The sequence below is a fragment of the Pan troglodytes genome, chromosome 2 (assembly GCF_028858775.2).
Source record: "Pan troglodytes isolate AG18354 chromosome 2, NHGRI_mPanTro3-v2.0_pri, whole genome shotgun sequence".
Classification (NCBI taxonomy): Eukaryota; Metazoa; Chordata; class Mammalia; order Primates; family Hominidae; genus Pan; species Pan troglodytes.
In genome coordinates this window covers 39,251,300-39,323,388 of record NC_086015.1, presented here as the reverse complement: position 1 = coordinate 39,323,388, position 72,089 = coordinate 39,251,300, and the positions used below count along the sequence as shown (strand labels likewise).

The 72,089-nt window shown below is 35.9% G+C and overlaps 1 non-coding gene across 1 annotated transcript; it reads left to right on the top strand.

Moving 5' to 3' along the window:
• The first annotated feature begins 50,454 nt into the window (after positions 1-50,454).
• LOC112208766 (U6 spliceosomal RNA) lies at positions 50,455-50,561 on the top strand. The gene has a single exon (XR_002943340.1). It is a non-coding gene; the product is annotated as a U6 spliceosomal RNA (small nuclear RNA).
• Positions 50,562-72,089: the final 21,528 nt, after the last annotated feature.

The window sequence follows — 72,089 nt, the reverse complement described above, 5'->3', positions numbered from 1 at the left end:
GCAAGGGATGAATTTTAGGCAAAGTGGTTTTATATAGCAGCTAGTTTAAATTACCTTAGCAAGTACTTCTTGCCTTGGTAATCTGGATTCTGGGAATATGACTGAATTTATATTCCAGATAAATAATTCAGATGTCCACTCTAAAAATGTATTTATGCAACCCATGTGTTAATTATCTTAAATGATTTTGGCAACTATAATACTAGTTTTAAAAATGTTTTCCTTATTTTCTGTTTGCTATTTTACATTTCACTATTCCTACTTTTTATGTCTGCAATATCTCCTAGCATCTATCAAGTTAAGATTTTGTTCCTTGAATTATTTTATTGTTTTATTTAGCATTTATGATTCTGTTTATTCATCCTGGTCCCTCTCTCTTATTTATGTTCTTCTCTATGATTTCAATTTTTAAGTATAAAACTACCCCATTCCTGAGACATATTGAAATACAGATTAACTTAGATTAGATTAAAATGATTGAGGAAAAATACCAAATTGTTTGGCATGAACTCTTCTCTCTCAGATTTCCCTTACTCTTTACATTTGTTAACATCAACTTTTTTCTTTTTTTTTTACATTTGATCATTCGATATTTGTTGAATATTTTTTGTCTTTGTATTTGTTGATTCAGCTCTGAACATTTGTGGACTCAGCTCGTAAATATTACGTCTGGGCTGAAATTTAATGTGATTTTCCTTTAAAGTTAATCTTGTCGACTATTTACCTTTTAACTATTTGAAAACTTGAATTGCACTCCTTTCTGTTTATAATTGTTTTTGTTTCATACTTAAAATAACTTTTTGCCATTACAGTGCAATTTGAGGAAAACAAGAAGGCAGATGTTTTGCCATTGAGCCAGAATTAAGGTAAGAAATGTGAGGCAGCATTTTGCGTGATTAGAGTTGGACCCTATATTTATTTTAAAATATGATATTTTGTACAATATGAATTTTGCATTATTTTTGATAATTTAAAATATTGCAATAAGGAATTGTATTAAGATATTAATCAGCTTGATTAATAAGATTTTACTACTTTCTTAAATTCTATGCATGATATACATACCTCATTTGCTTGAGCCTGGTTCTGGTCCTGATGTGCTATCATGAATCATACAGTAGGAGAATATTCAATAAAAAACAAAATACTGCAGAATGTATATTTCAGTGAGTGGGAGGTAGATTGTAGAGATTCTGTTTTGCAATTGTTAATAAAAACCCTATATTTGCTACCAGAATGTGTGGCCTAGAGAACAGAGATTACCTTTGCATTTCTGCAAATAAAATTCCTATAAGTAAGAATAAGCAAGTTGGTCAGAATTTACTATTACAGCTACAATGTGAAAGATAGATTAAAATATTAAAGGGTTTAAACTCAATGACATTGCATGTGAAGATAAGCTTAATATTCTCCAGTCGATCTAATATTCCTCAATGTTTATTAAGAGCACACACATGTTTAATTAGTGCCTCAAAGATTCAGAGAACTAGAATGTCCAAGGGCCTCAGAAAATCCTCAAGTTTAAGTTAGAATTATGTAGAAGCGGAGACAAGTTATTCAGGGCACCTGGATACGAGTTTATGCACAATTTATCCAACTGTCTTTAAAACTTTTCACTTAATGAGGCATATTATAGGGAGAAAAATGACCAGGAAATGTATGATATATTTGGAGAAGGTAGCAATCCAATTTATAAATTCCCATCTTCCAACCATCTGGAGGTGCCAGATTGGCAGGGTTTCTCGTCAGCATTCTGTATATTATGCATGCTTCACAAAGCAAGAAAGGGAATCACTCAGCATTCTCAAATTCTCAAAGGATTCCTTTAAAAGGTTGATAACCAGTCTGCAGTATATTTTTTAAAATAGCTATTTGCTATTATGCTTTGTTTAAGAGAAGAACTGGGGATTCACATTATAAATTGCATTCCCTATAGATAATACCAAAGATTCAAGGATGAGGGATAACCCATTGGGTGTGAGGGTGAATTTTCTTTATCTCTACTAACTCTTTGTCACCTGGGGCTGAGGTTAATTATAGTGATAATATGACAGTATAGCAAAATCCACAGATTTGGGAAATGCACATAAATTGGTAAGTTTACTATTTCTGGGTTAAAGCATGAGCAACACAATGAAACCTGTACTTGAGGCAGAGTGGGGAAGAAATGAAATAATGATCAATTTTAAGCATCTATTTTACTTTTCTAGTAGTTTTCTTGAAATATACATGGGAAGATTTCTTTTCCATTAAGTATGTATGCCTTTGATGGATCTAGATTCTCCTTAACCCAATGGAAGCTACAATCTTCTGTGAAATTATTCTTCTATTTACATTATAGATCAAAATATGTCTGAAACAAAAACTTATAATAGAAGTCATAAAAAACATTGGATGATGGATTCTACTTATTCCCAATTAAATAAAAAATGGGAATGCAACATATGAATTAAAGAGTATTTTTTTAGAGTGAAATACCACCTTAGGACTTTCTAAGCCAAGAAGGAACAAGATACAGCTAAACATTTGCTGATAACAATATTCATTCAACTCTGAGATTTTCCATAGAAGCCCAATTTTGGATTTTTAACAATGGCAAAAAACAAACTGTTTATTAGTCTAATGGGAGTGAATCTGAAATGAAAAGTAAGAAGCTCAAAGCTGAAGATGTAATAATTCTTTTTTTTTTAGGTTTTTATTTTATTTTATTTTATTTCATTTTATTTTATTATTATTATACTTTAAGTTTTAGGGTACATGTGCACAATGTGCAGGTTAGTTACATATGTATACATGTGTCATGCTGGTGTGCTGCACCCATTAACTCGTCATTTAGCATTAGGTATATCTCCTAATGCTATCCCTCCCCCCTCTCCCCACCCCACAACAGTCCCCAGAGTGTGATGTTCCCCTTCCTGTGTCCATGTGTTCTCATTGTTCAATTCCCACCTATGAGTGAGAACATGCAGTGTTTGGTTTTCTGTCCTTGTGATAGTTTACTGAGAATGATGATTTTCACTTTCATCCATGTCCCTACAGAGGACATGAACTCATCATTTTTTATGGCTGCATAGTATTCCATGGTGTATATGTGCCACATTTTCTTAATCCAGTCTATCATTGTTGGACATTTGGGTTGGTTCCAAGTCTTTGCTATTGTGAATAGTGCCACAATAAACATATGTGTGCATGTGTCTTTATAGCAGCATGATTTATAGTCCTTTGGGTATATACCCAGTAATGGGATGGCTGGGTCAAATGGTATTTCTAGTTCTAGATCCCTGAGGAATCGCCACACTGACTTCCACAATGGTTGAACTAGTTTACAGTCCCACCAACAGTGTAAAAGTATTCCTATTTCTCCACATCCTCTCCAGCACCTGTTGTTTCCTGACTTTTTAATGATTGCCATTCTAACTGGTGTGAGATGGTGATGTAATAATTCTTAAGAAAGTCAGATCCATTAAGAATTCCCATGTCATGGAAAATAAACTCTCCTAATACTTTTAGGATTTATCAGGACAATTAAGCTGAATGAAAGGACTATGACTTTAAATGTCGAAAGAAGAAAATGAAACTTGAGATCTGCTTTAGAAAGGAAAAAATAACAAAAAATAATAAGGCTCTGATTCTGAGTAACAAGCTGTGTATAACTTCAAAATACTAAACTGATAACCAAGAAAACCAAGAGCAGTAGAAAGATGGTTTCTGCCTTTAACATTCAAAGTTAGTTCTGTTTTGTTTTAGTGTTGAAAGACTCAATTTATGTTGAATAGAAATTTCAGTTGAGAACTGTTTTTGAATATTCTGTGTATATTAAAGAAATGGCTCAGGCTGGTTTTAATATTTCCAAAGCTTGAAGCAGAAGACTTACTCTGAATCCTGCAAGTAAAGCTGGGAAACCTGTCTTTACAGGTGCTCTGCTGTATGATCCCAGAAGAGATGGAGGAGTGGATTATTAGGGAAATGAGCTAAATTAAAGCTTGGCATCATTGCTAAATTCACCCAAGTCCAAGTAATATTTAGGTTGAAAGCCAAATGAAAGCATGGGTTAATTGAAGCAACAGAGAAATTTAACATGAACTAAATAAGTCTAAAGCAGGATGTAAAGTATAGATTTATGTATATTTTGTCAGAAGCATACAGATATTATTATTCTTTTTTAAATGCTCTCATAATACCTGGTTGAGGAAATGCAGTTACCTATACAAAGGAAGGTATATGAAATTTTATGTCAAAACAGGAGAGTGCCTTCCCTTCTCCACTCTCCAAAGCATAGTATCTAGTCCGTCACTCTTCTTTTTTGTAAACATTTCATGCCTAATGACTTTCACTTCCCTTCATTGGAGTCATGATATTTTCAGGACACATCCACCTGGAGCTAAGAATCATATATTTCTCCTAACATGATTGTGCATGGAATCAGGAGTCAGAGATTGCATGATTGATGTTAGAGTACAGGACCTCTCCTTTTATGGAAGACCGTCTTTCAGAAAGTTTGTATCAGCTTGCTCTGTGTGTGTGTGTGTGTGTGTGTGTGTGTGTGTGTGTGTGTGTGTGTGTGTGTGATTTATGCTTCTCTGGTTCCCCTGTGATAATAAGACCCAGGAGAACAAATGTATATACTATTTATCTTTTTTATCACCAGCATCACCAACCAAAGTACTTTTCATATGATGGCCATTTATAAATGTTTACTGGACTAAAAAAATGATGAGTACTTACTAACTAATAAGATAAAAGAAGAAAAGAAAGGTTTTTAAGAATCTAATTAGTTAACAAATCAAATGGATATACAGTAAGTATAAGAGAGGAAAGAGTCCACATTTATCATTAAAAATTTAAGTTTATATTTTGGGTGATAAAGTCTGCTGAGCTAGACAGTCTAATCAAAGTCTGTAATATTTCCATTCTTCATTATATTTAAGTAGAAAGGGACACTTGACAAAATAAAGCCAAATAACTTCACTACTCAGATATAGAAGCATGGGAAGGGAAGAAGAAAACTTACAAGAAAAATCAGGCTAAAGGAGAATAAGTTGCAAGTGTTTCTATACCTCATGAAAGGAGAGATAGCAGTTGTCTTCAGCAGCTAATAACATGAGGAGATATTTTTATTCATGTGTTTATTGAAGAAGTTTTCTGTGTTGAATGCCTATAATGTGACATGCTAATTTTCAGGGATTTTCCTTGCAGAGCTCACAGTCAGGTCAAGGCATGAAAATAATAAACAGCTAATCTAGTGTCATGTGACAAGTACCATAAAGGTGGATACGGTGAAGTAAACCTGGAGCAGAACAGCTGACTTGTTGGAGAGAGAGTCTTAAGTGAGATGTGAAGAGAGTATATCTTACCAGATGAAGAGGGCAGGGGCCAAGGATAATAGCAAGAGTAGAGATGGTGTCTTGTGGTACACATTGTTTAATTAATTCATTGCTTGATTGTGGTCATATGATCACATTTTCCAAAATAATTTGTTTCCATAGAATGGCGGTAATATCTAGGGTCTCTGAGGAAGGAGTCTGATGTGAAGCAACCTTATAAACTGCTTGGTTTTGGTTTATCAGCAATTTGCTATAATGCAGATTGTTTCCTATCCCTCTGAGCCTTTGCACATGGGCTTTATTCTCTATTTTGTAAATGTACGATAATATTGAAGGCAAGTGCATTTTCATAACAACCACTTTAGAATACCGTTGTTAAGAGTAAAGGCTTTGAATACAGAGAGACTTCAGACAGATTTCTGCCACCAATATGCAGAATTTGGTAGTGATCTAGAGTTAAATTTCCTAATCAGAAAAGATGCACAATATATGATTTATAGAGCTGTTGTGAAGGTTAATTATTATGTGAACATTGTTATTAGGTTTATTCAAATCATAAGAATGTTTCTACTTGATAGAAAATATTAAACCATAGCATAACTGGCAAATATTTTCTAAAGATACTGGACATAAAATGTTATACAGGGAAAATTACTGAAAAAGTGTCTATTTTCAAAAAAAATTAACACCTTTAGCTTGGTGATAAATTATTACCAACTAGAAGGCCAAGTTAACTGTTATGCAGTTAGGGTGATGTTCCTCTTCACTCAAGGATTTAAAACCCTTCCAGATAAGAGAAAGATGCTCATCTTACAAAACTGATTTGGGACTTCTTTGACAGGGTACATGATGATATATTTAAGTTGTGAATAATGAAGGCAGATATCATTACATTACCCTTATGGGTAAATTAGGGAGTCAAAAATTAGTTTAAGAAGGATGTGGAGGAACTGGGAAAAACAAAATCCATATAGTAAGCGAAGTAGAAGTGGAGAAGTTGGGAGCAATATGGCCAAGATAGGAAGCCTCTAGGAATGAGCATCTACTGAATTCAAGACTATGCTATGTAGAGCCTCAATAAGGGAAGGAGAGGTGAAATAAATCAGGAGTGTGAAATTAAGAGATGATGACAAGCAGGACAATTTTACTTGGCTACATATTAGAAACAACCAACAGTGGGGTGGGGCTCCTAGAATGGAGGCATGAGGAACTCGGCAGGCCCTTGCCCTAGTATAACAGTGATTTAATTGGTGGAAATCATAAAAAAAATCATTTAAAATTTCTGAACATTGTCCTAGAAGTACACAGTAAACAGAGAAACAATTACCCAAGAAAATTGACTAAATGTCAGTAAGAACTCTAGAAATCTGTAGTATTTGGGCCACAACACACTCCGTTCCCCTGACTCCCATCTTTCTCCTGCTCTTCTGTGGGCTCCCTCAAAGTACATTGAAACCTTAAATATTTTTTCTCTCTCCATTTCTTGTTTTCCTTCAATGCCTAATGCAGTGTTAAGCCCTTGTTATACATAACTAAATTTGTTGAACAAAAAATAAGTATAAGAATGACTACTTGGTTGGGAAGCCGCCTGACATTTCCATGGGTTACTTTAACACAGGCCTTAAGTTTTTTGATAAGCACATGGAACAGTAACCTCAAATAATATTGCTCAAAAGTGAAGAAAATAGAATTCCCAATGCCATTTTTTACTTAACTTCTGCTTCACTGACAGTTATTTAATAGAAAAATATGTAAATTGGGCTTTACAGATATTGAAAACTTTTGTGTATCAAAGTACACTATTAAGAAAGTATGAAGTCACATAAGTTTATAGCACACAATTGACAATTGCAAAGATGTGGAACCAACCTAAGTGCCCATTGACTAATGAGTGGACGAAGAAAATGTGATATATATACACCACGGAATACTACTCAGCCATTAAAATGAACAAAATAATGTATTTTTCATCAACTTGGATGGAGCTGGAGGCCATTATTCTAGGCAAAGTAACACAGGAATGGAAAACCAAAAACTGTATGTCCTCACTTACAAGTCAGAGCTAAGCTATGAGTAAGCAAAGGCATACAGAGTGATATAATGGACTTTAGAAACTCAGAAACGGGAGGGTGGTGGGGGGCTAGGGATAAAAAACTACACATTACGTACAATGTACACTACTCGGTACACTAAAGCCTCAGAATGCATCACTGTATAATTCATCCATGTAAGAAAAAACAATTTGTATCCCAAAAGCTGTTGAAATAATTTTTTAAAAAAAGAATATGTGAAAAGACTACCTACAGAAGGGGAGAAAATATTTGAAAATCGTATATGTGACAAGGGGTTAGTATCAAAAACACAGAAGGAACTCCTGCAAGTCAACAATAAATCTACAGCCTGATTTTAAAATGGTGAAATAACTTAAATAGACATTTTTCCAGAGTATATGCAAATGAACGATAAGCACAGAAGAAAATGCTTAGCATTACCAATTGTCAGAGAAATGCAAATCAAAACCATGATATACTTTTTCAAATCTATAAGGATAATCTAAAAAAATAATAATAGCAAGAAATGTTGGCAAGGATATGGAGAAATTGGAACCTTCACAAATTGCTGGTGGAAAAGTCAAACGATGCAACCACCATGGAAGTTAGTGTGGCAGTTCCTCAAAAAACTAAACATGCAATTGCCATATGAACCAGCAATTCCATTCCTGGGTATATAACCAAAGACATAGAAAGCAGGGATTTCAACAGATATTTAGACATCAACATTCATTGCAGCATTATTACAGTAGCTAAAGGTGGGAACAACTCAAATGACCATTAACAGATGAATGGATAAACAAAATGTACAATATGAATATAACGGAATATGACTCTGCCTTAAAAAGATAAGAAACTCTGATATATGCTGTAACATGGAAGGACCTTGAAAACATTCTGCTACAAAAAATAAGCCAGACACAAAAGAAAAACATTATATGATTCCACTTATATGAAATAGTTAATAGGTAAATTGATACAGACAGAAAGTAGATTAGAGGCTACCAGGGTAACCTGGGGGGAGAGAGAATGCAGAATTTTTTCATAATGGTTACAGAGTTTCTACATGATGTGGTGAAAAGTTTTAGAAATAGAAATGGCCAGGAGTGGTGGTTGACACCTGTAATCCCAGCACTTTGACAGGCCAAGGTGGGCAGATCACTTGAGATCAGGAGTTCAAGATCAGCCTGACCAACATGGCGAAACCCCATCTCTACTAAAAATACAAAAATTAGCCAACTGCAGTGGTGCATGCCTGTAGTCTCAACTACTGGGAGGTTGAGGCATGAGAATCGCTTGAACCTGGGAGGCAGAGGTTGCAGTGAGCCAAGATTGCGCCACTGTACTCCAGACTGAGCACAGGGTGAGCCTCTGTCTCAAAAAAAAAAAAAAAAAGTTAGAAGTGATGATTGCACAACATTGTGAATATAATTAATACCTTTGAATTGCACACTTAAAAATGGTTAGAATTGCAAGTTTTGTTACATATATTTTAGCACCATGTAAAATTATAATGATGTAATATGCCAAAAAGCATTTCATTCTACACTCTAAATGTATGAATTATATGATAGGTGTATTATATTTCAATAATTTTTTTTTCAAAAAGTGATTTAAAAGCAGCCATGGGACAATACACAAAGAATTTCTCATTGTGAAAGCCCTTTCACAAGGATGAAAAAACATTAGTTCATGGGATTTTAAGAATAGAGTCATTCTATGATCTTTGAAAAAAATGAATCCCATTTAAGGCTGTCTTCTTCATGATAACCATTTCTAGTTACTGGGATCATTTAATTTAGATGAATGTGGCCTGGTTGCAGACATACATTGCTCAATTTTTCACTATATTTCCTCCTGTGTTTTTTCCCTTTTTGTCCTTGGATTATGCATTACTTGGTAGTTCTTTGCACACAGGATTGAGGAATCAAGAAAAGACATAAATGGCCAGATTCAGACTTCTGCTTCATATAGTTCAGACTGAGAATCCTGTCTTGTGCTCAATAATGACAAGATGTCCTCCTTGGACTGGGCTGTGTCCCAGTGAAAATGATGTAAAAGTCTAGTCCCAGTTAGTCTTGTTTTGAGCAGGTTCCATAAAACAAACAGGCTATTAATCATTTCTGAAGTTATTAAAACCAGTAATTGTGCTAAGAGGCACAAGTGTGCTTACTGGTCACGACACTTTTTCTCATTAATATTTACCACTGGAAGCAGAAGTGTTAGAGGAATGAAGGCATTAGGAGTGAAACTATTACTTCACGTCAGAGATTGCACAAATTACCAAATTTCTAAGTGGCAGAAATCTCTTTTGCCTGTAATACCTCATGGCCTGATTGTCATTTTGAATAAATATACGCAGATCAACTTTCCAGAGACTATTTTTATAACACAAATTATAAATTTGTATCCCCCCCCAGCAATACAAATTAAACAGTCCCTCTAACAATGTCCTACAAAGGAAATTATTTTTAAAGTCCAAAAGGTTAGCATTATTGACAAAATAGAACCAAAAACTTCTGTTGTATTTTTAACATGCATCAACACCCTTCTAATCAATATGTGGTTATTACTTAAAAATATAAAATAAATGGTTGTAAATAATTTTGGGGGGCATGGTGGCTCACGCCTATAATCCAAGCAATTTTGGAGGCTGAGGCAGGCAGATCACTTGAGGTCAGGAGTTCAAGACCAGCCTGGCCAACATGGTGAAACCCATCTCTACTGAAAATACAAAAATTAGCTTGGCGTGGTGGCACATGCCTGTAATCCCAGCTACTCAGCAGGCTGAGGCAGGAGAATCGCTCGAACCCAGGAAGTGGAGGTTGCAGTGAGCTGAGACTGTGCCACTGCACTCTAGCCTTGGCAACAGAGTGAGTGAGACTCCAACTCAAAAAATAATTATCATTATTTTTTACAATTTTGACATCAAGTAACTTGCCTTGAATTATACTATCAAAAATTGTATAAATACAAAACATAAATTTTCAAATACTAATTTCATTGCATCAGAATGCATATAAATTGATTATTATTTCTACAACTTCTTTAACTAGCCCAGTGCAGAGACGTGCACATTGAGAGAAGACAACGCTGTAGTTGCTTTCAGACAAGCCCACATGAAGAAACAGTTCTTTGTTGATATGGCTCCCCGCAACAGTCACCAGTTCTCACAATAGGGTCAACCACAAAAAACAAAGTGTGAACCTCTTTCTCTTGTGGGAACAGGGTGGGATGAAAGTGGCTGTGCAAACAGGATTTTAGAAAGGAGAGAACAACCAGATGTCACAAAGACTGAGACTGAAACAGGCCCGCTTGCAACAACAGAAGAAGTGATGTAACTGAACGTAGCAGCACCAGCTGTGGTAGATTGCATGGGTCAGAGGCACACTGTCAGGAGAGCCTTGATCAGACCACATCTGGTGGTGCAGAATCAGCATTTAAACAAGGCAGAAAGAGAAGAAAAAGAACATGCAATTTTGTGGGAATGGTAAGGGAGACAGTGGAATTCTACTGAATATGAGATTTATATTTTAGGATAGTCTATGCTTAAAATTTTTTTTTTAGACAACTGCATGGCACCTATCTTAGTATTTTGTAAAAATAAACAATCTTCTTGATATGGGTCTAGAATGATGGTTCACCACTGTGGGTGATTTTGCCCCTACCCAGGGAATATTCAGCAATGTCTAGAGATATCTTTGATGGTCATAACTAGGAAGGGGTCTTGTTTACTACTGGTATCTTGTATAGAGGTCAGAGGTGCTGCTAAATATTCTATTGCACACAGGACAGCTCCTCACAACAATGAGTTATTTTGCTCAAAATGTCAGTAGTGCTGGGGTTGAGAAAGACTGATTTAGGGTCACGTGATCAAAGGTTCGCGATCATCTTGTCTGATTAAACAGATGAGGAAATAGAATCAAAGAGGGTGGGTGACTGATGCAAGGACTCACAGCTTGGCAAAGTGGTAATTAAATATGATATTCCTAGACAGTTCCAAGATGACAAGAGTAACAGAATAACTAATTTTGATGGCAATGAAGATGCCAGGATCAAAAGAACCTGAGCATAAGAACTTTTTGGTAATGGGGAAAGTGGGAAAATAAGGAAACTCTGCCTTAGTTATCTAAATTCCTAGGATAGTGGAGAAATCGAATACAAATGGGACTACTCTAAGCTGCAAAGCATGGCCCTATCATCATTTATTATTATCAGCAATACCTGCCCAGTGAGATCAGGCCTCAGGGGAATGCCAGTAAGCAACTCCCAGAAATGTGAGAAAAGAAGTATAGGGCTCAAGACCAACTAATGTATGTTCAAAGCCATTCTAAAGACAAACTTCCTCAAATACCACATTTTTGCTTATGGGTTATTCTTTGAAAAAGAACAATTAAGCTATAGTCTCATTTTAGTAAAATGCCAATTTCTTATTGAGTCTGAAGTAAACAGAATCTTGCTGTTTTCAGAAAGGAAATAATATACTCTTTTCTTCCTCCTTTGAATCAAATATCTTTGCCAGAAAAATTACTAATAACTGCTTCTCTGGATTAAAAAAATTCTCATATTATGTTGACTCACTTCTATCTTCTTTCAAGTTAAATATGAACAGACACCTGCCTTTGCAGAATTTACAGTGCATTCGTAGTAGTTTAGTTTTCAGAATCTCCGTTGGTCTTGTCTCATTTCCCCTGATACTACTGTGACTGAAGTTATCTCTCCCTTCAGTTAGTTTAAATTCTATTAAATCTGATCTTTTTCAATTAGTTCCACTTGTACACTCACAGAAGCATTCCTCAAGGAAACTGTGAAATAGGAAGTTTATGGTGGGTAAGAAGAAAAAAAAAGCAAGTGGTAAAAAAATTGGCATTTTGGAAAAAACAATATATTTTGTGATTATTTTTCTCCCATGATAGTTTGAATTAAAAAGATAATAATTCAGGATGAGTTTCTATCTAATGTGGGAGGAAAAGTATGTCATCAAAAAGTATATGTTTGTCTTTGGAGACCACCTCAATGATAAAATAAAGATAAAAAATCTAGGTTGTTTTATGGTCGCTTGAAAGATTCCAAATAAGATAATTTTGATCATTTTTGGTGCCCAGATCTTTTATAATTTCATTGTCAATGTTCTCACTTATTTATTTTTGTATCATCTGAAATTATTCTCCATCTTTGCATTTACCTCTTTGAAATATATGTTTACAGTCCTGACCCTCCATTAGGCATTGCCTAACAGAATGATGAAGTACATGTTCTCATTTAATCTTGCCCTGTAGATCAAGCCCTTCAGCCTTTGAATTATTTTCTTAATCTTCTGAGCACTCAGTTGAAAAAGCTTCATTTCTGTAGTAGTTCACTCCAGGTGCTTTGGAAAATACAAACATCAGGCATAGTGCCTAATCTAGAGGGACTTACATTATCCATAATACTTTAAATATATATGATACCATGCAATTAAGATTTCCTTATTTACTTATCTGATACTATCATCAACCCAGTAAGACAAGTAGACCGAGAATTTTATCAATACCAAAGCACACAGCTACTAAGCTACTAAAACCATGTATTTTGACTCAAAGTTTAGCCAATCCTTTCTTCTTAAGTATAGGATCTTAAATCTATCTCCTCCCCATACACACTTTTTTTTTTTTTGTAATTGCCTTCCAGTTGGTAGATGTGTTCAGCATGATAGTAAAGGAATATTTCCTCTTTGGCACATTTCCAAGTGCAAGGCTTAGATATTTTTTCATAATACTGCTCCATGTCTCAATAGGGTTAGCACATGCATGAACATATGTGCCTCCAAGACTAGAAATTGTCTTCCTCAGGTAGAAACAAATTGCCATATATGTTAATATATGAATTCTACCTTACCTCATAGTCTTCTAATATTTCTATTTTCACTTTTCTGTTTCTTATATCAGCTTGTGTAACCTGAGACAACTCCTCTAAAGATTTTATTACGACAGTCTTTGAGTCTCTTTCTGTCTCTCTTTTTTTCTCTCTCTTACTACACACACACACACACACACACACACATATATATATATATATATATATATTTTTTTTTTTTTTTTTTTTGAGATGGAGACTTGCTCTGTCGCCCAGGCTGGAGTGCAATGGCGCGATCTTGGCTCACTGCAACCTCTGCCTCCCGGGTTCAAGTGATTCTCCTGCCTCAGCCTCCTGAGTAGCTGGGACTACAGGCTCCTGACACCATGCCCTGCTAATTTTTGTATTTTTAGTAGAGACGGGGTTTCATCATGTTGTCTAGGAGGTCTTGAACTCTTGACCTAGTGATCTGCCTGCCTCAGCCTCCCAAAGTGCTGGGATTACAGGCGTGAGCCACCATGCCTGGCTTTGAGTCTATATTTTTAAAATATGGCTCTGAAATGTAAACATAGAATAGTTAAAAATTAGTATTCTTATGATCAACAATATAGATTCAATGACTTTATGCTAGGATTAGGTTACTGGAGTCCTAAACTATCATGATAAGAAATGGATAAATCCTAAGCCTCTTGATGTTTCCTACTTTGTCTGTAACTAGTTTTACCTTTAACTAGTCGGGCAAAACTTTTCTTCAACCTTAGAGAGCACTTTAATTCTAAATACATTTACCTTGACCACACTTATTTCAACTGTTTATTCATCTATATACCCATTGATTAGATATTGTGATTCCTTTTTATGGGATTGAAGTCTGTGTTAGGTGCTAGGTGTATGGAAATTAATAAAACACAAGAAGATGAGGACAAAAAAACCTTGAGGCCACATTGAATATTAGGTCAGGATTGGAAAGGATCTCTCCTTATAGCAGCCCAAAGTGACCAATCCTCAGAAAGTAGAGCCAAAGAAGGTGTGTCTAGGTAGTTCGCTTTAAGAAGAAACTCAGGGGAACAGGAGTGGCAAAAGGACAACAATGGAAAAGGAAAAAAGAAAACAAATACAAGGGTACATTGTCAAGCTCGCCACTGCTCTGGCAACAGGGGCAAAATTCTACTTGATTCTTTGATGCAGTCAAGTCTAACTTAATTCAGAATTTTCTGCTCAAGGAATGATTCTAGCTCCCATGCCACGATAATCAGAGTTGCCACATGAAGTATTAAATCCCTCATCCTCCCATATTTGTGTATGAGTGATTGCCAGGGTGTTCTTTCAGATCTCTGGTTGTGGTCTTCAAGAACTCCTATAGAAGAAATGTATACACTGAACAGCTGAGCAATGTGGTTAGGTTACTCCTGAACCCAGCTGCCTGCTGGGCAATGAATAGGGTACAGGAGGATTGAGAGAATGTGAGGCGTAACACAGGAGGTAAAGGATATGGTGTCAAATAATAGGGAAGCTCAAAGTAGAGAAACTTAGCTGAATCAGCTTAGTGGGGACCTTATGGAGGAAACTCAAGTATTAAATGGGCAGTTGAACTATATGGCTTACATGATCCCTTAAACACTTGAGTTTATAAATATCAATACATATCACTATCTAATCCTAAACTCCAAACTCATACTGTTTCATAATGCCAGGTTGTTTCTTTTTCACTGTTACAGATAGCTCCTGCCTCTTCAGTGTCCGCTTTCATCCTGTGACTTTTCCATGACCAGCATTCTCAATTAAGCCCTTTAGAAGCATTTTGCAGATCAGCATTATAGAAGGTGCCCAGATCTAAGACAAACAGTTTTTTACTGTTAATTGAAATTCGACCATGAATAAAATATGTAACCTCCCTGAGCCCTGGGTTTCATATATGAAAATGCACACTTATATTGCAATGTTTTAAATGGGTAAAACAGCCTAACATGCAGTAGACACTCTAAATAGCAGTTTTATTATCTCTTTACCTGAGGTTGTCAATTCCAAGGACAAGTTTTGGCAGCATTCCTGCAACACAAAAATGTTATCACTAGGAGTCACTGGCATGTCATAGATCTGGGTTTCCTCCAAGGTAAGCAGTGAGTTGTGGAACTGAAGGGGATGTGCAGATTCCATAGTTGTCTCTACCACCCTCTTACTACCTTATCTCTTCTCTGCCATCATTAAGATGAAAATATGATTGGGCCAAAGCCTAATCTTTATCATTTACTAATGATCTTCATTAATATGCTGTTATTTCTGCCTTTTCTGATCGTTTTCATTTAAAAAATATGTCAGTGGTAGCAAGGCAATCTGGACCAACCGTGTAATTGACATTTTGAGTCATTGGGTAAAATATTTTACCAGTGTGCTGTGCTAGGCTCTAAGTCCGTGTTGAGGCCATGCTAAAATATCTGGCCAAAACAGTAAACTAGGTGAACAATGTAGATAAATGACATCATGGGGATGACATTTCCAGATAATCTACTGAATCACTGAGTTACATGATTGACGTTTTGGTTTTCTATAGACACGGAGTCTTGTTTTGTATCTTCACTGTTGCAATAACAGAGGAGAAATCCATTTCTTTTTTGGAAGACTGTTATTACTTCAGTGGAAAAAAAATCAATCATTCACAGTCAGAAAACCTGGAGTCTTCACCTACAAAATTCTAACCACAGTCCAATCACTACAACTCTCTAAGACTCAGTTTTCTCGTTTGTTTTAACAAGATAGGAATAATACATTTTTTTACTAAATTGCTATCTCCTAGCATTGGTGTAAGGATCAAGTGGAGTAAAGTAATAAAAAGTATTGTGTAAACAGGCAAATTTCTTTAACAAGTCATTTTGTTTTCTCGTACATAATTGTTTTGTCTTTATTCTTTATTGGACTTTTGAGGATTTGGATGGTGTCCTATTTATCTTTGAAATCCAGTTGCCTAAGTATAATGGTTGTCGCATAGAATATACTTATTTTCAATTAAAAACATGCTTCTAAGTGAATGAGTTTGCTTTCTTAGTTTTATATACATTTTAAGTTTTCAATGACCCACAGGAGCATGGCAAGTGCCCTGAGTTGTACTTCTTTCACACCCATGGAAAAAAGAGCCCATTAAGGATAAATGCATCATCTATGATCATAATTGAAAGTGGTACAGCAACTACTGCAGCCTGGATTCTCCACCTGTGCCTACTTTTTATGCGTAACATTTAACTTTTCTTATTCACAAAAATGGCATAGTTGGATATCTTTATTGCATACTTTTTGAAAGAATTTTTGATGTTAATTAAGAATTTCTCTCAGATCACAATACATACCATCAGAACTGCATATTTTTATTATGCCCTAAATATTTCCTCCTCACCCCTAGACACCGATAGGAATATGTGCTTTTTCCCGGTACTTCAAATGCAATATGCTGTGTTAAAATTAAACTAAAAATAAATTTTGGCTTTTTTGTGCTGATTTTGTCTCTTAGATCCAACCTGTTTATGTCTCTTCCTTTTATCATACACTTGGCAGTCATGACTGTTCTGGTACCTTAAGCTTGCCCACAAAAGCAAATCTCTTTTCTACTGCTACAGGGAGCCTGCTCCTTTGCCTGGTCAGTTCTCATCATGTGGCCTAGAAACCTCACTATTGTATTTTGTTTCTTTTTAATCATCACCAATTTTACCAAATGAATGTTGTTAGTAGGCCAAATGTGGCCACTCATGCCTGTAATGCCAGCACTTTGGGAGGCCAAGGTGGGTAGATCACCTGAGGAGTTCGACACTAGTCTGGCCAACATGATGAAACCCCATCTCTACTAAAAATACAAAAAATTAGCTGAGCAGGTGGTGGGCACCTGTAATCCTAGCTACTCGGGAGGCTGCAATTGAAACTGGGAGGTGGAGGTTGCAGTGAGCTGAGACCATGATATTGCACTCCAGCCTGGGCGATGAGTGAAACTACATCTCATTAAAAAAAAGAAAGAAAGAAAGAAAGAAAGTTGTTAGTATAGTTTTACTATTTGCTGATATCTTTACTCCAATCTGTGATTTCTTGAAACATAGGTACCATTTTGTTTGTTTTGTTTTTGTTTATATTTCATTTTCCTCTCTTTGTCATACCATCTTCCTGAGAACAGTTTTGCAATAGGAGATATTTGATTCATCAAACTGCTAATGTCTCTTAAACAGGTCATTTTTTCTTCCTTCTTGCTCTCATTTTGGCATTCATTTTGCAACTGTCAGTCTTCTCAGTGGTCTCTTTATCTAGGATACTCTCTTCTTCAACCTTGTTGGCAAGTGACTGTCAGTTTAACATTTTCTGAGCCATGCCTAAGACCTTGGAGGAGCAATTTCAAATTTCTCAGAATGATAGACTTCATCACTCTTGGAGAATAATACTTTAATGTAACTCCTTCCCTTTCCTCACTCCAATAATTCAGTTAGTTTCATTAGAAAAGAGTTAACTATACTCCTGAGCCTGCCACAGATACCTAAGCAAAAAACCTCTCCTAGGTCCTTCTATAGAAATAGGCTTCCAGGTAGTACGTACTGCAGCTCTATCAATACCATCACTGAGAATAGGATTACATTTATTAAATGAGCTTGATACTCTGTAGGTCATCTCTACTCCCTAACATCAGAGCTGCCATTTATGTGGTTTTAGGAGTGGATGCTGCTCATTGAGATAAACAGCAGCAAAATGTGATGAGAATATATGTATATATATATATATATTTTGTTGTTGTTGTTGTTGTTGTTTTTACAGTTCAGTTTGTGGTCATTTGGGGATCAGCACAAATGCTCCACCAACATTAATTCCTGCCTAATGCGACAAACATTAGTTCACTGGAGTTATAAATATGAGATTTACTTTATATTTACTCCATGATTTCTTCTTAGGGTCTACCTTTAGATATACAGTTTCCAAGAAAAACAGACCATTGCTTATTTGTAGAATGTGGGGAATGCCATTTCAGCTCTCTACAGTTTACCAGCAGTGCACAACCACAAACATTTATTGAGTATCTACTATGTGTAAGTGACAGGGTTAGATACTTTAACACGCAGTATTTTATTATTCCAAACCATATATTCGTTTCCATATAAAACTGGATCAAAATTATGTTCTCTAATCTACTTTATATTTTTTTAAACAAAGCATTTCTTTGTCTCCTCTGTCTCTTTCTGTTTGTATAGTGTATATTAAATGTTGTAATGTTTATTAAGTCTGGCAAATAAGCCAGAGCTAATAATTACTGAAAATCTGCAAGCTGAATGCTTAAGAACACTTAGAGCTTGCAGGCCCTTGAGGATTACAAATTGGCTTTCAGGTACATGGGCACAGCACTATAGCAACAGATCAAAGCACCTGTTTTGGGCAAGAACTGGGTGATACATTGTCAAGAGTATGGTAGGCTTGTATTTGGAAGGTACGGATTTAAGATTCAGCATTAATATTTATCAGAACAGTGAACTCAAACAAGTTCTTAATCTTGATGAGTCTCAGTTTCCACTCTTTAAGATGGGTGCAGTATTGTGCCAAGGAAATATAATGTATTTGAAAGTATGTGGTGACATGGATTGCTTATCTCTTCTTGAGTTTCTACAGGGACCATAAATCCATGTCTCCCTGTGTCTCTGTCCCTTATCCCCAGAAGTAGGTAAATGGAGCAGGTTTATTCAATTAAGCTGTCCCCATTTTTTCCACCCTCAGTGATGTGTCTAGGGAGAGAAACTCACTGGGGCATTTATTCTAGAACTACCTGTCAAAATGTTCTATTTCTGCACTGTCTAATATAGCAGCTACTAGCCACATGTGTCCATTAGGCAATTATGTGACCAGTGCAACCAGATGTGGTGACTCATCTGTAAACCCAGCACTTTGGGAGGCCAAGGTGGGAGGATCACCTGAGGTCAGGAGTTCGAGACCAGCCTGGCCAACATGGTGAAACCCTGTCTCTACTAAAAATACAAAAATTAGCTGGGGGTGGTGGCAGGCGCCTGTAATCCCAGCTTCCCAGCTACTCGGGAGGCTGAGGCAGGAGAATCGCTTGAACCTGGGAGCTGGAGGTTGCAGTGAGCCAAGATCATGCCACTGAACTCCAGCCTCAGTGACAGAGCGAGATAAAAAAAAAAAAAAGGGAAAAAAAAGTGACCAGTGCAACTGTGAAATTGAATCTTAAATTTAAATTTAAATAGCCACTTTGTACTAGCAAGTACCGTATTAGACAATGCAAGTCTAAATTTTCCATTAACTATTTTGCATACTTTGTTACTTGTTCTTTGTTGGATTCTTAGAAATATTTTTTAAAGCTTGCTTTCTCTATCTCTTGTTTGGATAGCACTTAAAATAGCTGCTATTTGAGGATTTTAAAGAATTGAACTGTGAAAACATCTTTGGTACTATTTTTTAACCTTCTTGATATATTGTGTAATCATCGATAAAAATATTAATATTTTATTTTCACTTCAAATCCTTTATTATTTCTGAGTAAATATTTTGTCATTGATATTTCTTGAGAAATCATCTATTTTACATAGATTCTTAAATTTATATGTATAACTTTGAAGAGTACTTCCTGATACTTCTATATTATTGTGTTTGTGATAATTGCTGCATTCTCAATTATCATTTTATCAACTGTGTTTCATTGTTACTTTATCTAGAGACCTATTTTATTGCTTTGTTTTAAGAATCAATTGTGTTTTAAAATATTTTTCCTGTAATTATCTTTACAAAGAAATCTTTTGTTTTTACATTTATGAATTTCTTCCTCTTGATTTTTTAAAATTTATTTTGCATTTTAAACAGATTAATTTTAGCATTTTACAAACTTTATATCTTTTTCAGTAACATAAATGTTTGAGATAAATAATTGTCCTTTTAGATTGACTTTAGATATACTCCGTGAATTTGGATATATATCATATATTTTAAAAAGTAAATTGTAAAATTTCAACTTTTCTCTCACTGAAGTGTTTTTCAAAATAGTTTTTTAAATTATGTAATATTGGTTTAGTTAATTTGTTACTACGTTTTACTATTAATTTTCAAAAAGATTGTATCATGCAAAAATTTTGGAATATATTGTATTTTTGTGGCTTACTAGATATTTTTGAATCATTTTAGGTATGCTTTAAAAGACTGTATGTTTATCCATAGACTTATTACAAAGCCTCTGTTGTCTTGCCTATTTCAATATTTTTCTCAAAAAGCATTGGTTGAAGGAATTATTGCACTTTTAGTTCTCCTTTAATTTCATTCAGTTTTGGATCTCTCTCTCTTACATATTTCTGTTTTTTATTTTTATAGAAAAATTATATTGACTATATAGAAAAATTATATTGACTATATAGAAAATGTATATTGCTTTCCTAGTTCCTGAGGTGCATCCTAGAATTTTATTTGAAATCTTTCTCTTTCTTTTGATGTAGGCATTTATTATTAAAATTTCCTCATAGTACTGATTTATCTGTATCCCATAGGTTTGGGTATGTTTAGGCTTTTGTTTCAAGAAATTTAAAAAATTTCTTTCTTAATTTCTTTCTTGACCCACTGGCCATTCAGGAGCGTGTTGTTTAATATCAGTGTGTTTGTACAGTTTCTAAAGTTTCTCTTATTATTGATTTTATATTTTATCCATTGTAGTCTAAAAATGTACCTGACACTATTTTAAATTTTAAAAATTTGTTGAGATTTGGCTTGACATGGTGGCTCATGCCTGTAATCCCAGAACTTTGGGAGGCTGTGGTAGGTGGATCGCTTGAGGCCAGGAGATTGAGACCAGCTTGGCCAACATGGTGAAATCCCGACTCTACTAAAAATACAAAACTTAGCCAGGCACGGTGGTGCATGCCAGTAGTCTCAGTTACTCAGGAGACTGAAGCATAAAAATCACTTGAACCTGGGAGATGGAGGCTGCAGTGAGCTGAGATCACACCACTGCACTTTAGCCTGGGTGATAGAGTGAGACTCTGTCTCAAAAAAAAAAAAAAAAAAAAAAAAAAGCTGTTGAGATTTGTTTTGTCTCCTAACATATGGTCTCTTTAGAGAATGTTCCCTGCATTGAATATACAATAAGAATGTGTATTGTGTATCTGTTGAATAAAATGTTCTGTAAATATCCATTAGGTTCATGTGGTCTAATGTGCAATTTATTTGAATTTCTGTTTTTCTTTTTTTTTGAGGCAGAGTCTTACTCTGTGACCCAGTCTGGAGTGCAGTGGCACAATCTCAGTTCATTGCAACCTCCACCTCCTAGGCCCAAGTGATGCTCCCTTCTCAGCCTCTCAAGTAGCTGGAACTACAGGCACATGCCACCAGACGTGGCCAATTTTTGCTTTTTTTTTTTTTTTTTTTGGTAGAGAAGGGTTTTTGCCATCTTGCCCAGCATGGTCGTGAACTCCTGGGCTCAAGTGATCCACCTGCCTTGGTCTCCCAAAGTGCTGGGTTTACAGATGGGAACCACTGCGCCTGTCCCTAATGTGCAATTTAAACTCAACATTTCTTTGTTAATTTTCTGTCTAAATTATCTGTTTAATGCTAAGCACTGGATGCTGAAGTCCTCCACTATTATTGTGTTGGGGTCTATCTCTAATAATGTTTGTATTATATGTCTAGGTCCTCTGGTATTGGGTGCATATATGTTTATAATTGTTATATCTTCTTGCTGAATTAATTTCTTTTATCATTATATAATGAACTTTGTCTCTTTTTACTGTTATGTCTTAAAGCCTGTATTATCTGATATAACTATAGCTACTTCTGTTCTCTTTTGGTTTCCATTTGCATGAGTATGTTTTTCCATATTTCACTTTATATGTATTTATAGGCAGGATAAATTTCTTGTGGGCAGCATATAGTTGGCTCATTTTTTAAATCCATTTGGCCATTCTATATCAAGTGGAAAGTTTAATCCACTTACATTTAAGTTCATTATTAATAAGTGAGGGCTTATTTATGTTGTTTTATTAACTGATTTCTTGTTGTTTTGTATATTCTTTGTTCTTTCCTTTGTTTAATATTGTTTATCATTGTGATTTGGTGGTTTTCTGCAGTGGTAGTATTTAAGTCTTTTCTGTTTGTATGTTTGTTCTACAAGTAGGTTTTATATTTTCATGTGTTTTCATGACGGTAGATATCATTCTTTTGCTTCTGGGTATAGGACTCCCTTAAGCACTTCTTGTAGGACCATTCTACTTAGTGCTGATGACTTCCGTCAGCTTTTGCTTGTTTCAGGAAGACTTTATTTTCCTTTCATTTATGAAGATTGACTTTGTTGGGTATAGTATCTTGTGCTGCCAGGTTTTTGCTTTCAGCACTTTGAATATATCATCATATTCTCCCTTGGCCTGTAAGGTTGCTGCTGAGAAATCTACTGTTATTCTGATGGTGGTTCCTTTATAAGGGACTAGACTTTTTTATCCTGTTGTTTTTAGAATTATCTCTTTGTTTTCTGGCAGTTTGAATGTAATATGCATTAAAGATGACCTTTTTGAACTGTGTCTATTTTGGGATCTCTGAGCTTCCTCAATCTTGGTAGTCAAATCTCTTGCTACACTTGGGAAGTTTTCATTTATTATTTAATTAAATAGGTTTGCTTAGACTTTTGTTTTCTCCTTGTCCTCTGGAGCACTGAAACTCAAATATTTGATTGCTTTATGATGTCCTATATATCACATAAGCTTTGCTCATGCTTTCTTATTTCTTCAACTCTTATTTTAAGTTCAGCAGTACATATGCCAGATATCAAGGTTTGTTACATATGTAAACATGTGCCATAGTGGTTTGCTGCAAATATCATTCCATCACCTAGGTTTTAAGCCCAGCTTCCATTAGCTATTCTTCCTGATGCTCTCTCTCCCCTCACACCCCCCGATAGGCCTCACTGTGTGTTGTTCCCTGCCATGTGTCTATGTGTTTTCATCAATCAGCCCCCACTTTTAAGTGAGAACATGTGGTGTTTGATTTTTTGTTCCTGAATTAGTTTGCTGAAGATAATGACTTCCAACTCCATCCATGTCCCTGAAAATAACATAATCTCATTTCTTTTTGTGTCTGCATAGTATTCCATGGTATATATGTACCACATTTTCTTTATCCAATCTATCATTGATAGGCATTTAGGTGGTTTCCATGTGTTTGCCATTGTGAATAATGCTGCAATGAACATATGTGCGCATGTAACTTTATAATGGAGTAATTTATATTCCTTTAGGTATAAACCCATTAATGAGATTGCCGGGTCAAATGGTATTGTTGCCTATAGGTCTTTGAGGAATCACCACACTATCTCACAATGGCTGAACTAATTTACACTCCCACCAGCAGTGTAAAAGTGGTTATTTTTCTCCACAACCTCACCAGCACCTGTTGTTTTTTGACTTTTTACTAATAGCCATTCTGACTGGTGTGAGATGGTATACCATTGTGGTTTTGATTTGCATTTCTCTAATGATAAGTGATATTGAGCTTTTTTCATGTTTGTTGGCTGCATGTATGTCTTCTTTTGAGAATTGTTTATTCATGTCCTTTGCCCAATTTTTAGTGGGGTTGTTTGTATTTTTTTTTGTAAATTTGTTTAAGTTCCTTGTAGTCTCTGGATATTAGACCTTTGTCAGATGGATAGACTGCAAAAATTTTCTTCCATTCTGTAGGCTGTCTGTTCACTTTGATGATAGTTTCCTTTGCTGTGCAGAAGCTCTTTAGTTTAATTAGATCGTATTTGTCAATTTTTGCTTTTGTTGCAATTACTTTTGGCATTTTCATCATAAAATCTTTGCCTGTGCCTATGTCCGGAATGGTATTGCCTAGATTTTTTTTTCTAGGGTTTTTATTATTTTTGGTTTTACATTTAAGTCTCTAATTCATCTTGAGTTAACTTTTACATAAGGTGTAAGGAAGGGGTCCAGTTTCAATTTTCTGCATATGGCTAGCCAGTTCTCCCAGCACCATTTATTAAATAGAATCTTTTCCCCATTGCTTGTTTTTGTCAAGTTTGTCGAAGATAAGATAGTTTTAGGTGGGTGGTCTTATTTCTGAGTTCTCTATTTGTTTCCATCGGTCTCTGTGTCTCTTCTTGTACCAGTACCATGCTGTTTTGGTTACTTTAGCATTGTATTATAGTTTGAAGTTGGATAGCATGATGCTTCCAGCTTTGTTCTTTTTGTTTAGGATTGTCTTGGCTATTTGGGCTCTTTTATGTTTTCGTATTAATTTTAAAATAGTTGTTTTCTAATTCTGTGAAGAATGTAAGTGGTCGTTTAATGGGAATGGCATTAAATCTATACTTAACTTTAGGCAGTATGGCCATTTTCACCATATTGATTCTTCCTATACATGAGCATGGAATGTTTTTCCATTTGTTTGTGTCCTATCTGACTTCTTTGAGCAGTGGCTCATAGTCCTTTTTGAGGAGGTTATTCACTTCCCTTGTTAGCTGTATTTCTACATATTTTATTCTTTTTGTAGCAATTGTGAATGAGAATTCTATCATGATTTGGCTTTCTGCTTGTCTGTTTTGGTGAATAGAAATGCTAGCAATTTTTGCACATTGACTTTTTATCCTGATTTTCCTGAAGTTGCTTATTAGCTTAAGAAGCCTTCGGGCTGAGACGATGAGGTTTTTCAGATATAGGATCATGCCATCTGCAAACAAGATAATTTGACTTCTTCTTTTCCTATTTGAATACACTTTATTTATTTCTCTTGCCTGATTGCCCTGGCCAAAACTTCCAATGCTATGTTGAATAGGAATGGTGAGAGAGGACATCCTTGTCTTGTGCCAGTTTCCAAGGGGAATGCTTCCAGCTTTTACCTGTTCAGTATGATATTGGCTGTGTGTTTGCCATATATGGCTCTTATAATTATTATTTTATTATTATTTTTTTGAGATGGAATCTCACTCTGTTGCCCAAACTGGAGGGCGGTGGTGTGATCTCAGATCACTGCAACCTCTGCCTCCCAGGTTCAAGTGATTCTCCTGCCTCAGCCTCCTGAGTAATTGGGATCATAGGCATGCTCCACCACGCCTGACTAATTTTTGTATTTTTAGTAGAGATGGGGTTTTACCATGCTGGCCAGACTGGTCTCAAACTCCTGACCTCAGGTGATCCACCCTCCTTGGCCTCCCAAAGTGCTGGGATTACAGGCATGAGCTGCTGTACCTGGCCAATGGCTCTTATTATTTTTAGGTATGTTCCTTCAATAGCTACTTATTGAGAAGTTTTAAAATGGAGCGATGTTGAATTTCATCAAAGGCATTTTCTGCATCTATTGAGAAAATCATGTGGTTTTTGTCTTTAGTTCTGTTTATGTAGCGAATCACATTTACTGATTTGTGTTTGTTGAACCAACCTTACATCCCAAGGATAAAGCCAACTTGACTGAGGTGGATACACTTTTTGATGTGCTGCAGGATTCAGTTTGCGTGTATTTTGTTGAGGATTTTTGCTTCGATATTCTTCAAGGATATTGGCCTGAAGTTTTCTTTTTTTGTTGTATCTCTGCCAGGTTTTGTTATCAAGGTGATGCTGGCCTCATAGAATGAGTTAGGGAAGAGTCCCTTCTTTCAATTTTTTGGAATAGTTTCAGTAGAAATGGCACCAGCTCTTCTTTGTAGCTCTAGTAATATTCATCTGTGAATCTGTCTGGTCCAGGCTTTGTTGTTGTTGTTGTTGTTTGGTAGGCTATTTATTACTGCCTCAATTTCAGAACTCATTATTTGTCTATTCAGGAACTCAATTCCTTCCTGTTTCAGTCTTGTGAGGGTATATATATCCAGGAATTTATTGGTTTCTTCTAGATTTTCTCATTTATGTGCAGAAAGGTGTTTATAGTATTTTGCAGTGGTTGCTTGTGTTTCTGTGGGGTCAATGGTGATATCCTCCTTGTCGTTTCTGATTTTGTTATTTAGATTGTTACTTTGTTTTATTAGGGTAGCTAATGTTCAATTTATTTTATTAATTTTTTTTCAGAAAAACTAGCTCCTGGACTTGATCTTTTGAAGGGTTATTGTGTCTCTATCTTCTTCATATCAGCTCTGATTTTGGTTATTTCTTGTCTTCTGGAGCTTTAGGATTTTTTGCTCTTTGTTCTCTAGTTATTTTAGTTGAGATGCTAGGTTGCTAACTTGAGATTTTTCTAGTTTGTTCATGTGGGCATTTAATGGTCTAAATTTCCCGCTTAACACTGCTTTAGCTGCATCCCAGAGATTCTGGTATGTTGTCTCTCTGTTCTCATTAGTTTTAAATAACTTCTTGATTTCTGCCTTAACTTCATGATTTACCCAAGAGTCATTCAGGAGCAGGTTGTTTAATTTCCATGTAGTTGTGATTTTGAGTGAATTTATCTTGATTTCTAATTTGACTGCACTGTGGTCTGAGAGACTGTTTGTTGTGATTTCACTTCTTTTGCATTTGCTGAGGAATATTTTACTTCTGATTATGTGATCAATTTTAGAGTAAGTGTCATATGGTGATGAGAAGAACGTATATTCTATTGTTCTTTGGTGAAAAGTTCTGTAGATATCTATCAGGTCCACTTGATCCAGAGCTGAGTTCATGTCCTGAGTGTCTTTATTAATTTTCTGTCTTGATTATCTGTCTAATATTCATAGTGGGGTTTTGAAATCTTCCACTCTTATCATGTGGTAGTCTACGTCTCTTTGTATGTCTTTAAGAACTTGCTTTATAAATCTGAGTGCTGCTGTATTAGATGCATATATATTTAGAATAGTTAGCTCTTTTTGTTGAATTGAACCCTTTCCCATTATGTAATGTCCTTCTTTGTCTTTTTTGATCTTTGTTGGTTTGAAATCTGTTTGACAGAAACTAGGATTGCAACGCCTGCTTTTTTCTGTTTTCCATTTGCTTGGTAAATTTTCCTCTATCCCTTTATTTTGAGTCTATGTGCATCTTTGCACACGTCTCTTGAATACAGCATATGCATGGGGCTAGGCTCTTTATTCAGCTTGACTGTGTCTTTTAATTGGGGCATTTAGCCCATTTACATGTAATGTTATTGATATGTGTGAATTTGATCCTGTTATTATGATGGTAGCTGGTTATTTTGCAGAGTTGTTTATGTGGTTGCTTCATAGTGTCAATACTATGTGTAGTTTAGTGTGTTTCTATAGTGGCTGGTAACAGTTTTTTCTTTTTCATATTTAGTGCTTTCTTCAGGAACTCTTGCAAGCAGGCCTGGTGGTGATGAATTCCCTCAGCATCTGCTTGTCTGTAAAGGATTTCATTTCTCCTTTGTTTATAAAGCTTAATTTGGCCAGATATGAAATTCTGGGTTGGATATTCCTTTCTTTAAGAATGTTAAAAATTGGCCCCAAATCTCTTCTGGCTTTTAGGGCTTCCACTGAAAGATCCACTGTTAGTCTGTTGGGCTTCTTTTTGCAGTTGGCCTGGCCTTTCTCTGTGGCTGCCGTTAACATTTTTTTCTTTCATTTTGACCTTGGAGAATCTTATAATTATGTGTCTTGGGGTTGATCTTTTCGTGGTGTATCTTACTGGAGTTCTCTGCATTTCCTGAATTTGTATGTTGCCCTGTCTTGCTATATTGGGGAAGTCCTCCTGATAATATCCTGAAGTATGTTTTCCAACTTCGTTCTCTTATCCCTGTCTCTTTCAGGTACCCCAATCAGTCATAGGTTTGGTGTCTTTACATAATGCCATATTTTTCTGAGATTTTGTTCATTCCTTTCATTCTTTTTTCTCCATTATTATCTGCTTATCTTATTTCAGAAAAATTATCTTCAAGTTCTGAGATTCTTCCCTCCACTTGGTCTATTCTGCTATTGATACTTGAGATTTCATTGTGAAGATCTTGTGTTTTCTTGTTCAGCCCCATCAGGCTGGTTATGTTCCTCTCCAAACTGGCTATTCTGGCCATTAGCTCCTATATTGTTTTATCATAATTCTTAGCTTGTTTGCATTGGGTTACAACATGGTCCTTTAGCTCAGCAAAATTCGCTATTACCCACCTTCTGAAGCGTACTCTGTCAATTCAACTTTCTCACTTTCAGCTCAGTTTTGTGCCCTTGCCAGAGAGGTTTCGTGGTCATTTCAAGAAGAAGAGCCACTCTGGCTTTTTGAGTTTTCAGCATTTTTGTATTGATTATTTCTCATCTTTATGGGCCTATCTATCTTCAATCTTTGAGGTTGCTGACTTTCGAATGGGATTTTGTGGGGTTGTTTTGTTGTTGTTGTTTTCTGTTTGTTTGTTTTTCTTGTAACAGTCAGGCCACTCTTACATAGGGCTGCTGCAGTTTGCCTAGGGCCCCCTCCAGACCCTAGTTGCCTCGGTTTTTTTCCATACCTGGAGGTATCACTAGTGAAGCCTGTGAAACAGCAAAGATGGCAGCCTGCTCTTTCCTCTGGAAGCTCTGTTCCAGGGCGGGCACTGACCTGTTGCTGGTCTAAATGCATTTATAGGATGTGGCTGGAGACCCCTGCTGGGAGGTCTCACTTAGGAGAAATGGGATCAGGGACCCGCCCAAAGAAGCAGTCTGGCTTCCCTTTGGTAGAGCAGGTGCACTCCACTGAGGTGAAACTCTTAATCGTCTGTGCCATTTGTATTCTCCAAAGCCCGCAAGCTGAAATGAGTGAGTCTACCAAACCACACAGATGGCGGCCACCCCTCCCCCTGGGAACTTGGTCGTGACTCAGGCCAACTCCATCTGCTGCCACTGGCTGGCTGGAAATCCAAGCCAGTGAGTCTCAACCCATGAGGTGCTGTGGAAGTGGGGCCTGCAGAACAATGCCACTTGGCTCCCTGGACTCAGCCTCCTTCCTAGGGTCATGCACAGATGAATCTCTCATGTTGTAGTGGAGTCTGGGGCCAGAGTATGCAAAACTCCTGGGTTTTTGTGTGTGCCTAACTGTTCACTCTGCCAAGACTCCACACAGCTCCATGTATTGGACCCTAGGCCCTGGTGGTGTTGGCTCACAAGTGGATCTGCTGATATGCAGGTTGCAAAGATCTGTGAGAGAAGCATGGTTTCCAAGAGTGGGTTGCAAAATCACTCACTGCTTCCCTTGGCTCAGGGTAGGATTCTCATGGCTCCATGTTGCTTCTGGGTGGGCAATCACCCAAGCCTGCTTCTCTTTGCTTTCCCTGGGTTGAGCTGTTTTCCTAGTCAGTCCCAATGCAAGAACCTGGATATGGCAGTTGAAAGTGCCGAATTCACTCCCTCCTTTCATTCCGCTCCATGAACACTGCAGACTGCAGCTGCTTCCAATCATCCATCTTGGCCCCTCTCCTCTTTTTTCTTTATTTTTATACGAATGGATAATTTAAAAAGATCTGTCTTCACATTCTGAGATTCTTCTCTTCTTCTTTGATCTAGTCTATTACCGACACTTTTGAGTATATTTTCTACTACATTAAATGAATTCTTCAGTTCCAGGGCTTCTATTTTGTTCATTTTTATGATTTCTATCTCTTTGACAAATTTCTCATTTGTATCCTGAATTGTTTTCCTGAGTTATTTGTACTGTTTTCAGTATTCTCTCATGTCTCATTGGGCTTCTTTTATGAAAATATTTTGAATTTTTCTCTGGGATTTTGTAAATGTCTTTTTGATTGAAATCAGTCGCTGGAGAATTATTTTGTTTTTTTGGATGTGTCATATTTCCTTACTTTTTCATGTTTCTTGTGTCCTTACTTTGATATCTGCACACCGAGTGTAACAGCTGTTTCTTCCAATTTTTTGAATTTGCTTTTATAGGGGATGAATTCTCCTGAAGATATATCTATGGTATTGGTTGAATAGAGCACTGCACTTTAGCTTTGATTCTGGGTTTGCTGTAGTGTAGTCTCAATATGATTTCTTTGGCTGTAAACAGAGTCAGTGGTGTCTCTGACTTTCTTAGTGGCTTAGAGTGCATATTTACTGTTAGTGGCTGTGATGATGTTTTACTGGAGACTAGGATACCAGGTTGGTGGGCCATTTGGCCTCAGTGATGCAACACTGCACCAAGCATCCCTGTTGCTATTTCCCAGGATGGCATGTGCTGACACCAATATTAGTAGGCCCAGGTAGGCCGATTTTGGGCCTCTCGATACCTTGCTCAGGTGCCAAGAATGACAGCAGTGGACTGGGCAGATGGGTGGATTCTCAAGTCCTTAGGCAGTAGGCATTGTCTTGGTGGTGGCAGTAGCAGTGGTAGGACAACCTCTGTGTCCCAAGCAGTGTGTATTGGTGTTGGCAGTGGTTGTGATGGGCTAAGTGGCCCAGTTCCCAGGCCCATAGATGGCACATGTAGCAGGTGTCAGCTGTGGTGGTTGCAGCAGATTGAGGTTGTAGCCTATTCTCAGTATTCTGGGAGGAGTGTTTAGGTGCTAGTGGTTATGGATTTGACTGGGTGATCCCCAGGCCCCAGATGGCATGTTTGGGTACTAGGAGGCAGACTTGGCTTGGAAGACCTGTTGCCAGGCCCCTTGGAAGTGTGTGCAGGTGTTAGCTGTGGTAGACAGAGGTGGGATGATCTCCAGGCTACCAGCAGAAGGTTCAGGTGGGGACAGCAGCAGCTGTGCTGTTTCCCTCCTACTGCATTGTACAGGATTTATTTCTGTGGAAATAGCCATAGACAGGCAGCTGGAGGTATATGCTTCTTTTACACTTTGTGCCTGATAGTGGCAGCCCAGAGTAGCAGTTGCATTTGTCCTCAGAGCATTTACAAACATATGATTGTCCTGCTGGAGGGATGGGGTGGTTTATGCTTTGGCCTGGTGGCAGCAGCAGTCAGCAGCAGCAGTGGCTGTGGATAGGGTAGACTCTCATTAATGCTGCCCCTCTGTTGTGGGGGTTTCATTGCTGCCGGTGGCTCCCACTTTGGCCCTGGTGGCAGCTGCTGGCAGCAAAGGTGGGTGTGGGCAAGGAATGTCTATGGGGATCTGGAGCTGTGGATATGCAGGGGCTGTTTTACCCCAGACCAGGATGCAGTCTGGTAGGGGCTGGATGCTCAAAATGGTGCAATGCCATAGCTGCCTGAAACTTGGCAGTCTGTGGGACTCAATGGAAGCTGCTTCTCTGGAGCAATGCCATTCCATGATCTCCCAGAGGCTTCTTATGTTAGTCTCAGGGCTGTCCCATGACTAGGACTGTAGGAGTTTTCAGTGAGAATGTGAACCCCTGGTGGTCATTCACTTACCCTTTCCCCAGATTGGGGAGTTATTCCAGGTTTCCAGTCTATCCTAGCCAAGCAGGCTGCCTTGCTTGTCTCTCGTTCCTTACGTTACGTGTTTTCTGTCACTTCTCTGCTGAGTTCCACTATTCTCTCTTAAAAGATCTCTTTGAAGTGTGTTTATCTACTTGCTATTTTGATTCCTTTTTGTGAAAGTGGCAGGTACCAGATGTACCTAGTTAGCCGTCTTGCAGCCCCTCTGTTTTTAGATTAATTTGTTTAATTTCTTTGTATCAATATTTGCCATATTTGTTATATTTCTATATTATTTATGCTTGCTTTCTTTTATCCCTCTTCGAGTTATTTTAAATGTGTAGAGTCTGAATTTTAGTTTATGACTGGTTGCCTTTCTATTTTGTAATAATAGGCTGAAATTTATATTTTGTAGATTATCAACTTTTAATCTCCTGCTATGGAAGGTGAAGGAATTAGCACATTTATATTTCTTTAAATTCTTAATTTTTTTCTGTTCATGTGGTTGTAGTCTGTATTCTCTTACACACACATTTAAAATTTTTTTCATTATGCAGCTTTTCTTTAAATATTTATGTTATATTATGTCTCTTCATTAGAGTCTGACCAATTTTATTCTATTTTTTAATGAGCTTATCACTGTTGATTCAGGCATCTATTCATTCAAGACATATTTATTGTGTACATCCTCTTTTTGAAACACTGGTCGAAAAATTGGGGAACAACAGTTAGGAAGGCAGAAAATACTGCTCTCAGGAGCTTACATTTGAGCAGGGGAGTGACTAGCAATGATTAAATAAATAACAAAAATATCTAACTCTAATGCATTCTATGCAGAATGTAAACATGGGAAAATATTAGTCAATTATGGCTCCTATAAATGATTTCTTAAGGAAGTTTGTTTAGGATGAGACAATATGCTAAGAAAACATAATTGATTAAACAGTGCTTTAGTCAGCCATGCAAAATATGAGAAATGAGCTTCAGACAGGAAAAACTGGTGCAGTATTTTATTGGTTCTATCAATTATTGAATTAGGAATTTTACATTTTTCTCAAAATTGCACATAGGCCTATTTTTTTCTGTTTTTAATTATGTCACTTTTTCCTGTATCGGTGATAACATCAACAGTCAGGAGTCACTGATACTGTGGCTTTGAGATGTAAATATGGTTATTAAAAATAAGGTGACCTTATGTACCAGTTTGCTTGGTTTGCTGAGCTCTCACTTGTCCAAGCATAATTATTACTAGTCCCCTTTTCACTCTCAAACGTGTATTATGGACAATGGATTACTTGATCATTCTCATTATAGTGGACCTTAATATTCAATAAGAACTCAGCTGAAAACACTGACACACCTCCAAGTACTTTAATTCAAATTTGTCCCTCTGTGAAATTTACACCATATAATCAAGATAAGCAGAAAGAAACAAAGTTCCATAGAGATTTCCACTTACTAGAAAAGGGACTGTATTCCTGCTTACACTTTCAGTTGGTGTCTTTGTCCATCGTTTTGCTATAACAAAATGTCCCAGACTAGGTAATTTATAAATAATAGAATTTTGTTTTCTCACAGTTCTGAAGGCTAGAACTTCCATGATCAAGGAGCCAGTAGGTTCAGTGTCTGGTGAGGACCTAGTCTCTGCTTCCAAGATGGTACCTTGTTGTCTCATCGAGGGGAGGATATGAACACTATGTCTTTATGGGGTGAAGGAATGGAAGAGAAAAAAGGAATGAAAGGGTATAAAGGGCCTAGCTAGTTCCTTTCAGCCCTTTCATAAGGTGGCTAATTCCATTCATGAGTGCTCTGACCTCATGACTCAATTATCTCCCAAAGGTCCTATCTTTTAATGCTATCACATTGGGGTTTAAGTTCCAGCACATGAATTTTGGAGGTATACATATATTCAAAGGTAAGCAGTTAGATAGTCAGAAGTCATTACTGAGCACCTTTTATTCTAAGCCTTTCTTTTGACAAATAATGAAAAATTCAGGTGTTATACCAATCTCCCGCTCATCTATGCATGAATGGATCATCAATTTTTGGCCAATGAGATGTAAGATAAGTTCTTCTGGGATTTTTTTCTGGTAATAGAAGGGGAAATCATGTGATGATTTGCTTTCATTGTCCTTGTTTCTGTCCTGTTTCTAGCCTATGGAAGCCATCCTAAAACTATAAAGGACTATAGACAAAGGAAATAAAAACTGATATCCTGAGGATGGTAGAGAACTTAAGCGAAGTGTTCCTTAGAGTTATTCGTTAGCTACTTTTCCAAATGTGTAATTCTCTAATTCCAGACTACATTTTACATAAAATGTAAACTATTTTTTTTGTTAAGCCACTTGTAGTTGGGTGGCCTGTTACTTATCATAAAAATAAAATAATTTAAAATGCTTTGTGAGAATGAATAGGCTAGAATATATCAGAAGTCTACGGTACTGTTAAGGTTTAAATACATGTTAACAGGCCGGGCGTGGTGGCTCACGCCTGTAATCCCAGCACTTTAGGAGGCCGAGGCAGGTAGATCACGAGGTCAGGAGATTGAGACCATTCTGGCTAACACGGTGAAACCCCGTCTCTACTAAAAATACAAAAAATTAGCCGGGTGTGGTGGCGGGTGCCTGGAGTCCCAGCTACTCAGGTGGCTGAGGCAGGAGAATGGCGTGAGCCCGAGAGGCGGAGCTTGCAGTGAGCCGAGATCATGCCACTGCACTCCAGCCTGGGTGACAGAGCGAGACTCTGTCTCAAAAAAACAAAAAACAAAAAACAAAAAACAACAAAAAAAAAACGATGTTAACAACCTCACTTAAATAGGTAGAAACCCCAAAATAATTATGATTCTTTCTATATCTACTTTATGTCCTGCATTCTAGGATAAAGCTACCTCTGTCTCTCTACTTCTTGTCTTCTTAATTCAGCCCTTAACTATCCAGAGCACAGGCACACTGACAGCAAGCCACACCTAAGCTATACACTATCAATTTTAGAAATGGATAGAGTGGGAAGAGAAAGTTAATTGGCCAAACTGAGACCCATAAGTAATCAGTAGAGAGTGAAGCAAGGAATACCTGGCTAAAGAAACAAATGTATTATAATTAGACCAATTATCCTAGATGTAGTTCATCAGCTTGTAGTGATAAAGGCTGTTAATGAGCTTTGTCACTGACAGCATTATTTTCTAATCTTAATCCTTTTTAGGGTTATTAGCTTTAATGATAGTTGCACAGAGATAATTTATACAAAAATTAAATTAAAAAATAACAAGTAATGATTGCTGCATTTGAGCATTAACTTACAAACTTTCTCTCTTGCTGACAAAACTTACTGAGGGCAGTGAACTATTTCCAAGACTTTTTGAGCAGGTGGAGGAAATTCAGAACAAGACATAGTCACTCATTAAAGGAAACATTTGTAAATATCCTTGAGGATCTTTTAGTAAAGTGGTTGATGGCTGTTTTATTACCTTTTAGGTGTCAGCACATGGTGTTCTGTCTTGTCAATAAGAAAATTCTTCAAAAAAAGTCAACTTTTCAAGAAAATTCACAAAACATACGAATTACTCGTAGACATACAGTACTTAGAAATCTGCACAAATGTTCATTAGAATCTTGAGTCCTTGCTTCTATTAGCCTTACTCACCCAGAATTCTTAATCTAAGCCTTGGTACACAGAAAATGATGGCAGAACAATTAGGTTCTTCCAGGGATGGTACAGAATCCGTGCCAGTCAACATGCATGGGAGATAAGTTTATTCTTTACACACAGTTGATGACTTAGGGTATTCAGGCACACTTTTCTCAAGAACTGCAGTTGAGAAAGTCTGCTAGAGATTGGAAGTATTATTCTAAACACATTTGTCTTACCTTCTACCTATGAATTTATTTACTTATCCATCAATATTTATTAAGTTACTACTTTTTATATAGCTAACTGTATCTAGGTTTAATAATACTGTGTTTGATATATGTAGCAATATCAAGTGAACTTAACTCATTCCATTGGGAATGGTTTTGAATATTTTGCCACTAAATAGTGGTATGTGTGTGTGTGTGTGTCTGTGTGTACATCCTATTTTCTAAAATAGATTAAGAAATTTTATGTAAAGTTCTAGTATACATTATTATCTAATAACATTATTTTACAAATTAATGTTAAAATTAATCAAAATTTTTTTGTATCTATTAAGATGATCATCTGGATTTTCTCCTTTATTAGGTGGTAAAATATAGTGGCTCATTTTAACACCTTTATGGAGATGTAGTTTATATACAACACATTTAGCATATTTAAAGTATATTGTATGATAATATTTAATATATGTATACACCATATGACAATTACGATCACAATGATGAACATATCTATCACCACCAAAAGTTATATTGCAGCTCTTGGACATTCCTTCTTCCCACCATAGCAATTGAAGACATAGTGGATGATTTCGACACACAACTCTTAGTAACTCATTGAATAAATGCAAAAAAAAAAAATAAATAAAAAAAAGAGTCGTATACTAGATATGTGCAACATAATTAAATGTAATTGAAATATAAATGACCACTCCTTAAAACTGAAGAATACATATTTTGTAAGTGCACATAAGATATTTACAAAAATTAACAATATACTGGACCATAAAGCAAATTTCAATAAACTTCACTTGATTGAAATTATACTAAAATGTTCTCTCATGAAATCGAATTAAACAGAGATTGATAACCATTAGGGAAACATAAACACTAAAAAATAATAAGAAATTTAGCAATACTGGTTGTAAATAATGAATGGATAAAAGATTAACAATTGCTATTAAACAATATTCTAAACATTAAATTCAGTGACAGAAAAATACTGTATATGAGAAAAGCTGGAAAATAAAGATGTGGTTAGAAAGGCATATAGAGCCTTAAATGTATATATTATAAGAAGAGAAAGGTTAAAAATCATCTACAAAAGTTAGAATTAGCATAGGAAATTAAACTTAAATGGAGGGAAGAAAATATTATATAAGTGTTCATTAATATAATATAGAACAATACTAGAAAAGACCACTAAAATCAAATGGATATGCTTTAAAAGATTACTAAGTCATAAACATTTTCCAAGACATATTTTTTAAAAAAGTGACTGATATCAGGAAGAAAAATTGAGGCAAAATTATGGATTATTTTGACATTAAAAAGACATATTATGAAACTAACACAACTGAAAATTTACGAAAAGTAAATTTTAAAAACAGATACGAGAAGAAACAAAATATCAACTTATTCTGTAGTTACTTGATTCTACAATTAAGTCATTTTAACACAGACAATTCTGTGCTTAAATGTCTTTAATGGTAAATTCTTCCAGATACATAAAGTCTTCTCGGCTGATTCTATGAGGACAGCAGAACTCTGACACTCAAAACCTGACAATAATACAGAAAAGAGGAGACATATAGACATGGACATGGATGCAAAATAATATAATTATTTTGTATGTACAAAATGAGCATTTGATACAATTTATCAGCAATTTAGCTTACAAATTAAATTTTAGAAACCCGGAAATAAAAGAGAGTACTTCCTTAATCTGATATGGAGTGTCTATGAACAATTGACAAAAACATCATTTCAATGGTTGGTTCTTCATTGGGCTAGAAATCTATGCCAGGACCATAAAGCAAAAAGAATATTTAAAAGATAAATGGATTGAAAACAAATAAAGAAGATTGTCATTAACTGCAAAGATTATTTTTACATAGAGAGTAAAAAATTCTTAAATATATTGTTTTTATATATATAGTTATTATACTTTAAGTTCTAGGGTACATGTGCACAACGTGCAGGTTTGTTACATATGTATACATGTGCCATGTTGGTGTGCTGCACTCCATTAACTCGTTATTTACATTAGGTGTATCTCCTAATGCTATCCCTCTCACCTCCCCCCACCCCACAACAGGCCCCAGTGTGTGATGTTCCCCTTCCTGTGTCCAAGTGTTCTCATTGTTCACTTCCCACCTATGAGTGAGAACATGTGGTGTTTGGTTTTTTGTCCTTGTGATAGTTTGCTGAGAATGATGGTTTCCAGCTTCATCCATGTCCCTACAAAGGACATGAACTCCTCATTTTTTATGGCTGCATAGTATTCCATGGTGTATATGTGCCACATTTTCTTAATCCAGTCTATCATTGTTGGACATTTGGGTTGGTTCCAAGTCTTTGCTATTGTGAATAGTGCCGCAATAAACATATATGTGAATGTGTCTTTATACCAGCATGATTTATATTCCTTTTGGTATATACCCAGTATACTGAATAACTGAATTTAACAATTTTATGGAGTGCAATGTCAATACACAATTACTATATATATTATATGAGTATAATACAAAAATATATTGAAATGATAATGGAATGTAAAAGACATAATTTGACATAGCATAAAAATTATTAAATATGTAGAAGTAAATCTAAAAGGATATATGTAAGATCCCTACACATATACACACACATACATAGGTACACAATCATTTTATTGAGAGAAGTTAAAGATTTGAATTAATAGTACACTAAGAGTAATTATGTTTATGATATAGAGGATTCAATATTATGAAGATGCCAGTTATTATATTGGTCACATATTGCCAAAATAATGCCCTGAAAAGAAGTGCTTCCAAAATATAGTGATATAAAATAACAATCACCTGTGAAGCTCATTTTACTATGGATTGGCCTGTGGGTCTAGCTGGATGCTGTTTATCTCAGCTAGGCTTCATCATGCTTCTACAGTTAGGCAGCTCTGCTTCTGGAGGTTGACTGACTACTGGCTAGAGCAATGTGGCTCTGCTCTTATATCCCTGCTATAGACTAGCCTGGAAATGCTTTTATGATAATAAATGGCTCATGAGACAGTGTGGAACCACACAATATCTCTTGAGGCCTAGGCTTGGACTGGCACAGCATCACTTGGGTGACTGACACAGTATTAACTCACTACATCTTGGGCCATGTAAGTAATGAAGACAACTCAGATTTTAGAGGAATGGAAACAAACTATATTTTTTTTGAAGAGATGAACTGTAGAGTAACATTGCATAGATTTAGAGATATGACCAAATAGGACCAAAATAGTCAATCTATCACGAAACACCTACAAAATCTCCACAGGTAATGTGTGTGTGTGTATGTGTGTGTGTGTGTGTGTGTGTGTGTGTGTGTGTGTAAGCTGACAAGCTTATTGTAGTAGTTATATCGTTGTATATGTAGGTAAATATTAATAGAGCTCTATGCTTACTGTCATGTGCATTTTACTGAATAAATATTACCTTAATACATACAGAAACAAAAATAGGCCAGACTAAGAAAGCTATTGAAGCATCTAAAGAGGCAATGTTGATGAATTAAGTTGGAAGACTTATTATACTTTATATGAATACATAATAAATTTAAAGTTAATTAAGACAGCATAATGTTTGCCGAAGAATAGACAAACTGCCAAATGAGACACAATAGAGTTTGGTAATAGACTCACACATGAATATGAACATTTGATTTATTATACAGTTGGCAAGTAGAAGAGTAGGAAAAGGCAGCCTTTTCACCAAATTGCATTGGATCCTTTGGATATGTACATAGAATAATAATGTAGCATACCTTGGTCATTATACCATATGAAATCATTTCTGGTGAGTTTTTTATCTAAATGAGGATAATAGATCAATAAACCTTCAAAGAGGTAGCAATGAAGAATATATTCATGATCATGAGATAGGAAAAGTTATATTAAACTAGACTCACATATCACTATGAAGAAAACTGTTTGCAAGTTGAACTAAATTATAATTATAATTTTCTGTTTACCAATTAAGGAAGTAAAAAGTCAAGCTTTAGATCAGGAGAAGATATTTGCAAGATATATAAACATCAACCGAATCATATTGAGTATACTTTTAAAAGCTTGTAAATCAATAAGAAAAAAAATATATATATATATATACATACATACATACATACATACATACATACATACATACATATATGAAAAGCTCAGCAATACAAATAAGATATCCAAACGGTCGGTAAATATATGAAAATGTGCTTCAATATTCTTAGTCTTAAGAGACTCGCAAGAATTCTGGGTTGGATTTAGAAGCTCATGGCAGAACAACACGTTTACAACTAGGAAGTTGAATTATAAATTTAATTATTTAAAGGCGTCATAAAACTATGTAAGCAATCAGAATTAGAAATTAAAATTTCAGAAAAGAGAGAATTTCTCTGAGGCAAAATGAACATCTCCAACTTAAAAATTTCCTGGGATAATCTCCTGTTTTTAGATTCGAATTACGGATCCACCTTATTCAGGCAGAAAACCTCTGCTAGGGGTAAAAGAAACAAGCAAATGATTGAACAGTTATTAGTGTTAGCATGACAAATTAGAAATTTGAGGCAACAGAAATCATGGTGAGTTTTTCCCATGGCATATTGGCTGGGGTTTGCTGCTGCTTGTGAAGCTAGGGATTTAAGCTGAAAGTTTCTAAAAGTCAGAGAATAATCTCGTCTGGTCTGTGAGGTTTGGGAAGCAAAGACCTGTGAGTCTTACAAGGCAGAAGTCATCAAACACAATTCTTGTTTTAACCCAAGACATTCCTATATCTTAAACTACGTGGATTAGGAGACAAGCAACCTGCACTGGAAACTCTGAATGGCAGAACATTGTCTCCTGTTGTTTGAATTTTGAATTCCCCACAAGGCTGAGGATCCACAAGACTCTGTATCAAAATCCCAGGTGGGCTAATCTGAAAATTGGGCAAAGAGAAAATTGAACATAACTGATGTTTGAAAGAAAGGGCTGACAATATACACAGGCCAGAGATAATCCAGATATTGGAAGTGGCAGATAATGAATTTTAAAAATACATGATTATTATGTTTAAGGAAATAGAGGAAAAGGTAGATAACATGGATGAATTTAAACAAAGAATTGGAGCTGTATTAAAGAATCAAACTGGTATTCCAAAAATGAAAAATACAATATCCAAATTAAGAAATGTATTTTAAAAATATTAGTCACAGCAGAAGGCATGATTAGGAAAATGGGACGGACTAGTTCAATAAGAAAATGTGCAAATTCAGGCAGGAAAAAGATAATAATGCCGATGAAAATTTAAGAGACACATGAGCAATTCTAAAGTTCCAATGAAGAGCTTAGAATATGTTAATTCACAATTGAACACCTTCCTTATTTACATGTTTTAGATTGTGCACATTTAAAATGTATCTTATAAATTTTAACACCAAAAGACACTATTTATAAACATTTTCTTATATTTTATCCACATATTTACTATTTCTCTTGCTTTACAGTGCTTCTTTAATCTCAAATGTACATTTTTAGATGCTCTATCAATGAGTCTTTAAAGAGCAATGTTCAGTTTTTAAAAATGTTATCATTATACCGCCAATGTAAAGTTAAATATATTTCCAGTATTTCAATTATTTTCTTTCAGTATTTTGACAATATTGTTAAACCTATTTGTGTTTTGTTTTGTTTTGTTTTTGTCTTTGCTTTTGTTTTTTTTTTTTTTGAGATGGAATCTCGCTCTGTTGCCAGGCTGGAGTTCAGTGGTGCGATGTCGGCTCACTGCAACCTCCACCTCCTGGGTTCAAGCGATTCTCAGTCTCTCCAGAAGCTGGGACTACAGGCGTGCACCACCGCGCCCGGCTAATTTTGTATTTTTAGTAGAGATAGGGTTTCTCCATGTTTGTCAGGCTGGTCTGGAACTCCCTATCTCAGATGGTCCACCCGTCTCAGCCTCCCAAGGTGCTGGGATTACAGGCATGAGCCACTACGCCCGGCCCGATTTCTGTCTTTTTATACTTTTGAGAAGTCAGCTCTGTTTATATGTTGTTTATTTTCTTATAATGTATTTTTCTTTCTGGCTACTTGTAAGATATTTTCTGTTACTTTGGGGTTTTATACTTAAATTATGAAATATTGCTGTAGATTAATTTTGTTGTCTTATTTTAGTTGATTTTCTTTTCAACTTTTGGATTTATAAGGTTCTTCAGTCATTGTGAATCCGATGATTTATTTGTTTTATAAATTTTGGAAAATTCTCAGTGATCATTTTTCTAAATATTAACTCTTCCTATTTGAGGATTTCTCCCCAGAACTTCATGTGTCTCTGTTTTTGACCCTCTCATCCATAAGTGTCACTTAATATGTTTTATATATTTTTTCATCTGTTTATATCTGCAGTTTTTCTGCATTATAAAATATATCACTTGTTATTTCTCTTTTTTGCTGTGTCTAACACCATACTGAAATGGTTCATTGATTGTTCAATTACATATATATTGTTCATATATGTATATTATGTATATAAAATTAAAATTACATATATACACGTAATTTTTACAAGATCTATTCAACTCTTTTACAAATATATCTGTTAATTTGATGGTTACTTATTCCTTCTTTATTTAAATATTACATAATCTTTAAATATGGGTAATACACTTAGTTTCTCTCTGATGAATTCAGAATACACCGCCTTTATGTATTTAATTTCATGGTTTTTTCTTCATTAGCTTTCGTCACAGTAATTTTTTTCTTGTATATTGGATATTTTTTATTTATTCTTTTGTCATTGCTACTATTGTGAAATCACCTTTACTTAAACCTCATCTGTGAAAGATCTTTCAATCCTGGTGTTAAATTATGTTTTCCTTCTGCCCTTACACTAAATTATCAGCTTTGAGAAGGTTTTAACACAGAGATATTTAAACATGTCCCTAACTTATATAAAATCATGATTTTGTTTAGAAATTCGCAAAGTACTTGTGTACGTGTTTGTGTGCATGTGTGCATGCATGTACACATGTATACACACACATACACACAGTTCTGTATAAACATTTTTATCTTACCTTACTCTCCACTCAAAGCTAAAGATGAGATACTCAGCTGTCTTGTCCGTCTCTCTCTGTGTTATTTATCCTTCAATTTAGTTATGGTGTTGGCTTTTGTAAATGCAGACCGAATATTAGGGTCTTATATTAAACCCACTTGCATTGCATGGATCTCAGGCTTCATGTCCCGTTTACCACAAAAACAACTATTTCAAAAATCAGCTTTAGAGCAGCAGAGAAAATCAGATGCTCCAGGAAATATAACATAATCAGTCCTCAGTACTGTTGTAAATTTGCTTTTTCTTTCCATCTTTATCCTCTAAAGATTATCTTATTTCATACTAGACCTACATTTTATGCAGGACTTTTTATGTATCCTGTATCAAGAGGGTTTCTCTGGTCCTTTATCCACCATATTACTAGAATTGAAAATCCAGTTTTGTTACTTTAAAAGTCATAGCTGTCATAACTAGAATCTAACATATAATTTAAAAATACAGAAGAAAAACACAACAAATTCTATTTTTGAGTTCCACACTCTCCCTTCACACAAACATATACTTTAAATGAGTACTTAATTATACACTGGTGAAGCTGCTAGAGAACTTGGCAGACATTCTACTTTTAGAAGCACTCCACTTAGATTTATATATCACATTTTACATAATGAAGACTTCTTTCCCACCTCTTACTGAAGCACAATAATAATAATGATAATAATAAGCTTCTTAAAAGAAGGATGGGGATATATCAGGAAGGTTTGGTGAATTGAGACAAATAGCAAGTTAAGGATGTTGCAAGCTAAAAGATGGGGATGACTACACTTCTGATACAAGTTAAAAGACTTAAAATTTTGCAGCCCAAATTAAATCCTGAGTATATTGTTTGAAAGTCCCATATTCTCTGCATTGTTGAGGGAAAGGCACTAAATCTCACCATATGGCTGAATTGAACAGTCTTTTCCCTGGATTGTACTCATGTGGAGTTTCATGTATGGCTATGATCAACTTCTCAATCTTGAAATTAAGATACAATTTTAGACTGCTATTTGAGAAATTGTCTAGCACATGGGCAATGTTTCTTATTTTTCCTATGGTTTGAAATTATTGGAAAAGCAAAACTTCATACTCGTAGACTGTTTTTTATTTTTTTTGTTTGTTTGTTTGTTCCTGAGAAGGCTGACATGTTCAAGAAAACCTCATTAGTCCTTTCATCAGCATGTGTGAATCTTATTAATTCTGCCTAAATGCTTAGGTATGAAGCAAGACGCCTCTTCTACAAAATTCTCTCTTATGTAAGGCATAGGCAACATGAAGAATATCTCCTTTCCACTGATTACTGCAAAGTGACTCTGTGCCAACTCTGGATCTAGCTTTTAAGAGGACTGACAGCTTTTGTCTTGGTTTCTGTTTCTTGGAGACTTGAGTTACCTGAGTCAGGTCTTGGAGATCTGACTCACCTGAGTCAACATGAAAAATGTCCCATTACCCTGCTGCAGAGATACCATGGAAAATCCCTAAAATTCCATTGAAAGGGAGGAAACCACCTGAAGTGAGCCTTGGAGATGACAGCCTTATGGTTGTAGCCATCGTGTACCCTCCAGGCAACCCCAATGGCTAAAGAGTACTGTGTGACCCCAGTGGGGTTTGCATGGAGCAGAAGAATTGCTCACAGAGGCCCTGCCCAAATCCTGACCCATAAAACCATGTGACCTAATAAAGTTGTTGTTAGGTGGAATGTTTGTTTAATAGCAATAAATAGATGAAACATCTGTTAAGCTGAACTTATTTCCTTTGCCAATGGTTTAAAAATATAATTATCTTGGATATGGAACTTCTTCGGCAACTCGTTTTCAGAAATCAACTAGGAATTGGAGCTAGATGATTACATTTGGACAAAATCAGCTCTTGAGATGAGCAGAATTGAAGACAAACAGCAGAAGATGCTCCCTTGAATGAAATGATGATGATCAGTCACAGGTATGTGGTTTTCAAGCCAATAATCATCACTGGGGAAATCAACCAGCAAAATCGGTGCCCCTAAAATGCAACCCATTTCTGGTGGTTGCAGATAGTGGCGGGTAAAATATATGCTGGCAAAATTAATAACGCAAGGGCTTCCTTTTAATGTAACTATGGTTCTAATAATGTTACCAAGTACAGATTTGCAGTCAAGGAGCATCATTTGAGAAACCATTAATTTGTAAATTGCAATGCACTGTGTAATAATGTTAGTGGGTATTATTAGTTCTTAGTTACCAGAACTGGGGCAAGATGTGGGGACACCTTTTCAAATGATAGGTCAGAAAAACTGTACCACTTATTAAGCTATTTTCACTCAACTCAAAATCCACCCATTTTCTATAGTTATCTCTGTGATGCTGGAACTGGGAATCTACAGACATTTGTCCTTTTAAACTGACTTGCTGCTATTTGTGCCCTTAGGGACACTAGGTAATGGAAAAAATGATTAGCTTCTTCTTTGTTGGCTTATGGCTCCTGTAAGCAACAAATGAGCAAATAGTTATTCAACCTGGCAACCGTAATTGGTTCAAATAGCAGTTGGATGCAGTTTCAGCTTCTTTCAGCCCTCCAAAATTTGTCTTGTCACAAATACCAGTACAAGTCAGAGCTATCTGCTATCTTTCTTTCTCTCCTATCACAGTGTATTCTTCATTTCCTGTGAGTCCTTTGTACATATTTAACTTTCTGTTTCCCAGACTGTTCTGTTGCATGAAATATCTCTGTAGCTAGTTGTATTCGTTCATTTTCACACTACTATAGAGAACTCCCTGAGACTGGGTAATTTATGAAGAAAAGAGGTTTAATTGGCTCACAGTTCTGCGGGCTTGACAGGAAGCATGACTGGATGGTCTCAGGAAACTTACAATCATGGCAGAAGGCGAAGGGAAGCAAGGCGCATCTTATAGGGTGTCAGGAGAGAAGAGTGAGTGAGGGGGAACTGCCACAAACTTTTAAACCATCAGATCTCATGAGAACTCACTCATGATCAGGAGAACCACATTGGGGAACTTCCCCCATGAACCAGTCACCTCCCAACAGATCCTTCTCCAGACAGGTGAGTATTACAGTTTGACATGAGATTTGGGTGAGGACACAAAGCCAAACCATAGCACTAGTTCCTACCAATGTAACAGCAGAAATGTGTAGTTAAGATTTTCTTTGCCTTCTTCCTATTTTTCTCCTATCTGATAAATTAGTTATTGAAGTCACATTTTGAATGTAATAAAACCACACCATGAAAAAGAGGCTGCTCCCAAAATTTCTCTGTAGAGCAGAGTTCCTCACCTTCCTCTGTTGCCCAGTGTTGAATCTTGGTATGTGAAAACATACACACACACACGCCCTAATCTTAATTGTTTCTAGCTACTGAGCTTCTGTATTGTTTGTTTTAGCAGCTAGTATGGCTCATTCTTATTAATACTTAAATTAATACATAAATAATGTTAATATATTAATTAATGTTTATTGATTCTAATTATATGTTCTTTATAACTATATTACAATCAATTATGAAAATATTAATTAGTGTTAATACATAAATTGATACTAAAATTGGAGAGCCATTACTAACATTTTTAAAAATATGAAACATTGGCCCAGTGGTTGAATGGAGGAAGGAAACACATATGAAGTGATAACTAGCTCTTGATCTTTGTAATTTGCATGCAAGATAATAATACATCTTTTGCTTGCAATAACTTGGAAGACAAATCAAATGGTTACTGAGCCGGGGAAAGGAAGTTGAGAAAGTTCACTTTCATATGTCTTCGTTGCCACTGGATCTGTTTGGCAATATAGGAGAAGGAAACAAGAATGCTTAGAAGCAGAAATGCAAGGATAAAGGGAAAGCATATATTTGGGACTTACAGGATTTTAAAAACAATGATAGCTTCTAGACCCTAAATAACAGAAGACAGCATTCTAAATATTGTTTTATTGGCAAAGACAAGATGTAATGTAGTTTGTACTTTTTTCCATCACTTATTTCAATAAAGTGATTAGATTTGAAACATACCCTATTCAGGCCTCATCTCCTCAAGGTAGCTTAAGGGAGCCAGGAAGAGAGGAAATAAAGACTAAGAATTATTTCAAAAATAACTTTCAGTGTTGTTACTCATACATGAAACTGACTAGAAGTAAATAAATGAGAAACCTAATGAGGTTTTGAGAATAAGTCACCAAAGAACACTAACCTCATCTGAAAATTCTGTCATTTTTAAAAAAATTTTATTATTATTATACTTTAAGTTTTGGGGTACATGTGCACAACGTGCAGGTTTGTTACATATGTATACATGTGCCATGTTGGTGTGCTGCACCCATTAACTCATCATTTAGCATTAGGTATATCTCCTAATGCTATCCCTCTCACCTCCCCCAACCCCACAACAGTCCCCGGTGTGTGATGTTCCCCTTCCTGTGTCCATGTGTTCTCATTGTTCAATTCCCACCTCTAAGTGAGAACATGCGGTGTTTGGTTTTTTGTCCTTGTGATAGTTTGCTGAGAATGATGGTTTCCAGCTTCATCCATGTCCCTACAAAGGACATGAACTCATCATTTTTTATGGCTACATAGTATTCCATTGACCCAGCCATCCCATTACTGGGTATATACCCAAAGGATTATAAATCATGCTGCTATAAAGACACATGCATACACATGTTTATTGCGGCACTATTCACAATAGCAAAGACTTGGAACCAATCCAAATGTCCAATAATGATAGACTGGATTAAGAAAATGTAGCGCAGATACACCATGGAATTCTATCATTTTTTGATAAGTTTTTTTTTTTTTTTTGGAGATGGAGTCTTACTCTGTTGCCCAGGCCGGAGTGCGATGGCATGATCTCAGCTCACTGCAACTTCCACCTCCCGGGTTCAAGCGATTCTCCTGCCTTAGCCTCCCTAGTAGCTGGGACTACAGGCACGCGGTGCCACGCCCAGCTAATATTTTGCAATTTTTAGTAGAGACTGGGTTTCACTGTGTTGCCCAGGCTGATCTCGAACTCTTGAGCTCAGGCAATCTGCTAACCTCAGCCTCCCAAAATACTGAATCACACCTGAATTCAGGTGTGAGCCACCTTGCCTGACCTTTTTGGAAAGCCTTAAAATAGACCTCAGTAGGAAGTGAGCTACAAAAAGCACATAGATCCAAAGAGGACACACACCCCAATGCCAAATTCTCATATATCTGGGAAAATAGTAAACGTGGAAGAACCTCTTGAAGCTTTGCTGCTTTTCATGTGAAAGCATGCAGCTTTTGCTTTTAAGGAAGAACTTATGTCAATGTCAATTAGTTCAAGTTAACTGTATTGTTCAGGTACATTATCTACTTGCTGAATTGTTTGCCCAACTATTCTACTAATTACTTAACAAAAATAATTCATAAGTTTAGTTGTGGATTTTTGTATTTCTCCCTTTGATTCTGATAGTTTTAGTTTTATTAAGGCTCTCTTAGATAATGTAATCATTTAAGATTATTATATTTTTCTAGTAAACTGCCATATTTATTACTATATAATTTCCCACTTAATTTTTGATAATTTTTGTGCTAAACTCTACTTTTTCTAAAACATTTTTGTATTATAGTGTGCATGTCATATCTTTTTCTATCCCTTTTTTCTTCTTATATATAGACAGTATAGAATTTAGTCTCAATTTCTATTTTCTAATGTACTATGAAGCTCTCTCTTTCAGTTGTAAGGATTGGACCATTTATACTTGATTAAATTACTGAAACTTTTAACTTTATGTCTTCCATCTTGATGTTTGATATCTGTTAGCTCCATGCATTCGTTTGTTTCTTTTTCCTTTCCTATTTTTTCTCTTTTCTTTTCCAAAGGAAGTGCTCGACTTAACTGTTTTTCAAAAATTATTCTGGTAAGGTTTAAGATTTAACCTTACACTTAATTTTGTTAAGGATATTTTCTCATCCAACATATTTCATCCAGCTTTATCTGAAAAGCATTAATGTACTTATCCTGCATATTTATTGATGGGATGCATCTGAAGGAAGAGACCACAGGTACACTATTAGGCATCCTCCTGTACATTCACAAAACCCTGTATTAACCCTGTGCACTGTCAAAGTGAGTGGCTTATTTTATCCACTATACTACCAGGAACTACAGTGTTAAACTCCACACCTAATCAAATGCTGTTATATAAACTACTAAATTTTCTTGATCGTCCAGTCTAGTACCTCAGTTAAGAAAATTCAGTTTTCTAAGAGTTCAATTTTTAGGCTGTCATAGTTTAGAATTCCTGAGAATTTATTCTCCTTTTGTTTTATACATTCCCCAAGGATTATCTTTTTTTCATTATTTCAGTGACCACATATATGCTGATTGCTATTGAAAGTACATATCTTGGTCCCAAATTTTGCTCCTGAGCTTCATTCACATTTTCAAAGGCCCTCTAGATAATCCCACTGGATAGACACAGGCACCACAAACACAGCATATTAAAATAAAATCTTATGATCTTTCCTTTGAACCTGCTGCTCAAATACCTTATTTCAATTAATGAATTTATTATTCACCTAGTTTCGTCAGATAACATCATATGGTTCCTACTTTTCCTTATCTGTATACCCAATTGATATTTAATTACTATTTATGCTACAATTCTGGATAGTTCCCTCTCCTTCATGTACTGCTTACCATTTCCACAAACCATGCCACAGGCAGGCCTTTATTTCTTACCTATGTCACCTCAATTACATCTTAATATGCATCTCAGCTGGTAGAGTCTCCTCTTTACTTTTTAACTTCTACCCACCAGAATTAGAATCATCTGGAACTGGATCCTCAGGTGTATCACAAACTTACTGGATCGGTATTCTGTGGATGTAATCAGGTAATCATTGGTGATTCCGATGCACAGTGTGGGAACTACTGCTCTACATTAAAGATTATGTCAAACATGGCCTTCCACCAATACACATTATCATTAAGGCTAATATTCCTCTCCTCAGTGAAGCTTCAAAGTGAATAAGAGTCATAACGCTATAAAGAAAATCTGGCATTTGCTCTGAATTTTTATCTTGTTTCTATATCTTAGAAGTAAATTAAACTTTATCTTTGGTTCTTTATTATTTTTAACAGACATTTTGGTAAACACTTGCAGCTGAATCAACATCCAAGAGTGCTCTGATACCAAAGTTGAGAACACATGACCTACACTAGCAGTCAGTAAAAACTATGGCCCAGGGCACTGTTTCATGCGCTGAGAATATAGAGGTCAACAAATGAAACAAACCTCTTCAGTCATGGGGCATGCATTTGAATGAGGGCAGGGGGTGGCTGACAATAAACAAGCATACAAGTAAATAATGAGATCATTTCAAAAAGTGATTCATACTGAGCAGATCAAGTGATACAAAGTGACCACGAGGAGCAACACCCTTGGGTTAGGTGTAGGAAAAGCCTTTCTGAGGTGATGGCACTGAGCTGAGACCTGAGTGATGAAAAAGAACAAGATGTGCGAAGTTCTTGGAGGAAGAAAGGACCTTGACTTGTCCTAAAACCATAAAGAAGACTTGTGTGGTTGGAGCAAAGTAAGTACTGTAAAGAGATGAGGCCCAGGCTAAATGTTTGTGAGACTTCTGATCAATGATAAACTGTATTCTTTCATTTCCACAGTGTCTCATAGAAGAAAATGATAATGATTCAATGTTGCTTACTATTTTTTGGAGTGTTAATGATTTATGTTGGTTGCAGTGCAAGCATGAATGATTTTTACATCAATGCTGAGAAAATTAAGAACTTATGATTAAAATGAAAAAAAAAAGAATCATTTAGATACCAGGTTGAAATATTTCTCCTAACTCATATTCACCCGTATCAAGCCATTTAAGGTGGCAGAATTAAGCCAGATCTTAAAATCCCCTAAACCTAGTGACATGAACAAGCATAAGGCAAAACAAAACCAAAAACTCAAAGACTAAATGATCAAGCAATGAACAGGGCTGATAAATTGAACATGGGCAAAAATAAATTTTATGATATAAACACATTTCCTTCTATATTTTTAGTAAGGAAAATTATTGAGTGTAGGTGGATAGTGGGGGGTTCTTAAGAAGAGAAAGATTCAGCACTGAAAAGTCTCATTAAGAATCAACAACTTGGGGGCTTACTTTGATAGCACATGTACTAAAATTGGATACACAGAGAGAAGATTAGCACAGTTCATGTGCAAAGGTGCCACACAAATTCATGAAGCATTCTATATTTTTTAAATGAGAAAAAAACTTGAATAGCCATTTCTCCAAAGAGGAAATACAAATGGCCTACAGGCATATGAAGAGATGTTCAACATTACTAATCATTATGAAAATGCAAATCAAAGCCACAATGAGGCTAACATCTCACCCATTAGAATAGCTACAAGAAAAACAAAACATAAACAAAAAGAATACACAGAAAATAACAGTTGTTGGTGAGCTTGTGGAGAAATGGTGCACCCATTCTAGAAAACAGTATGGAGGTTACTCCAAAAATTAATGATAGGTATTATAAGATCCAGCAATTCTACTTTTGGATGGATAGGCAAAAGCATTGAAAGCAGGATTTTAAAGAGGTATCTGAATACCATGTTCATAGCAGCACTAAAATAGCCAAGGAGTGAAAGCAAACCAAGCATTTGTTATGGATAAATAAATAAATAAAATGTGGCATATGTGCGCAATGGAATATCATTCAGGAAAAGGAAAAAAGAAATAAATTTTGACACATGCTACAATATGGATGAACCTTGAGGACATTATGCTAAGTGAAATGGCCCAGTCATAAAAAGGCAAATGCTGTAGGATTCCAGTTATATGAGGTATCTGGAATAGTCAAATTCATAGATACAGAAAGTGAAATGATGGTTGCCAGGGGCTGGAAGGAGGGGAAAATAGCGAGTTGTTGTTAAATGAGTATAAAACTTAAGTTTTGTAACATGAAAAAATTGGAACATTTTGCAATAAATGCGAATATTTTTAACAACACTGCTGAACACTGTACACTTATAAATGGTTAAGATGGTAAATTTTATGTTATGTATTTTTCCACAATCAAAAATAAAGCACTTGTAGAGAGGAAGGAGACAGTGTCAACAGAACAGAGCAGAGGCTATGACATGGAAGATCAGATTGAAAAGCTAGGGATTTTTGACTTGTTAAGACCTCATAAAAATGTCATGCAGATTTAAAGGATTTCTTGCTCCTCAGGTGAGGTGAAAAGATGAAGAACATAGAAAATCTTGCCCTCTGCAACTAGTTGGATTGAAAGACTGATTTAAAAATGTTTTCTCTGACTTTTAAGAAAGGACAAATGCTAAATACTCTTACACAGATTCTTTTCTTCCCCTTTCAATTTTATTGAGAGATAGCAACTTGAAATTAGCAAAAGGTAACAATACAGCAACTTACGATTTGACTCTGCTTTATGGTAGATGAGCAAGTTCACTTACGTTGTTTGATACAGTGTTATCAGTCCCACTTGAAAGATAAACCTTGAGGGTCCAGAGATTGAAGAAAGATAAGTGGTAGGAATTAATAGTGGAGGAATTAAGTAATTGTCTATTCCTGTCAGGGTCTAAAATTTGAGTACTTGATATGACAGCACCATATTTTTTTCTATAACTTTCATTAGAACCAATCTTCTCTATGCATCTACTCATTCTCTGGAAATGCAGAGAATAAAAGATGCCAATTCATGAGAAGCAGCTATCTATAAACTCAGTTAAACCATCTCCTTTCTAAACTGCCCACTTAGAGTTCATTCTTTACTGCTTTCCTCGGCATTGCTATCATCAAAGACTTCATAAATGGCTGTGCTGCAGCAGATAGAGGGCTGCCCTGGATTTACGAGAAGACCTAGATTCATTACCTGGCTAGGCACTTGCCAAGAACATTAGCGTGGACAAGACACAGTCACTGCAATTGAGATTCCTCATCTGTAAAACGACTCCATGTACCTCCTCAGCTTGTTGCAACACTTAAATGAAGTAACATATGTGCTTGCACTCAAGCAGTAAAACACTAGACTAATGTAGGTTATAATTGTTGTACTAGGTTCCTGTAAATCTGAGAGGAAGCATCTTAACTAAGAGTCAGGGATTTCAAAGTACACTGTGTTTAAAAGTCCTAAAAATAGAGTTTTTCAATGCAGCATTTCTTGAAATAAAACATTCCAATATTAAAATATGAAGATATTCCTTTAGCAAATAGTAGGAAATGTGACAGCTCTTCTGCTCCAGAATATTCAGTGTCCTGGGTGTTAAATTCTTTTTTTTGGTTCATCAACTTTTATTTTAAGTTCTGGGGTACATGTGCAGGATGTGCAGGTTTGTTAAATAGGTAAACGTGTACCTGAGTGTTTGCTGCACAGTTCAACCCATTACCTAGGTATTAAGCCTAGTGTCCATTAGCTGTTCTTCCTGATGTTCTTCCTCTCACTACGCCTCCAACAGGCCCCAGTGTGTGTTGCTCCCGACATGTGTCCATGTGTTCTCATTGTTCAGCTTCCACTTACAAGTGAGAACATGCGGTGTTTGGTTTTCTGTTCCTGTGTTAGTTTGCTGAGGATAACAGCTTTCAGCTCCATCCATGTCTCTGCAAAGGACATGATCTTGTTCCTTTTTATGTCTGCATAGTATTCCATAGTGAATATGTACCACATTTTCTTTATCCAGTCTATCATTGATGGACATTTGGGTTGATACCATGTCTTTGCTATTGTGAATAGTGCTGCAATGAACATATGCATTCATGTATCTTTATAATAGCATGGTTTATATTCCTCTGGGTAGATAGTAAAGGAATTACCAGGTCAAATGGTATTTCTACTTCTAAACTTTGGAGAAATCACCACACTGTCTACCACAGTGGTTGAACTAACTTACATTCCCACCAACAGTGTAAAAATGTTTCTGTTTTTCTACAGCCTCACCAGTACCTCTTGTTTCTTGACTTTTTAATAATAACCATTCTGACTGGTGTGAGATGGTATCTCATTGTAGTTTTGATTTTCATTTCTCTAATGATCAGTGGTGCTGAGCTTTTTTCCATATGCTTGTTGGTTGCATGTATGTCTTCTTTTGAGAAGTGCCAGTTCATGTTCTCTGCCTGCTTTTTAATTCTTGTACATTAGTTAAGTTCCTTATAGACTCTGGGTATTAGATCTTTGTCAGATGGATAGATTGCAAAAATCTTCTCCCATTCTGTAGGTTGTCCGTTCACTCTGATGGCAGTTTCTTTTCCTGTGCAGAAGCTTTTTAGTTTAATTAGATCCCATTTGTCAATTTTGGCTTCTGTTGCAATTGCTGTTGGCGTTTTCATCGTGAAATCTTTCCCCTGCCTATGTCTTGAATGGTATTGCTTAAATTTTCTTCTAGGGTTTTTATAGTTGGGGTTTTACATTTAAGTCTCTAATTCGTCTTGAGTTAATTTTTGTGTAAGGTGTAAGGAAGTGGTCCAGTTTCAATTTTCTGCCTAGGGCTAGCTAGTTCCCCCAAGCACCATTTATTAAATAGAGTCTTTTCCTCATTGCTTGTTTTAGTCACGTTTTTCAAAGATCAGATGGTTCTGAGTGTGTGGTCTTATTTCTGAGCTCTTGATTCTGTTCCATTTGTCCATGTTTCTGTTTTTGTACCAGTAGCATGCTGTTTTTGTTACTGTACCCCTGTAGTATAGTTTGAAGTTGGAGAACATGATGCCTCCAGCTTTGTTCTTTTTGCTTAGGATTGTCTTGGCTATACAGGCTCTTTTTTTGGTTCCAAATGAATTTTAAAATAGTTTTTTTCTAATTCTGTGAAGAATGTCAATGAGAGTTTAATGGGAATAGCATTGAATCTATAAATTACCTTGGACAGGATGGCCATTTTCACGATATTCATTCTTCCTGTCCATGAGAATGGAATGTTTTTCCATTTGTCTGTGTCCTCTCCGATTTTCTTGAGCAGTGATTTGTAGTTCTCCTTTAAAGGATCCTTCACTTCCCTTGTTAGCTGTATTCCTAGGTATTTGATTTTCTTTGTAGAAATTGTGAACGGGAGTTCGTTCATGATTTGGCTCTCTGCATGCCTGTTGTTGGTGTATAAGAATGCTAGCAATTTTTGCACATTGATTGTTTATCCTGAGACTTTGCTGGAGTTGCTCATCAGCTTAAGAAGCTTTTAGGCTGAGATGATGGGGTTTTCTAGAAACAGGATCATGTCATCTGCAAACAAACGTAATTTAACTTCCTCTCTTCCTATTTGATTACCCTTTATTTCTTTTGCCCGATTGCCCTGGCCAGAACTTCCAATACTTTGTTGAATAGGAGTGGTGAGAATGGCCATCCTTGTCTTGTGCTTGTTTTCAAGGGGAACGCTTTCCAGCTTTTGCCCACTGGGTATGATTCTGACTGTGGGTTTGTCATTTATGGCTCTTATTATTTTGAGGTGTGTTCCTTCAATCTAGATGTTAAATTCTTATAGAGAAATGTTTTTCTCCTTTTTTAATCACAAGAAATTATAAGCTAAAGTTATAGAATTTCACGGTTGAGTCTCTACATATTTAATTGCCTATAACAATTAAATAATAAAAATCCTGAGGTTGAGAGATTTGGTATTACTTAATGCTAGAAGATCAGAGGCCAATTTGGATTCCAATTATTTCTGTAGGTGATTTTGATCAAGCTCTTAAATGTTTAAACTTCATTTTTTTAATCTGTTGAAGTATGGGAGATTTGTTCCTGTTTCAGTTTGAATTCTTCAAAAACAGTGGATGCAATGGACATGGATTTGGATGCAGTTAGTTTAAGAAAGAGATAATCACAGCAAGTAAAGAGAAGAATATAATGAAACAGTGCAGGGAGAAAAGGCAATAGAAGATGCATCCCTGAGCTAGTTTCTGTGGTAGACATCTGAAGCTTAATCCCTCTGAGGATTGTCCAAGAACCCACATAGAATGCATCTTAAAATGATCCTTCTAAGGAAAGGAAAGCTGAAGTATCTATCTACGGATTCCTGTCTCCCATTGGTTGAGAATTGCTCCCAATCTGCATCTGTACGCAGGCTGAGTGACTTTCCAAGGCTTCGGAGACAGTCTGAAAGGCAGGAAAACAGAGAGATACCACAGCACGTTTGTCTCAGGAGGGGCTGGCGACATGCACTGAAAACAGATGTACCTATTCAATGTGGTGCAGGCACAAAAAATGTTGGTTGCCATGAAGATTAAGTAAATTAATATATGGATGTATTTAGAATGATGGTGCTTGGCTCATTACATAAAAGCCGTAACAACTTGGGCTTTTATTAGACTAAGACCTTTGTTGATGGGCATTACTAGCTTTTAGGAACTTTGCTCTGACTGCCTGATACTCTTTTATTTTCTATGACTTCTTTTCTGTATTCTATTGCTGAGTATATTTTTCTATGTTTTGCATATATATGCCTGTGTGTGAGCATGATCACTCTTCCCATTAGCATATTTTATTATCTATGTTGTATTATTTAAATGGCGTCTTGTTTGAAACAGATTAAATGCTTCATTCAATTTTGCATAATTGTATAGACCTAAAATGATCTTATGTATAGAAAGATGCTTCGTAAATATTACACATTTTAACATATTTTTAAAGTGAATGTCTTTCAGTTGCCCTCACCACAAAGTTTTACCAGTATTTAAAACACATTGGCCTTATTACTTCAATGAAAATTCAAATTCACAGCTCCCATTAGCATTGCAGAGAATTTCTGGCCTAGTTTCCCTGGATATTAATGGAAGTTCAGATCTCTTTTAATGAGCTTAATAGGGAAGAATTTTGGTATTCAAATAAACTACTTCCCCTCTCTTAGCCTAGGGCCAAAGAGAAAACAGTTACCATTATAAACTGGTCAGATAACTTCAAAGAGACTTAACTGCCAGAAAAGCCATTAAAGACTGTATAAACAACAAATGCACAGTCATTTCTGGTGCAATTTGCAACGTGAAATTTAACTTTTGGACATACTTGTCTCGGTTTCCTCCTACCTTACTGATAATCTATCGAATGCACTTTTTTATGTCCTCGTTATCCCTTTGGTTTTTAAATTTTGGACATCAAGACTCAGCCTTCTCTCCTCGACTTCAGGTGCATGTAACTAAATATGTTCCTAATATCTCCACTTTGATGGTGTAGTAGATTGTAAAAAAAAAAAAAAAAAAAAGTTAAAAAAGGTACTAAATCCTTCTGCTTTTGCATCCCCCTTTGCTATGCAGCATTTATTTGATGATCCCACCTAGAGAATTAATCTTCTTTGTGACTTGATTTTACCAGTTACTTGCAGTGGAAGGGACATTATGGGAGTTGTAAGCCAAAGGCTCAAAAGACCTTGCAGTTTCTACTCTTTATCTCTCTTGCTGCTCTGAGACTTCCATGTGAAAAAAGCCTGGACTATCTTGTAAGTGGGCAAAATCATGAAGAGGAGATGTGATCAATCCATAAGGGGTCTCCTAGGTCAACCAGTCCCCAATTAATCCATCAGTCTATTCCACCCATGTGAGTGACCCTAGGTGAGGACAGGTGAGCTACTTAGCTGAGTTCAGCTCAAATTGCTGATACAGAGATTCATGATCAAATAAGCCATTAAGTGGTGTTGTGGTTTGTTACATAGTAATAGATGTTTGATACCAATGTTGAATAAACATCACTAATTTAGCAAATACAACAAGGAACCCTTGTTTAACCCCCTGAATGTAGTACTTCACAGTTTCCCCTTTATCAGTAATTGGATATTTGAATCATTTAATTTCTCAAGCCAGTAACCTTTCAGTCATCTTTTCAAACTTTCTTTTTTTCTCTCATGACCAAACCATCAATAAATCCTGCCAACTATTTTTTTTTTTTTTTTTTTTGAGACAGAGTCTTGCTGTGTCACCCAGCCTGGAGTGCAGTGGCGTGATGTCGGCTCACTGCAACCTCTGCCTCCCAGGTTGAAGCAATTCTCCTGCCTCAGCCTCCTGAGTAGCTGAGATTACAGGTGCATGCCACCACGCTCAGCTAATTTTTTTGTATTTTTAGTAGAGACGGGATTTCACCATGTTAGCCAGGATGGTCTTGATCTCCTGACCTCGTGATCTGCCTGCCTTGGCCTCCCAAAGTGCTAGGATTACAGGTGTGAGCCACTGTGTCCTACCCAACTCTTTTTTTAATGTAAAAAGCTGAACCACTTCTCACTCTTCTCCATTGCTTATATCCTGGTTTGAGGCATTATCATCTTTCACTTGGATTATTGCAATTAAATCCCATGTTGCTTTCCTGCTTCTGCCTTGATCCTTTGCAGTCTATTTTCCTCATAGCAATAAGAATGACATTTTAAATAATAAATTATGCCATGTTATTTCTCTGATAAAAAATCATTCAGTGAAACAGTTTTGTGGTTCCTCTTAAAGTTAAACATACAATTACTTTATGACCCAGCAACTTCACTTCTACATATATATCCAAAGTAATTGAAAATAGATGTTCCAACAAAAACTATGGATGAATGTTCATGGTAGAAATATTCGCAATAATTATTTCTCACGACATAAGTCAAAAACAAGAAAAGGTATAATATCTGCAGTCTAAGCAAGAGAAGGAGGGCTCTTACTTAGGTATATACCTGGAAAAATGCTGAAAATTGCTTCTGGTTGGAATGAAGAATCCCATCTAATGTATAAGCAGTTATAATCCAAACCTACCTCAGGTTGTAGACTTGTATTAATCATTTCACATGCAACCTTCTTCTATGTTTTTCTTCCTCTATCTTTTGCCTGCTATGCTGATAAAGACACTATATAAATTCCCCAAGATATTTATATGTTTCTTTGGACAAAATCTGCTTCTTCCATGCTTTGGTATGTATGTCAAAGGTAAGTCAGTAAGTCATTTGTAGACAGGTAATCACCTAGCTCCAAGCTCAGGGAGAATGATGCTGCAGGTACCGACAGGGCATGGGATTTATTAGAAATGGACTCTAGTATTTTCAGGAATCCTCCTTCTATCTAGAAACTTCCCTCTACCTTTAAGACAATTTAATTTGTTTGACTAAATATCTAGAATTTCAAGCTCTAATTTAAAATAACTAGTGTCATTTACACGTGCCCAGCTTCTTGAATTTTTAAAATCTCTACATTAAACAAAATGTTTCAACTCTTGAAGTAGCTCTTGTGTATGGTGGAGCTTATATAACATTCTGTGTATCAACAGAGCTTTGCTTCAATCCCAGGCCTGAAGCTGATCTGAATGCTGATCAACACACCACCTATGAGCATTTCATACAGAAAGAAGAGCAGCTAATGTACCTATTGATTTGCAACCACTTATTTTATATATGCATGTGCAGGTCAATTCTTCATTGAAAAGTACACACTGCCTTAATTTGACAATTTTTCTCTTGCTTTTAAATTACTTCAAAAGAAAGAGAAAAGAAATCTTTATCAAGCTCTTAAACATCTGTGCTGTATGTACAACAGGCAGATTTTTTATGGATTTAGCTAATTATTGGCTCCTAGAATATACAAAAACAACAAATAAATTGTTGGAACAAAGGAGCAAAGGTACTTTGTCACATAACAATAAGCATCCAATAAATATTTAAATAAATAAAAAATGTAAAGCTGACTTTTGCCATAACAACTAGGCATTCAAAAAACATTGGATGAATGAATAAATGCAAGAATTAATGGAGTATTAAGTTAGTATATTTCTTTTGATCTGAGATCGTTCTCCTGACTTCCTTATTTTCATACATAATAACTATCTCTGTGGCAAAACTTACACTCAGAAGCCAGTAGCAAGTATCTTCATATCCATCAATTCACCAATTTAGCCATTCATTTATTCAATTATATATTTGTTCAACTAATTTAATTGTTGAAAAATGATGTACTGAGCACTGATGGTCCCAAACACTATTTTGAATGCTGGGAATCAAGGAGCATGAAACTAACAATGGTGGTGCAGCATGTCAGCTAATTAAATGAGGGAAAGTATAAACTGTATGAAATCTCACAGCAGGGACATCTAATCCTCACTTGGGGAATCAGGTCAGCCTGTCAGCATCAAGTAACATTTTTAACTTCCATTTGCAAAGTGAGTAGGAGTTAGACAGGTGAGTAAAAGTGTTGGATGGGAAAGGATGTTTCAGACAGAAGAACAGAAAGAATATAACATATTTTGTCACATTGGGTTATTAAAAGGAATTCACTATGGATATAGCACAAAACTCCATGAAGGCTCAGTGTTTAAACTGGACCTCTTTGGGAGCAAACCAGGGGCTTTACAAACCTTATTAAATCTGGTCGTTATACAGAAGTGTTGGCATTCTGGAAAGAAGAGCATCAATGACTCGCAGTTAGGATTTAAGTCTGTTTGTTATTATTGCTTTTATGGAATATCTGATTTCTTAAGTGCTAGGCCCTCTCTGCCTGCATAAGACTTCCTAAACAGTTTGGTCCCCATTAGTTTCCCTGATCTTCTATGTGGGCTAAATGTAACCTGCCTGAAAATCCATAATCCTCCCATATCTATCTGGAAACCTAATTCGTTACAAAATATTCAGGCTTCTCTGAGATGAGTGAGGTATGCAGCTTGCAGAGGTTTCAAAAGAAAGTGTATGAGGTAAGAGTCATGTTTTAGTCAATATACTCTCAAGGGAAGGGGTTAAGTATCTATGAGAATTTTCTAGTTAAAAGGTAGAATCTTCAAGGGCATAGAAAAGTATTTGAGAATTGGAGGTAGCATTAATGGCTTTGGGTGGGGCAGGACATTTAGAGTGGTTTGAGTTGATTGTGCAGTGGGGGATGAAATGCTTGGGAGTTTATACCTTGGGCAGTGAATGATGGACAGAGGGATAGACATTTTGTGGTCAATGAGACTCAAATATCCCTTGAAGGACGGCAATTCACAGTCTGAGACTCTACTCACTCATACTGTAAGAGCTGACTGGAAAAACCCAAAAGCTTCTTCACCCAGAAGAACTAGTTTATAATTGCATCTTGAAAAGAAGCCATATGAAAAAGGTGATATCTTCTCCTTTTTTACGGTGATATGTGTGCTTGCCAATGACTACACTGTGTAGTCCAAAATTTCCTTAGCATGGTTTTAAAATGTCTTCAGAAACCCTTCCCAACTTAGCTCATTTCAGTTTTTATCTACAAACTATGGTCCATTAAGACAAAACCATTGCATATATTCATAGCAGCGATCAATTTCCCTGCCCTAGGCTATTGCACTGGTGGGGTCGTCATTCTGATTTGTTTTTTGTAGACTACTTTAAACTCTACCTTCTGTAGGAAACTTTCCCAGTCTACTCTGTGCTTCCACAGAACTTTTGTGTGACATATTGCTTATGGTTGCCTTGTCATCCATATACCTGTTTCTTTCCGACAACCAGTGGTTTCAATTTTAGTTTTAGTTTTCCTGTTTTATCCACAAAGTCCACTTATACAACATAGTCCCAACACAGTCCCAGTAATATTCAATGTTATAAGCTATTTCTTACCCTATCTCAATAACTCAATTGTTTCCACATGCAGGAAACTATATTAGAAACCATGGTAGTAAAACTTACATTATTGAAAGAAAAACCTTGAATTTACTTCACTTTATATAATAGGAAAATTATTAGTAAGCTTTAGTGTTTTGACAAATATCAAGAAAGTCTTGTGATCTGTCTCATAATGTAGTAGGTTCACTGGTTAGAGGCTAAGGATTCCCAGAGTCAGTGCCTTTTTGCTTCGTGTTTGCATGGCTGGAAGCAGTGCCTGACACATTGTAGGAGCTTAGGACATGCTTGCAGAGTGATTCTCTGAATAATGCATGAATTGACTACTTGGTTAATTAACTTAATATTTGTATTTAGCAGTATGCTCAGCAAAGCATTGAACTTCTAGGGAACCTAGTGACATCTAAGTCTCCATCAACAAATGTTCTGAATAATAAGACATGTGGTCTAAATCCACAAAAACTTGAATTAGGAATCTAAAATCCCTCAGGAGGCTGAGGCAGGAAGGTTGCTTGATGCCAGCAGTTCGAGACGAGCCTGGGTAACAGTGAGACCCCATCTCTAAAAATTTTTTTCAAAATTAACCAGGCGTGGTGGTCCCTGCCTGTAGTCTCTGTTACTTGGCAGGATGAAGCAGGAGGATCACTTGAGCCCAAGAGTTTGATGCTAAAATGAACCATGATTGCACCACTGCACTCCAGCCTGGGCAACAGAGTGAGACCCATCCATCTCAAACATACATACATACATAAATCTGAAATCACAGGTTGCCGAGATGACATGCATGTGTAATATAATGTGTATATAAATCTGCCATGCAGGTATACAAAGCAGAAGCTCCTCTATTTCTTTTGCTACATTTCATTCAGAAAACCATAGTTGTTTAGCACACAACTGCAACTGTCCTGCCCTGGGAGTTCCAGGCAGCATCTGTTTGTATGGTACTGCTACAAATATGCTTGTATGGAAATGCTGCAATAGTATGGTCAAAGGCCATCCTGAGAACTGTGACTACTAGACCACTACGACAAAGGTATTTCAAGAGAAGAATATGTCTTCATTAATAGCAATCCCTTTGGGCTGTTCCAATTAGATCACAGACTCTGATAAAAACCCATTTCACTTCCTTTTAAGTGAGGACATTGTCAGAGAGTGAAAGGAGCTCCTTAAGTCTTTATTGTGATCTTTAAGTTGGTCTTGGTATTAGGCAGTGGGTGGGGCAAGAACAAGGGTTTGGGAGCCTATTACCTGAGTTTGTTGTTCAGCCTCACCACCTCCATGCTGGGTGACACTGGAAATGCTACTTAGAGTTTATGTCATTCTTCTTATTTGTGATGCCTAGATAACAATTCCTGCCCTGGAGGGGTGATGTGAACGGCTGTGATAATGGGCGTGGTGTATCTGCCATGGCAAGTGTTTGATGCAGTAGAGCTCTCATTAGCACAGAGGAAGTGTTTTGGTTAAATATAATAGAAAAAATATATAATACATCCCCTTTAAAAAGTTGTGACTTTTCCTCAACAACAGAGACTTGAAACACTTGAACTGGAGAGTAAATAATGGTAGCATATGCACCCATCTCACAAGTGAAATAGAAGAGGTTTCAAAAGGCTCACCATGTCACTCTCTCAGGGTTAGTGCAGTCACATCTTAGCTTTCCCATATAACAGCAAGTTTCATCGTATACACGAGTTATTCCTTTGAAATATTAAATCATTACTGCTTGTTCTAATCTTTTGCTCCATTTCAAATGTTATGATTCTCATTTTTATGTTAATCAGCATTTATTTGCAGCGATCCAACCAAAAGTTTTCACCTGTTGTTCCTTTTCCTAGTCTTGCTACTTTATAATTTGGGTATTTCCTCTAAATTTCCTTGAAAAAGCTTAGAGCCCAGAGGTAAATTAAAATGCTCATGATTGTCTAACTTGTGAATGCCACTTTCTTACTCATTTTTAGAATTTCTTATGTATAATTCTGCTTTTTCTTTCTCACAGCGTAGCTATGACTCTAGTTCTTAGGATACAATGTTTCTCATGCTGCTTATTGATTAGATGAAGAAAAACATCAACTAGTCTTTCTAGCATTGAGAGAATTTAATATAAGAGCAAGGAAAAAAATAGTATATCCTTTCATTATTGCTGCTGTCACACTGTTGTTGTTTTATATAATTTCAACTTTTATTTTAGATTCCGGGTTACATGTGCAGGTTTGCTACATGGGTATATTGTGTGATGCGAAGTTTGGGGTATGATTGATCCCATCACCTGGGTAGTGAGCAAACTTGTCAATAGCTAATTTATCAGTCCTTGTCCCCATCCCTCCCTCTCCCCTCTTGCAGTCCCCAATGTCTAATATTGCCATCTTTATATACATGAGTAGCTAGTGTTCATCTCCCACTTATAAGTGAGAACATGTATTTGGTTTTCTGTTTCTGCATTAATTCACTTGTAATAATGGCTTCCAGCTGCATCTATGTTGCTGCAAAGGACATAATTTCTTTCTTTTTTATGGTTTTGTGGTATTCCATGGTGTATATGTATCACATTGTCTTTATACAGCCCACCAATGATGGACAGCTAGGTTAATTCCATGTCTTTGCTATTGTTAATAGTGCTGTGATGAACATATGAGTGCATGTGTCTTTTGGTAGAACAATTTATTTTCTCTTGGATGTATACCCAGTAACGAGATCGATGGGTCAAATGGTAGTTCTGTTTTAAGTTCTTTGAGAAATCTCCAAACTGCTTTCCACGGTGGCTGAATTAATTTACATTTCCACCAATAGCATACAAGCATTCCCGTTTTGCTGCAGCCTCGCTGACAATTTTGTTGTTGTTATTGTTTGTTTGTTTGTTTGTTTTACTTTTTTAGTAGTAGCCATTCTGACTGGTGTGAGATAGTATTTCATTGTGGTTTTGATTTGCGTTTCTCTAATACTTAGTAATCTTGAGCATATTTTCATAGGTTTGTTGTCCATTTGTCTGTCTTCTTTTGAAAGTGTTGTTTATATTGTTTTCCCACTTCTTAATGGGGTTATTTGGCTTTCACTTGTTGAATCGCTTAAGTTCCTCATAGATTCTGGGTATTAGACTTTTTTTGGATGCATAGTTTGTGAATATTTTCTCCCATTCTGTAGGTTGCCTGTTTACTCTCTTGTTAGTTTATTTTGCTGTACCAAATCTCCTTAGTTTAATTACATCCTACTTGTCAAGTGTTCATTTCCTTGCAATTGCTTTTGAGGACTTAGTCATATATTTTTTTCCCAAAGACAGTGTCCAGAATAGTGTTTCCTAGGTTTTCTTCTAGGATTTTTATAGTTTGAGATCTTACATTTAAATTTTTAATTCATCTTGAGTTAATTTTTGTATATGGTGAAATGTAAGGTTCTAGTTTCATTCTTCTGCATATGTCTAGCCAGCTATTGAGTAGGGAGTCCTTTCCCTATTGCTTATTTTTGTTGATTTTGTCAAAGATCAAATAGCTCTAGGTGTGCGGACTTATTTCTGGGTTCTCTATTCTGTTTCATTGGCTTTTTTTGAAATGGAGTCTTGCTGTGTCACCCAGGTTGGAGTGCAGTGACGTGATATTGGCTCACTGCAATCTCTTCCTCCTGGGTTCGAGCGATTGTCCTGCTTCAGCCTCCTGAGTAGCTGGGACTACAGGTGTGGGCCACCATGCCCAGCTGGTCTTGAGCTCTAACCTCAAGTGATCCACCCGCCTCAGCCTCCCAAAGTGCTGGGATTACACGCGTGAGCCACTGCACCTGGCTGGCCTGTTTTTATACCAGAACTATGCTGTTTTGGTTACTGCAGACTTATAGTATAGTTTGAAAACTGGCAGTGTGATGCCTCCAGCTTTGTTCTTTTCGCTTAGAATTTCCTTAGCTATTTGGACTCTTTTTTGTTCCATATGACTTTAGAATAATTTCTTCTAATTCTGTGAAATATGACATTGGTAATTTGAAAGGAATACCATTAAATTTATAGATGGCTTTGGGCAGTATGTCTATTTAAACGATATTGATTCTTATAATCCATAAGTGTGGAAAGTTTTTCCACTTGTTTGTGCCATTTAATATTTTTTTTCAGCAGTGTTTTGTAGTTCTCCCTGTAGAGACCTTTCAACTCATTGGTTAGATGTATTCCTAGGCGTTTTTTGTGTGTGTCCCTATTGTAAATGAGATTGCTTTCATTATTTGGCTCTCAGCTTGAATGCTATTGGTGTATATAAATGCTACTGATCTTTTACATCGATTTTGTATTCTGAAATTTGGTGAAGTTGTTTATCAGTTCTAGGAACTTTTTGGCAGCACCTTTAGGGTTTTCTAGGTATAGAATCATATTATTAGGGAAGAGGTTGTTTGACATTGTTGAACTTCTATCTCATTTAAACTGCAAGATGCCGCATAAGTTCTCCACCTGTGAGAATGACTCTTGAATTCTTGAGAACTCTTATTCTCCTTCTTTTTATAAATATAATTCTCTACTTAGATACTTTTAGTTTTGCTTTTATTATTTTTGTCTCTTTGTTGCTTTTGTAAGTTTTCCTGGCTTTAAGTGAATAATAACCACTTAAAAATATTTCAAACAATTCATTAAATGTTTTACTAGTCACAAACAATAAAGCCTTTACACAAAACAGAATTAGTACTGGCCCATACTGAGCCCATTAATCATTTATATAATTTGCTTTATTTTTATCACTCATGATGATCTTTAACCTGATTCCAAGATCATGATTAAACCCCACTTTTTTAGTTCACTCTGATTAATTTCATATGCACAATTGGGTGACTCACCAAATCAGAAATTATCCTGTTGTCCAAGTGTTTGACTTACATATTTTCTTTTCAATATCTTTCGTGGATTTGTGATGAAAAAAACTGTACATTCATTGAGCCTGTTTTATTCTCGTTGAAAGCACTCTGCCTATTTCTCATGCTTAATATTTTCCAGGAGTATCAAATGCTACACTTTGCTGATGCTCACCTTCTTGAGCAGAAGTTTCCAATACTTTTCAAGAGCCTGTTATTTCCATATTTCTCAATATGCTAACATTCTTTCATTTTCTAAGAATAAATATGCGTGGATCAGTAAACATGCTGCCTAATCCCCTAAATAACTCAGGGTGATGTGAGTCTTGTAATGACTACCAAGTAAGGAATTCCCTTATCTTCACATTGGCTAGAGCAATATTTTCAACATCTTCATTACTCCCTAATTGTCTATATTTCTTTGCTTCATTTCTATTGTTAAAGGCAGATTTAAAAAATGAGTTCAATAACTCAAGCATTTTAGAGTCATCATTAATTTCATGCCCTTCCTCATTCATTAGTGGACCTATTTTCTTGTGGCTTTCTTTTCCCTCTGGGTCTGTCTGTTTTTTTTTTTTCTTTAATCTTCTCATTTACTTTAACCCTTTAATCATGCTCTAGCAGGACCGTTGTCATGTCTCCCATGGTAACAAGAATAAAATCTCAACTGATACTGTATTTGTTTTCTCATTATTCTTAGAATAAATGTTCTTACATTTTTCTTCTAAAAAATTATTTCAGAACAGTCTGCATTATTACAAGCTGAATTTTAAGTTTTCTTATTCACAGGAAATGTATAGCTAACTTTTTAAAAGAATTGTAAAAATGCTCTAAATGTCTTCTATGGGAAAGCAGCATTAATATCTTTTTTTATTTTATTATTATTATACTTTAAGTTTTAGGGTACATGTGCACAACGTGCAGGTTTGTTACATATGTATACATGTGCCATGTTGGTGTGCTGCACCCACTAACTCGTCATTTAGCATTAGGTATATCTCCTAATGCTATCCCTCCCTCCTTCCCCCACCCCACAACAGTCCCTGGTGTGTGATGTTCCCCTTCCTGTGTCCATGTGTTCTCATTGTTCAATTTCCACCTATGTGTGGGAACATGCAGTGTTTGGTTTTTTGTCCTTGCGATAGTTTGCTGAGAATGATGGTTTCCAGCTTCATCCATGTCCCTACAAAGGACATGAACTCATCATTTTTTATGGCTACACAGTATTCCATGGTGTATATGTGCCACATTTTCTTAATCCAGTCTATCATTGTTGGACATTTGGGTTGGTTCCAAGTCTTTGCTTTTGTGAATAGTGACTTTAATATCTTTAAACTTAAATTTTAAAAGGACTGCCCAGATGAAACAACTACTATTTGGGTAGTTGTTTTACTTCACCAAACATTAAATTTCTGCAACTAAGCCCACTGCCCCGCTGCTGCCCCAGTTCAGACGTAGCCTCATATTATCAGTACATGTTTCTTCAGAATTCAATAAATGCCATAACACCATTTCTTACTCCTCTGTTATATGTGTTGTTTCCTAAACAATAGTTTCTATAATCAATGAATAGTTTTTATAAATATAATTAAATAGTTTTTATAATATATGTCGAATACTGTTTCACTGACTTTCTTTTTTAAAAATTAAAATAATCCACTGACAGGATAAGCTAACTGTTTAGAGTTAAGCAGACAAAAAGACAATTTTTGTTTTCCCCACTTTATGGTTAGCTTTGTGAACTACACAATAGTATAATACCTCCAGCACACACACTTGTACACCCACCGGCGGGCACAGTTCTTTGAAGATGTTCATGACTTTCCATATGTCATCTATGGACAAACTTGTTCAACTTAGTTCAGTTTAATATTTTCAAAGTTTTTTAGTTATGGCAATCTCTCTATGTGTAACTTCTTGTAGAAATATTGTTTCCTAAAACAAACTATTGGAAAAGATGTTTTAGATTATGGTTATAGACTATGTGTGACTGGCTCATACGATTATCCGTAAAATTATTAAAGTCTCACTGAAATAGATTTCTATAATAATGAGTTGAAAAATGCAAAGCTGACATAGAAATCCCTCTCCTATTTCAGCTCCCCAATTGTTCCTTCTGGAATTGAATAGGAAGTTAGAGATGACAGGCTGGGTGAGTTTGGAGGTTTGAGAAATTTTTCCTCATCTAGAAAATGGGGAACGTGTACAAAATTATTTGTAAGATCTTTTGGAGCTTTAAATTTGATGTTTCAGTGACCTAACTCTGTGACTGACAGATTAATGAGAAAGGAAAACCACATTTTCTATATACTTTGTCTTTTAATTATTATTTCAGTGTTCAACTACCTAAAAAAACACTGTAAGTTAAAGGAGACAGGCTAAGCAAAATGAAATAGCAACCATAACAAGAGAAGAAACAGTAATATTTATTGAATACCTGCTAGGTACAACACATTCTTCTAAATACAACACATTATTATATCAGTTAAGCTTTACCACACATCCTTCATTTTGGCTGGATGCTAATAATTCCCATATTACAGGTTAACCTCAATCACAAAAAGCCTATGTAAACTGTTCAATATCTTACACACAGAAATGGGGCAATTGGACACAAACCTAGGTCTGGCTAATTTCAGTTCCCTTTCTTTTTCATTTTATTATTCTCGTATTAGCATAGAAACAACTAATTTCAACATGAAGGGAAGAAAATGAAAGGAAAATGATTTTTTTAAATAAAAGATACTAAAGATAATCCACATGTAGGCATCCACTAGTGACCCCTCAAGTTAGACAATGTGGAATATTAAAAACCTTTAATTTAGGATATATTAGCAGAAACTCAAAATTACCAGTAGAAATATTGAGCTGAACACCTGACATATTCAAACAATCAGAATATAAGGGCATATTTTAATTTCTTACTTCTTATTTTATAAACAAAAATAAATAGATGTTCTAAAATAGGTTTTTAGACTTTTCTACTAGACATTTGGTATCGTGAAGAAACTGTTGCTGCTATCTTACAATAATGTGACCACATTGAACTATTTAAAACCCATCTCCAAAACAAATGTGAAGGTAAAGCTTTCACCTTTAATTGCTTGACATTTATGGAATAAGACAACAAAGTTGTAATGAACCACCCTGACCGTATCATATAATGCAGGGAGGCATCATTAGTTTATTATAACAAGGAATGGGTAGTCAGGTTTTCCTGAACTGATAAGCTGAAGTCTAATTAGTCATATACCTGTTTTATTTTCCTCAGTAATGAGCATATGCCAAGGAGCTTATTGCAAAAAGGTAGATATTTTAGAAACCAAATAATAATAATAATAATAATAATACATCAAATGCAAAATAAAGTTGTTTCAAAATTTCTTCTCTAGGCAACACATTGATTTTCATACCACAGAGCATAATTAGAAGAGTCCTTAATTCTATAGCTTTTCTAATTTTTGAGGTCTAAAAATCTCTCAACCTATATTGCCTTGCATGTGCCTATTTCTTTTCAGTCATGAATATTCATTAATGTAATATGAGCTGCTATTAATTTCTGCTAATATCCAGCAAATGCTATGTATGCAATAGGAACTTAGTAAATATCCAATAATTGGATTTCTCATGAGTTGGTAGGTGGGAAAGTAGGTAGTTGGTATTGCTAGGTTTCAAATTGTCTACATTCTTATAAGTGTCTAATATTCTGCCTCTACAAATAAGGAGATACATTATTAAATTCTTCTTCACCAGCTCTTTTCTTAGGATGAGTCTAATTCCTTCACCTCTTTCTGACAGGATCTAATTTCTATTCTTTTCAACAGTTCCGCTGACCTCTGTACACTCTCTCCCTGTGCCGCAGAGTTTCACTTGGCTGCTGGTCTCCCAATCTCCATACATTAAAGATGCATTTATACTTTTTTTTACAGTACTCTGAACATAATTACAAAAGCTTTGAATCAAGAATCAAAAAGGAGCGGTTTGATCACATAAAAGCTAATTTCTGAAAACCACCACACACAGAGATTCAAAGTCAAAGGGAGGACAAATTTAAAACTCTTCAGGTAGTCAGGAAAAAAAATATTTTCTAAGCAGACCCAAAGAAAAGTTTACCATGAGCTGCAATTCAAACTCTAGCCTCATCTACCTCTTGTTTTCTAAGCCCATTGAAGTCCTATTATTTGGTCTGCTGAGTTTTTTATTACAAGTAACTAATGTGCCACTTCTATTCAATAACCATCTCCTTTGGTTTATTTTTGCAATTCAAGTATATGATCAAACATTTAATAGTGAAAAAATTTAAAAAGTAATATGGGACAATGTTGGGGGAAATTTAAAAAAAGGTATTTAGCATCAAAAAGGAAACAGAAAGTGCCTTTATTGTTATTCACAAGAATTTTTAATGTAATTCCTGTGATAATCTTGCCTTTGGAGTACAGATTCAATAATAACAGCAGGGCAGGTAACAGTATTCTGTGTTTGCTTCCTTATGTATAGCTTGATATCCTTTTGAACTCCAAACAACAAACTTTTGTACTTTTATTACAGAGAAAATAAACTTTCTGTATGAAACTCTCTCTCACTCCTTCACCTGAAGACTCATACCCATCCTTCAATGCTAATTCTGCTATCACTTCTCATAGAAACCTCTCCCTTGCCTTTTGCTAAGGTCAGAGGCACTGCTTCTGTGTCCAACATAGTCCCATTACCAAAACAAGCCAAATAACATTAGCTTCAATTCTTTCCTTGTCTGTTTCCCCACAGTACTCTGTGACTCTCAAGTACATATATCACATCTCTGGTCCCATCCCCTTAACTCCAGTCTTACACATAGTAGAAAACAAATACCTAATTTTTGAGAGAAAGTTATGTCCCCAAATCATACACTGAAAAATATGACACTGGGAACGGTTTGTTGTACATCTATTCCAATGCAATTGTAAAAATTAAAAAGAATAATAATAATAAAGGATAGTATGCAGGAGCCACTTTGAAGAAATACATGTCTAGATTCAAAAATTAAATAAAAAGTACTGTCACTGTTATTCTTAAGTTCAAGCACTGGAAGGATGCCATAGAGGGATATCTAAATTACAGTTGGATAAGGCAAACTTCTCCCTCCTTGAATTCCTCTATCCATGTTTGCAGGTGGGTGGAAGCCTCCTAAAGGCCACCTGAAATAGCTGCGATGTCTTCCAGCCTTTCCTTTGAGCAACAAATACATATCAAATGCACAAGTATTAGGAACTGTGCTTTATGCTAGGGAACACCAGTGCATCCCTAGAGTTTTCAGTTTCATGGGAGAGGTAGAATGTGGTACAAACAATTTTAGTGATAATTCAGGACAAAAGTTTGTAGAACATACAGAAAAGGTATAAAGAAAGATTCAATTTCAATAAGGCCAAAGAGGGAAATTAAGAAGTTACTCATAGAGGGAAAAATAGTTGAGTTGAATTCTGAAACAGGGTCAGTGACAGAAATATAGAAAACAAATTCTTAAGAATGTGGCAGAGGTGTGAGCATATTTAAAACCACTTTGTTGTATGTAGAAATTTGAAACAGAAAGTCTAAAACGATTCTGTCCTCCCAAAAGACCAGATGAGCACAGAATTGACAGTGAGGTTCTTCCCCATTCTCTCTTTCATCTTACATTGTGGTGAAGAACTTAGTGCCAATGTTTATCCAAATATGGACATAACATTGAATTGTGTGGTGGGTAGAATTTTTTAAGTAGCTCCCCCCAAAATATTTCTAACTAATCCACAAAAACTATAGATATGATATAATATCATTCCTGTGAGTATATTGTAATTATATGATACTCGATAGCAAAGTTAAACTTCAGATAAGATTATCTGAGAAGGATTGATTTAATTATATCAATCATTAAAGTGCAGAGCTTTCTCTGGCTGAAGGTAGAAAATGTCACAGAGATTTAACATGTGAGAAGGACTTTACACTTTGTTGCTGGTCGGAAGATAGAGGGGTCATGTGAGAAAGAATATGGCTTGCCTAAGGAGTGGAGTGACTCCTCCGGCTGATAGCTAGCAAGAAAACAAGGACATCAGTCCTACAACCACAATAAATTGAATTCAGCCAAGAATCTGGATGTTTATGGAAGTAAAGTCTTTACTAGAGCATTCATATAAAAGCCCAGACTAGTTGAAATCTTGATATCGGCCCTGTGAAACCCTATGCAGAAAGCCCAGCCCACTCTGCCTGGATTCTGACCCACAGAATTGTTGGCTACTAAATGGGTATTGTTTTTAATCCACTAAGTGTTTGGTAATTTGTTATGAAGTAACAGAAAACTAATACTATTTCTGGCTATCTTAATTTTTTTCTAATGAGAATTTGAGAACATACTAAGTGTTCAAAAATGTTGTTGATATTAATGAGAGAGTTGAAGGAATGTAGATACTACTAGTAGCCAATCCAACATCCAATT